The sequence below is a fragment of the Helianthus annuus genome, chromosome 17, assembly GCF_002127325.2.
Source record: "Helianthus annuus cultivar XRQ/B chromosome 17, HanXRQr2.0-SUNRISE, whole genome shotgun sequence".
NCBI classification, from domain to species: Eukaryota; Viridiplantae; Streptophyta; class Magnoliopsida; order Asterales; family Asteraceae; genus Helianthus; species Helianthus annuus.
Window position 1 is genome coordinate 142,353,271 of NC_035449.2, and position 72,089 is coordinate 142,425,359.

General features: G+C 36.9%; 3 protein-coding genes across 3 annotated transcripts; 2 read left to right on the forward strand and 1 right to left on the reverse strand.

Annotated features, from left to right (window-relative positions):
* The first annotated feature begins 14,870 nt into the window (after nt 1–14,870).
* Nucleotides 14,871–16,315, forward strand: LOC110870125. Its single transcript, XM_022119327.1, has 2 exons — nt 14,871–16,029; nt 16,107–16,315. Exons 1-2 carry the CDS (start codon nt 14,871–14,873, stop codon nt 16,313–16,315), a joined length of 1,368 nt encoding a protein of 455 aa, XP_021975019.1.
* Nucleotides 16,316–33,881: 17,566 nt separating this feature from the next.
* On the forward strand, nt 33,882–44,130 carry LOC110873030 (zinc transporter 5). Its single transcript, XM_022121945.2, has 3 exons — nt 33,882–34,519; nt 43,214–43,363; nt 43,707–44,130. The coding sequence occupies exons 1-3, from the start codon at nt 33,944–33,946 to the stop codon at nt 44,010–44,012; spliced, it is 1,032 nt and encodes a 343-aa protein (XP_021977637.1). The 5' UTR covers nt 33,882–33,943; the 3' UTR covers nt 44,013–44,130.
* Nucleotides 44,131–44,808: 678 nt separating this feature from the next.
* On the reverse strand, nt 44,809–56,305 carry LOC110873029 (DNA replication ATP-dependent helicase/nuclease JHS1). Its single transcript, XM_022121944.2, has 34 exons — nt 55,794–56,305; nt 53,867–54,034; nt 53,612–53,779; nt 53,449–53,511; nt 53,161–53,367; nt 53,029–53,079; nt 52,880–52,941; nt 52,654–52,783; nt 52,459–52,569; nt 51,988–52,084; nt 51,721–51,803; nt 51,521–51,583; nt 51,241–51,396; nt 51,098–51,153; nt 50,938–50,995; nt 50,751–50,861; nt 50,388–50,444; nt 50,160–50,294; nt 49,837–50,049; nt 49,664–49,738; nt 49,459–49,580; nt 49,288–49,360; nt 48,848–48,952; nt 48,585–48,752; nt 47,956–48,025; nt 47,710–47,861; nt 47,545–47,622; nt 47,355–47,447; nt 47,129–47,266; nt 46,469–46,508; nt 46,323–46,396; nt 46,083–46,217; nt 45,263–45,382; nt 44,809–45,061 (listed from the first exon to the last, which is right to left on the reverse strand). Exons 1-34 carry the CDS (start codon nt 56,226–56,228, stop codon nt 44,885–44,887), a joined length of 4,044 nt encoding a protein of 1,347 aa, XP_021977636.1. The 5' UTR covers nt 56,229–56,305; the 3' UTR covers nt 44,809–44,884.
* Between the last annotated feature and the right edge of the window lie 15,784 nt (nt 56,306–72,089).

Here is a 72,089-nt window from a genome sequence, read left to right on the forward strand (position 1 = left end):
GCACTACAAAGTCTATCCTTTAGATGCTGGAAAGCTAACTCTTGTGCATTTCCCCAATGATAAACAACGCCTTTCTGCGTTAGTGAGGTGAGAGGCTGTGCGATCTTAGAGAAATCCTTAATGAATCTTCTATAGTAACCTGCCAATCCCAAGAATTGGCGAATTTCCTTTGGTGTGCGAGGCGCAGGCCAGTTCTTAATGGAGTCCACTTTGGATGGATCAACGTGAATCCCATCCTTGTTCACCACATGTCCTAGGAAATGGACCTCTCGAAGCCAGAAGTCGCATTTCGAAAACTTTGCGTAAAGCTGTTCTGTTCGAAGGAGTTCCAGAATAAGTCGTAGATGCTGTTCGTGCTCCTCCTGACTCTTAGAATAGATCAGGATGTCGTCGATGAAGACTATAACGAACTTGTCCAGGTAAGGCTTGCACACTCGATTCATCAAATCCATGAAAACTGCGGGTGCGTTCGTCAGCCCAAACGGCATGACCAAAAACTCATAGTGCCCATAACGGGTTCTAAAGGCTGTCTTAGAGACATCCTCTTCTCGAACTCTTAGCTGGTGATATCCCGATCTCAGATCGATCTTCGAATAATAGCTCGACCCCTGCAACTGGTCGAACAAGTCGTCAATGCGCGGTAGAGGATAACGATTCTTCACAGTCACCTTGTTGAGTTCACGATAGTCGATACACATTCTGAAGGTACCATCCTTCTTCTTCACAAATAGTACTGGAGCTCCCCAAGGCGATGAGCTAGGACGAATAAAACCCTTATCCAAGAGTTCTTGTAGTTGCGTAGAGAGTTCCTCCAACTCTGATGGCGCTAAACGATAAGGTGCACGTGCTATAGGCGCAGCTCCAGGAGCTAGTTCAATCTGAAACTCGACTTGGCGATGGGGCGGAAGACCAGGTAATTCCTCAGGGAATACCTCAGGATAGTCACGTACAACTGGAAAATCTTCTAGCTTCTTCTCTTTCTCTGTGGTGTCAGTAACTAGAGCCAAGACTGCAGTGTGGCCCTTTCGTAAGCATTTCGGGGCTTTAAGAAGAGAGATGATGTTCTCAACAGCACTTCTCTTGTCGCCACGAATCATGAGAGGTTCACTACCTAAACCAGGAATACGAACGATCTTCTCGTTGCAAAGAATCTCTGCTCGGTGTTGGGATAACCAATCCATCCCAATGACAACGTCGAAACTACCCAAAACGATAGGAATAAGGTCAATAGAGAAGGTCTGGTTAGCGAGAATAAGTTGGCAACCTTTGACTACGTGCGAGGCCTCCAAACTCTTACCATTAGCTAGCTCTACAGTGTGCTTGGTGTTCAGGGGTGTTGGAATATGCTTAAGCATTTGACTAACTTCTAGTGACACATAGCTAGTATCGGCACCCGAATCAAATAAGACTGTAACATAAAAGTCGTCGAGAAGGAACTTACCCGTCACCACGTTGGGATCATTCCTTGCTTCACCTTGACCAATCACGAACACTCGCCCCCTGGCACCATTGTTGTTGTTCCCATTGTTACCATTCCCCTGATTGTTGTTGTTGTTGTTCTGGTTCAGTTGGGGACAATCCTTCTTGAAGTGGCCTTCAGCTCCACACTGAAAGCATCCTTTGTTGTTACCCTGTTGCTGCCGCTGGTTCTGTTGAGGTTGCTGACGATTCTGATTGGCGGGATATGCGCTCCTGCAATCCTTTGCAACATGACCAGGCTTGTTGCACCGATGACAGTTGCCCCTGGTGCATGGCCCACTGTGGTGTAGGTTGCAACGATTGCATTTGGGGTGACTCCCCTTGTACCCACCATGACTTTGACCACCAGACGATTGCTGACTGGGGCTCTTGTGGTCGTCAGTCTTTCTCTGCTGAGACTGAGATTGCACAGAAGTTGAACCCTTGCTTGAAGTTCCATCCCATTTCCGTTTGTCCCCACTAGAGGTACCAGAAGTAGTTGCAGCACCTATGCGCTTTGGTAACTTGTTCTGCTCCACCGCTTGGTCAGTAAGACGGTGAGCCAACTGAACAACCTGCTGGATAGTAGTCAAGTTTGCTGAAGTCACATGGCTTTGGATCTCTGGCACCAAGCCCTTGAGATAAAGTTCAATTCGCTTATAGGGAGGGTCCACCATAGTAGGACACAACAAGGCAAGCTCATGCGATCTCTTAGTGTACGCCTCAATCTCTGACCCCGTCATCTTGAGATTGTAGAACTCATCTTCCAGCTTATGGATGTCATCGCGACTGCAGTATTCCTCCTTAACCATTTCCTTGAAAGTTTCCCATGGGGTGGCGTTGGCAGCAACCAACCCCAGCATTTGCACTTGAGCATTCCACCACGTGAGGGCCAAACCCTCGAGAGTACCAGTAGCATACTTCACCCTGCGCGCTTCAGGGCATTCACACATTTCGAACACAGATTCTAGTTTCTCAAACCAGTGTAGGAGACCTACTGCTCCTTCAGTTCCGCTAAAAGTAGTGGGTCGGCAGTCCATAAAGGTCTTAAAAGTGCACACCGGTGCCTGAGCATATTGACCTAGGGTAGGTGAAAGAAAGACAGAGTTTAACACAAAGGTTGGTTCACGAGAGTAGGATCCAAATGATCCTAGAACAAATTCGGACTGTAGGATATACCTCCTGCGTTTGCAGCTGCAAGCGCTGCGGCAACTCGTTCGTTTATCAAAGCCGTCAACTGGGCTTGTGTCATGTTAACGCGTCCAGACATGATTCTTCATAACAAGAGTAATACGAGTGAGAGTGGTTCGCGAAAGTACGATAGTAGGATAAAGCGAGCACGCACGTGTTCAAGCAACAGTAGTTACACTAATCAAGCATACCATGAGCAATGTAATACGTAACTAACAAGTAGGCAATATACACATACCATATCACCTAGAATGTCGAGCCTTGCATGTGGAGTGGAGCGTCGTTGTGGACCGTTGAGCACTAAACCGGTTATAGTCTGGTTTTAACAAAAACGTTTCCCCTTTATTAAAACCAAGTTCACTATAACCAATGGCTCTGATACCAATCTGTCACACCCCCAAAATCCCACCTGCGGAGTACTACCGCTTGGAGGCGTGACTGACCAGGATCCAGCCACCAATCACACTGAACAAGCATATGAATAATCACAAAAGTTTAGCCAATACGATTGGTGTTCCAACAAAACCAAGTTTAAGTTGTAAGCGGAAGCATAAGTTTAAAGTTATAACATAAGTTCAAATGTTTTCGAATAAAACATGACACGCAACAATCCGTGTCCCACAACGACTCTCCTCCATGCAAGCTCCAGCTGATTACCTATGGTCCTGCAAATCATGTAGTAACGAGTCAACAACTAGTTGAGTGAGTTCACAGTTGGGTGTTCGTTTTAGTTGTTTCGAAAACAGTTTCCTTTAACTGGCATCCTGCCGTGGGGGTTACCCCATAGTTTAAAAACGCGACATGTTCATTCCCAGTTACTCCGGCACTCCAGCCGTGGGGGCTACCCCATGTTAGTTATCAGGCATTTCGGCCGTGGGGGCTACCCCATGCGTACACTAGACTCGTTACCATATCGACTGCTGACTGTAGTCATGTTTATGTGCCCTGAAAACATCAATGTCTATCATCATTGACGTGCCCCAGATCCATTAGTTCACGCCCGTCCTCTGCGGCACGGTGTGAGGTTTGTCAGACCTAAATAGCGCTATCTAACTAATGACCCGCTCGCCATTGGCCTGGCGATTAAGTCGATACAAAAAGGAGGGACTTCGTGATAGAGTTTTAGTCTAGTACGAGTTATCCATCCATCCGGACGAGGAATCACATTCCTGAACCACTGCCGTCCTACCCAAGGAGGACGAGGAACCCACGTTCCTTAACCCCGTTCCCAACCCAGGGAATCCCATGCTTTGTAGAGGGTGTGAACTCACCTCGGTTTGCTCGGTAGTAACACAGAAGGGTCAATCAATTTGCAAGTAGTCAATCACGTCCTAACATGGATACCGCTTATAATCAGATTCAAACCAAGCAGTGCACATACAAGTAGCAATCACGGTGTAAAAGTTTAACATATTCAGTTAACAGTAACACATATACAGTTCATAAGTTCAACCCAACTACTCAAGCCCAAATCATGCATCAACGGTTAACACAGAAAGCCCATAAGCCCGGCCCATTAATCGTAGGCCCGTAAATACGTAAGCCCATTAAGTGTGGTTGCGAGTCGCAACAAGACTCGCAACTGCGCGGTCTCGGGTTGTGCTGCTTTTGGTTGCGAGTCGTAACCGGATTCGCAACCGAGGTCTCGAGTTATGCTGTTTGTGTTGATCATAGGTGGTTGCGAGTCGCAACCTATGTCGCAACCACGGTTTCGGCTTGTCATGTTATGGTTGCGAGTCGTAACCTGATGTTCTCGACTCGCAACTGATGTCGCAACATGGAGATTTCGAGTCGCAACCAGGGGTCTCAACTCCCCAACAGTTGCTGATTCTGCACAGTTGTACTATCCAATAGAATTTGAATGTCATGCAACACAAATATTGTACTATCCACTAAAACATGTTTTGTTGTCTAACAATTCATGAAATCAGATTAAACAAGCAGAATTTCAAACATTCAAAGCACATTCAAGTTTGTTCTTCATGTTCTTCAACATTCAAACACATATTCATCATGTTCATAACATAATTAACCCTTATTCAACAAGATTATGTACAACCATCAAGATACAATTTACTAGCATGCATCCTAACATCCGGTTTCCATTTAATACCCAACCCCCCTCGTACAAACACCCCATTCTTCGGATCCTTTATTAACCCGATTACATAATAAATACAAACCGATTTCATGCCCCTTACAACTAGTGGTTCAATCTCCTTTAAACACAAGCATCATCCATCCGAAATCAAGCATGTTAACCGGTTCATTATTATCATACATGTAATATCATCCTTTTTGTCAACAATTACAATTTTCTATCAACCAACACTTATCATAACAATTAGCAAGCAACAAAGTGTCAAAATCATCAATTCAAGCACAACACTTAACATGATTCACTAACCGGTTAGGAGGTATGAAGGGTGAACTCCAAATGTTGATTTCCAAGCTTGAATCCAAGGGCCAAGTGTGAGCCGATTACTTGGAGTGTGTTTGTGTTGCTTAGGGTTTTGTAGGAGAGAAGATAGGAGAGTGTGTGTGTTGTTCAACAAAAATGGCAAGCATGGTAACAAGTATGGTATATATATATGCTCCACAAGTGCAACCTAAGGGCTTTGCTAACCGGTTAAGAGGTCACGGCCCAAAGGCCCACTCGGTCACTATTCACTCGAGACCTCATGGTCTCGAGTCGGGTTCTTTGTTTTCGGGTTGGGTTCTCGGCTCACTTTTAATACATACATATATACATACAAACACACAAACAAGGCATATATCGCATAAAAAGGGTCACGTTTATCATTACGTTTAATCAGTTAACTAGTCACACAACGTACAAGTATGTTACATCAAGACACAACGAAGGTTCTAGATTTCGAGTTGTCACATCAGCACACTTGCTTATTTTTAAAACAGCCACAGTCTATTCTATCCAGCGTAGAGTTGCAATGGGTCCTTCATTGCCCGAGAATTCTATTGGTTTACAGGACCATAATTCTTTGTAAGAACAACCATAAGTCATGGTTCTTCTTCTTTTGGGAATGGGCACTTGAAGTACGGGTCCATTGTTTACACTGTGTTCAGGTTCAGTTGGTCGCTTACTGCTATGTTTACTTTTATTTTCTGCTTCCTTAACAGTTTGAATAATAAATGGCATTGCATCTATGATTCCTTGTGCCACTATGTGTTGGATGGCACTATTATCCACTTGATTTCCATTGTTATTATTGTTCGGATTCTCATTATTCAGATTATTGTTATTCGGGTGGTTATCACTCTGGTTTTCATTGTTCAGGTTTTCCTGGTTCACTTCGTTGTCCATCTGAATTTTAAACATTTACCACGCATTAATATCACAAAATAATATTTGAATATAGCCAATCACATGTCACGCACTTTGGTCAAAAGCGTCGATCATTACAACTTTACTCTATTCATATAATATGCATCTATTACACACCAGTACTGAAATTAAAATTACAGTACCGACTGAAATTTAAAATTACACTACTAGTAATAGGCATCCGTAGTTTTTTTTCATACACATACACACATATTTTATTATTATATATTATTATTATTATTATTATTATTATTATTATTATTATTATTATTATAACCTTCTCCATTATCACTTCTACGGATATGATTCATCCAGAAATCCATATTGCGCTCGTCGTACTTCCAGACGAGTCGCTCTCCCACCTATCTCATCCTTTCACTATTCTCTAAAATTTCCTCACCAAATGTCCTAAGTTCTTGTACGTTTTCTGCATTCATTGGGGGTGCAGGTTCTAGGACTAGGTTCGGAATCAGGGGTGTGGGTTCCTGGTACGGAGGTGTAGGGGCCTGGTATGGGTAAGGATTTTCTAGAATCTCCCTAATGAATACATCATTATCGTAATAGGGATCTAGTGGGTCTAACCCTGGGTAGGCTCCTAGGTTTGGCATGGGCATGTCTTCGTGTATCGGGTAACGTTGCACATAGTCCCTATTGTCGTCCCACCATGGGTCGTAATTTGGGTCTAAGGGATTTGGTGCGGGTACCCTAGGTATTTCTTCCGGATTAAAATCATGCATTTCTACTTGATTTTCAGGGTTTTCTATCTCCATTGGTTGGTCAGGAATTGGTGGTTGTGGTTGGGGTGCTAACATTTGTTTCGGGTTAGGGTCAGCTACAGTGGTTGCTAAGATGTGGATGTTGGCTATTCCCCTATTAAGCATATCCTGGGCATAGGCATCGGTTTCTCTTTTAGCTGCGGCTAGTGCTCTCTGTTCTTGTAACTTTTTCATACGCTTTCTACGCTCATGTGCTCCCCTACTGAACCATCCCCTCTTTTTCTGAGGAAATGGCTCTTCAGATTGAGCCTTAAATACGAATATTCCTTCTTCCATATCAGCAGAGTACCCCGAGAGGGCAGGCTGAGAAGAGGCACCTTCAATTCTAGGCGAACCAGACAATTGACGGTACGCGTCAAATGGTCCTTGGTCGCTCATACTGTAAACTAACAAATAATCAAATAACACATAACAAGATAATACAATTATGCACGTATTTATTTCCTAACAGTTTGAATTTTGGTGTCAGCAGAACACTTCTGTGGCTGAATCAGTGGCTTAGCTCTGATACCACCTTCTGTCGCAACCCCCGTTCCCCTATACAAACGCGGGAACGGGCGGCCAAGGCCAGTTTTGGTGGTATCTTGTTTTTATCTAATTTGGCAGCGGAAATTACATCAGGATCGTAGTTAGGAAATATTTTATCAGAGTAAAATACCACACTTTTATAATATTAAACACATGGGTAAAACCCAAGTTTTAAGTACACACAATTTTCATAGGAATAAATCCTATTTTTATTTAATAAAAACATCTATTTCTTTTAGGTAACTTTATTGCCACTTTTCCAAGCCTTTAGTGCTGTCCAGCTGGCTTCTATTTGGCTTTCACATTTTGTTACCTGAAACGCGTTTAAAAATATTTTGTCAGTGGCAAATACTGGTGAGTGAATCCCAGTTCAATCAAGTTTTAATAAAAACCATTGTACAGTATTGAGGGCGGTCTCGCAATTACATTTGTTTCCAAGTCATACCAATTACCACCCACGGTACTGTCAGACCCGACTTATGGAAATGTTACCCCTCGCAAAGCAGTAACAAATTTTGTACACAAAACCCCAACATACCGACGATAATTGTATCCTTACAAATACTCAATAACTGTTTAATATATAATTAATTGTGTGAGGTTTTGTAAAAACAGTTAACAAAAAGGAGATTACTCACATTGCTGTCTTAGATTATCCTTTAGGGTTTCCTGATGACAATCTATAAATTTCACAAATGCACACGTGTTAGTATAATAACCCATTTTAACATTAGTAATACCCTCCCCGAGACGGCATTCCAACGACTACGTCGGGCAGAACCACGACAGCCGTTACGGAACCCTAGATCAATCGGGGAGAGTATCTAATACGTATCCAGGGGTTATGATACTTACAACAGAGCAGAACTTCGTTATTTAGGGGGATATTATACCCGAGTATAGCTTCTACTATTAAGAAATTGAGAGAGAAAATTGAAATTTGAGCGACGTAAACTGAAGGCCCGATGCCCTCTTATATAGGGCCTGATTTTGGGCTCTACACGGCCCGCGTAAGGTGTAGCCAAGGGGCTACGCGGGCCGTGTAGTAGGGGGTTTAGGCTGTAGGTGATCCGGGTCACGAACTAGGTTCAACACGTTGCTGACACGTGTCAACATCGGGGCTCGCCTCATTTCCGATTGCTCGCGGCCCGCGTAGGCCGTAGCCAAAGGCTACGCGCCCCGCGACAGCTTTTAAATTTTTGTTTTTATTTTATTTTTAACGCTAGATCATTATTTGGGCTAGGTTTTCACATACAGGGTGTTTTTAAGGACATATTAGGATATTTTAAAATATATTAGGGTGTCAAAAATATTTCGAGGGTGTCGGTTTAATTTAGGGTTGTTATAATATTTATTTATATGTTTTAGATTTGACACTGTTTATATTGATCTACATTTGGTTTTATTTTTAAATTCAGGCAAGCGTGGAGTTGCAAACGGGTTTGAGCTTAGCAGACTTTTTATCGACACTGACATTGAAGAGATATCCTCTTTTAGGAAGAGGTATAGTTAGTAATATGCATATAAACATTAAACAGTATTATTTTGTACCTACATTTACTTTTTACGTTTTAATTTGATCACATAAATTTATTTAGGTATGTAGAGAAAATTTCTGTTTCATCTTCATCAAATGAGCATGTTGGTTCAAACGTTATCTCAAGTGTTGAAGATGAGTTTCTTAATAACCCTAATTTCATGCTTATTGGTTTCCTTGGAACCATATCAACGGTGTGTATTTTCTTATAAGTACTTTACATGCTGAGTTTTTTTATAGTCTTTTCTAAGTATTATTATTTTTGTTTGATATTGATAGAGAAAGAAGGTTTTGGTTCTTGGCACAATCATAGCTATATGCACTGATAAACTTTCACATTACAATGGTTGTAACCACTGTAAGTCGGGTGTGGAGGAAAGATTTGTAACAAAAGAAAATGTGGATGGTTCATTTGATGTTGATCATGCAAAATCTTTGGTGTGTACAAATGATAAATGTGAAGGAGTCGACATCTATTCTATTCCGCGGTTTGAGATTACAGTTTTATTTATTTGAACCACACTTCTGTTATTAGTAATACTAATGTTTTCATTTATTTTTAACTTTGATAGCTTCAAAATACCTATTAGGGTGCAAGACTCTTCCGGTACTGTGTCTTTGACACTGTTTGATTTCGAAGCTTACAAGATTCTTAAGAAAACTGCCAAAGAGTTACTTGCAATCCAAGATCAGGTAACAAATACATGCATTCAGTTATTTGGCCATGTAGTAAATATAATTTAAAATTAATTTTTATAAAATTGTAGGTTCTCAATTATGGAATCATTCTGCTCATTGTAATTTATATCAATTTTTATAAAATCATAGGTTGTTAATTCTGGAGAGATACCAAACCCATATCCTGTGATTTTTGACACATTGATTGGAAAGAGGTATGCGTTCATCATCAGTGTTAAAGACTATAACATTGAGCATCAGGTTGAAAAGTATGGTATTTCAATGGCCACTAACGATGATGAGATCCTTGTTGCGCTCTGCGCCAAATTCAATCTTAACCAGGTTTAAATCTTCATTATGTCATTCTTTTCATTTTATAGTCATGTCGTTTTGAAATAGATTTATACCATTGTGTGTATTTTATGTTATTGTGTATTATGTACTTAAAGCATGAGCAGTCCGAATCGTTGGATGTTCCAGATTCCTGCAGTTTGTCTACTCCTATTGACCTTATGAAGGTAATATAAGAATTTGGTTATTTGTACTAAATTTTTTGAAACGTTAATACTTATTGTCTTTTTATATCAAGATGAGATGTCACGCTGTGGTGATAATGTTACACCTGCATCCAAAGCACTTGTAGGCAATAAGAATCCCTCTTCTGATGAAACAAAACGTAATATTTGTGAAGTGTGCGATGCAGATGATGCATTATTTGGCTCCTCGACAAAGCGTCGCATGAGTGATGAACTGTCTTAGGATGAAGATGTTGGTGTTTCGACGCTTTTGATTCCCAAGATTGAGAAATAGTTTTCTCTGTATTTTCAAATACATTTACAAGTTGATTTCATATGTTGTTGCCACGTTGAACTTATGGTTTTCGTTTTGTTGCTTTTGGGTGTTTGGTGTTGTTATGTTTTGAACTGATTGTGTGGTTTTGAATTCCTGAAAACTTATCTGCTTATTATACTGTTATGTTCTAATATTATAATGAGTATGACCTTTCTTTGCATATTATAATGTATATTGTTAAATAAATATTGAGATGTTCAATAGTCAATATTTATGTTTAAAACTTATGTGTATGAATATGAGCAACAATTTATAATATATATTGTATAAACCCAAATAACAACTTTTTTATCTACAAACATTTGTAATCTTTAAGCAATTTTAATCTTATTATCTTATCTCATAATTTATATAGGATTATCAGTGGATGTGGTTGTTCTCTATTGGTTTTTACCGTTATCCCTGCCCACTAAGGTTTAATAAGTATCCGTCATATATTACAGTTTATAAAAACTATTTAATTTGTGCCTGTTTCTCCCATTAATTTATTTAAGCAATTTCATTCAATAGCTTATTTATATACTTCAAATTTTGTGTAAGTCATTCAAAGTAGGGTGTTTAGAAAAACCATAACCAATTACGAAGCATAAACGCAAACCCATTTTATTCGGTTTTTTGTTCGGTTTATGGATCCACGTTTTATTTTATTTGTTTTGTTTGGTTATTTGGATAACTGAATAAAAAAAGTGTTTAACTTAAATATTTATTAAATAAAGATAATATTATTTTATTTTAAAAATCATATACAAATAAACCATAAACCTAACCGATGAACACCCGATTTACATTCCACAAAGATTACAAAATTTGTTGTTAAGTTTTTTATCAATGTAGTAGATTGCTTGAAATAATTAATTCAATAATTTGAAACAATTCTATTTTGCTTTTCATGAAATTATTTTTAATTACAAAATGATAAAATGGAATATTATAATTTATTGAGGATATGTTAATCCCTAGGTATGACATATTGTAATTCAAAATTTAAAAACCACTGTTTGCTTCTATTTTTTTAATGTTCCTGGTCTTTTACTCTTTCTTATTTTGAATCCTTCTCCTTCTCTCATGTATGCAATGTCAAAGAATTCACGTTCATCTTCTACAGCCGCTAATTCATCTCAACGAAATTTACACAGTAAGTGAAATTATAACTTCTTAACTCATCATTTCCCAAATCAAAATCAGCTTTCAGATTGAAATCATAATTCTACTTGGTTTTTTTGTAGATCCTCTTATGAGAACTCCTCTTTCAGATATCTCAAATAGATCTCCTCTTTCAGATATCACAAATGGTAATAGCTCTTGAATTTGATTATAAGTATACCTTTTTCCGTTTTATGTTTCCAAGTGGACTGATTCTTGTGATTCGTACATATTATACTTTCTCTGTTATTTAGTTACTTCACCGAAGGAAAGGCGTAAGCTTCGAAAATTAATACTTGGTAATAAGAAATCAAAGAATTCATCGTCATCATCAACGAATGTTCGTAACATCTTTTCTGACAATGCAAATTTGTTGGAATGTTCTGATACTACAGATCAACATATGTACTCCATTGCATGTCAAGCAGTTAGAATGCTACTGGTTCTTTAATTTCAACTACACCAGGTTTGTATTTTGTTTCTTTATTATTTCTTTTGATAAATACATTACTAAAAAACATACCGGTTCTAACATGTATGTTTTAATATTGAATGTTCATATAACGGCATAAACATAGGTATACCTCTAGATAGCAACCGTCGATATTCCATTACTTCTAGCATTATTAGCAGTAACAATCAGCCGATATTGGGTAGTACCTCTATGCTTACACGGCTGTCTTCTGGTAAACGTAACCTCGAGCGCAAGAAATGTGATAATACTCATGCACCTATGCTGACTTTGGATTCAGATGAAGACGATGTGTTTTTGTGCACTGATGAAGATCCTTATAAAGGGATATCTAAAGGTTTTAATCTATTTTACTGTTTTAGGCATTTGTTGTGTTCCACCTGTAATATAACTATCAATCCTTTTTTAACAGATTATTTAGACCATGGTGACCAAGTGCTTACATGTCAGCTTTGTAGTGCAAAGTTATGGACATCAGAAGGTGGAAAAGGTCATTTAACTATAAATAAGCTATGTTATAGTATGTGTTGTGGGTATGGTAAAGTTCAGCTACCACCTTTAAAGGATGCACATCCGTCTTATCAAAATTTGTTTTCTTCCTCAAATGCAAAAAAGCAAGTTCTTCCTGAAGAACATAAGACGATACAACTCTATGTTCTCTTTTACATCTATGGGTGGAAAGCTTGATTCTAATATCAACAAGGGCAATGCTCCATTTATATATCGTATCAGTGGCCAAAACTATCATTGCATGGGGAGTCTCAAACCTCCAGATGGAAATGAAGCTAAGTTTTGTCAGCTATACATACATGATACCGAAAACGAAATAACAAACAGACAGGCATTATTCAGGTACAAGTGATTTCTAAGTTCCATTTTTATTCTATTAAAGAACAACTAGAGTTTGAACCATTTGTAGTTGACTATCAGTTGTTAAGTACCATCACTTAATCCTTAATCACTGATTCTCTATCCACTGATTACTACAACAGCAGTTGTTAACCATTAGTAGTTCACTATCAGTTGTTAAGTACCATCAGTGTTTTAATCACTAGCAGTGCTTACAAGTTTTTCATCAGCTGTTTGACTTAACAGTAGTTTGCTTTATTCATTTTAAATTCATGACTAGTTGTAGGTAAACTGAAATTTACTTTTTTTCAACATATTCTATAAGTCTTGGGCTGGTATCAGCAGTTGTTAACCACTGCTCTTCCTTAACACTTAATCCTTAATCACTGATTCTGTATCCACTGTTTACTACAGCAGCAGTTGTTAACAATTTGTAGTTCACTATCAATTGTTAAGTACCATCAGTGTTTTAATCACTAGCAGTGCTTAAAAGGTTTCCATCAGTTGTTTAACTTAACAGTAGTTTGCTTTATTCATTCTAAATTCATCAGTGGTTGTAGGTAAACTGAAATTACATTTTCTCAACATACTCTAAAAGTTTTGGGCTGGTATCAGCAGTTGTTTACAACTGCTCTTCCTTAACACTTAATTATTAATCACTGATTCTCTATCCACTGCTTATTACAATAGCAGTTGTTAACCATATGTACTTCACTATCAGTTGTTAAGTACCATCAGTGTTTTAATCACTAGCAATGCTTACAAGGTTTCCATTAGCTGTTTGACTTAGTACTAAACTGTGGTTTGGTTTATTCAATCTAAACTCATCAGTGGTTGTAGGTAAACTGAAATCTTACTTTTTCTCAACATATTCTATAAGTTTTTATAAAACGAGATACTATTATAGTTATGTTATGTTAATGTTTTGTTGTTTTTTTTCTTTTAACAGCAAAAGAACCAAACCTTCATCGCCTACTGATAAAGTACTTGATGTTGAAATGATAGAGCATTTGAGGGCTTTATTAGATTCACAAAATATGTTGGTTAAGACATATAGGATGGTCAGAGACCATTTTCACCAATCTCCAGAGGCCAACCTTAGTCTGCGACTTATTTATAGAAGAGAAAAAGACGGCAGGACATCTAACTTACCCACCACATCTGAAGTTGTTGCTTTGGTTGTCAGGGACAGAGATAAAGCTATAGACCATCGTGATATTGTTGTCGAGACTCAGTCGGGAATGCTGCAGCGTATTAGCGAATTACACCCATTGTATCTTGCTCTGCAATATCCGTTACTTTTCCCATATGGTGATGATGGTTATAGAGTTGATATTCCTAATAGAGATTTTATGTCCACACAAAAGAAAATAAAACCGAAGTGCACAATGAGAGAATTTTTTTCATATAGGATCCAGGATAGAACTTATGGATTTTCCTTAATTTTAAATGGGCGAAGGTTGTTACAACAGTTTTTAGTTGATGTGTACACAATGATTGAGAGCGAAAGACTAAAGTACATTCGTAGGCAACAAGCTAACTTTTGCTCTGAAACATTTGAGAATCTTCAAAAGTATAAATCTAAAGGTAAGGAAGTTTTAACAGATACTAGAAAGCCTGTTATACTTCTTTCTTCATTTACTGGTGGTGCAAGATTCATGCAACAAAATTACCTCGTTGCAATGGGCTTATGTAAGTGGTATGGGTACCCTGATTTCTTTATAACTATAACGTGTAATCCTAAGTGGCCTGAAGTAAAAAGATTTCTAAATGATTCAACCATCAAAGCCGAAGACAGGCCTGACATATTGTGTAGATTGTTAAAATGAAGCTTCATTCCTTACTCAAAGATTTGAAGGATTCTAAGTATTTCGATGAGATTAACGCTGGTATATTATTTCGTTTTCACATCTTATCCTCTGATGTATATTTTGTAATCAAGGTTATCAACTACTATATCTGATTATTTTTCCTTTTTATTTAGTTGTTTATACAGTATAATTTCAAAAGCGTGGTCTTCCTCATGCACATATATGCTTATTCATGAAGGTCGATCACAAACTTCCAACCATAGATCACATAGATCCATTTATTTCTGCTGAGATTCCCGATAAAAAAGAAGATCCTGAACTTTATTCTCTTGTGACTGATTATATGATTCATGGTCCGTGTGGGAATGCTAATTTGAATTGTCCTTGCATGGTTGATAAAAGATGTTCAATAAACTTTCCGAAGAAATTCACACCACATACAACTATTGATTCAAGTGGTTTTCCTGTATACAGAAGAAGAGATTCATGTCATACAATTATAAAATCTGGTGTTAGATTAGACAACAGAAATGTTGTTCCTTATAATAAAAGGCTTTTGAAAAGATATCAAGCACACATTAATGTTGAATGGTGTAATCAAGCCGGTTCAGTGAAATATTTGTTCAAGTACATTAACAAAGGCCTTGATATGGCTACTGCGGTAGTTTCTGGTGATACAAATTCAACTATCAAGGAAAAGCCAAAAGACGAGATCAAGGAGTATTATGATTGTAGATATATTTTAGCGTGTGAGGCATCCTGGAGAATATTCTCTAATGAGGTTCATTACAGGTATCATGCTGTTATGAGGCTTCCCTTTCATTTGCCGGGCCAACAGAATGTTGTGTATGGTGCGAATGACGATATTGATAATGTTTTAAGCAAGCCTTTTGTTGCTTCTTCAATATTTGTTCAATGGATGAAGTTGAACGAGACAAATGAAGATGCTAGAAAGCTGACTTATGTTGAGTTTCCTTCCAAATTTGTTCGGATACTTAAAGATAGATGTTGGCAGGTACGTAAGTCGTACCAGTGTGTTGGTCAGATTCATTCTGTATCTCCTGCATTGGGCGAACCTTATTTTTTGAGGATACTACTCAATAAAGTTAAAGGGCCTAGATCATTCGAGGAGATACGTACAGTTAACGGTCAATTATTCCCGACTTTTAGAGAAGCTTGCTATGCGATGGGACTCTTAGATGATGACAATGAATACGTTGAGGCAATTAAAGAAGCAAGTTTTGAAGGACATGTTGGGTATCTCCGAGCGTTATTTGCTACCCTGCTTTTGTCAAATACTCTTTCACGGCCAGAATTTATTTGGGAGAACACGTGGAAATACTTAGCTGATGATATTGTTTATAGACGTCAAAAAGAAACAAATATTTCAGGTTCTGGTCTATCTTTTTTATTTCACATACTACATTTTGATTTTTTAATTAATAATGTTAATTTTTTGATTTATTAGGTTTAGTGCTTCCTGAATATCAGATTAAGAACCTTACTTTGTTGAAAATTGAAAACTATTTAATTTCCAATGGTTCATCATTACGAAGGTTTGTCACTATGTCGTACCCTGATGACGATTCCTTACGTGATGTTTCTAATCGTCTGATCAATGAAGAGCTGTCACATAACCTAGATGAAGTACAAGCTGAGTTTAACAGCTTGCTTTAATCTCCTACAGATGAACAACGAGCGGTGTTTGATGAAATAATGGAAGTAGTTGTAGGCCGTAAAGGAGGCCTTTTTTTGTCTATGGTTACGGTGGAACTGGAAAAACCTTTTTATGGAAGACTTTGGCTTCAGCTGTTCGATGTAGAAATGGAATAGTTTTAAATGTGGCTTCAAGTGGTATTGCTTCCTTATTACTTTCCCGTGGAAGGACAACTCATTCTCGGTTCCATATCCCCATTAATCTAACTGAGGATTCAATGTGCAATATTAAGCCAAATAGTGATATTGCCAGATTATTAAAGGAAACCCAATTAATCATATGGGACGAAGCACCGATGGTACACAAACATGTCTTTGAAACTTTAGATAGGACGATGACCGACGTATTTTCGGAAGGTAGGAGTATTCGTTCGGATATTCCTTTTGGAGGTAAAGTTATTGTATTTAGTGGTGACTTTAGACAAATCCTACCTGTTATTCCTAATAGTACGAGACAAGAAATTGTTAGTGCATCTTTAAGCTCTTCATACATATGGTCAAAATGCAGACTCTTACGGCTGACTAAAAACATGCGTCTAACTATTGGAGCTGAAAGTTCAAATATGGAGTCTATCAGAGAATTTGCAAAATGGCTTATTGATATTGGTGAAGGAAACGTTGGAGATGATAATGATGGTGACGCCATTATAGAGATACCAGATGATCTACTAATCACCGATATTTGTGACCGGATACAAAGTTTAATTGACTTTGTATATCTTTCATTTATTGAACAATTTAGGATTCCTGGATTTTTTTCGGAGCGAGCAATTCTAGCACCCAAAAATGAGGTAGTTCATGAAATTAATGATCGATTGCTTTCGTTATTTCCTGGTGATGCGAAAGAGTATCTGAGTTCTGATAGTATATGTCAAACTGAACAAATTCTTGATTCTTTTCAAGAAAGCTTATACTCAACAGAAATTTTGAATGCTCTTAAGATTTCGGGCTTGCCTAATCACAGATTAGTTCTTAAAGTTGGTGTTCCTGTGATGCTTCTTCGAAATATTGATCAACAGAAAGGGTTATGTAACGGTACAAGGCATCAAATTACTTTTCTTGGTAAACGAGTTATAGAAGCTAAAGTAATATCTGGTGGTAACATTGGCACGAGAGTTTTTATTCCAAGGATTAATATGATCCCGTCTGACAAAAAAATACCTTTTCAATTTCAACGAAGACAAATTCCTTTATCAGTTTGTTTTGCCATGACAATTAACAAGAGTCAAGGACAACCGTTATCAAAGGTTGGTCTTTATTTGAAAGATCCTGTATTCACTCATGGTCAGTTGTACGTTGCATTATCAAGGGTCAAGACCAGAGAAGGCGTTAAAATACTAATATTCGACGCTGATGGAAAACCAACAAATTAGACTTCTAATGTTGTTTACAAAGAAGTTTTTACTAGCTTGTAACCATTGTTTTTTCTGAGTTTTAACTTCCACCGTTCTAAGTATATTTGAATATATAATTTCTTAATTACTATTTTGTTTAAATTGTATTTGGTTTAAACTTTATAAACTCTATTGTGTTTTGCACCTCAGAACAATGTGTGATAAATTTATTCATAAGTAATTTACAACGCAGACAATTCCGAAGATCCCCGTGTTCACTATCAATATGGAAGAAAATTATACCGGATTTGGACTGCATAAGAGGCTACGAACTGATCAATTTCAAACCTACACCAGCCAAAAAACTGTTTCACGAAAGTCAAACCACTGTTTGACCAAAGTCAAACCACTGTTTGCAAAAATATGATTCTTAGTGGTTCAAAAGTCTGTTTTACCAAAGTTAAAACACTGTTTGAGCAATGTTAAAACGCTGTTTGACCAAAGTCAAACTACTTATGTTAAAAGCTACTTATAATAGATAAAACACTGTTTAAGCAATGTTAAAACGCTGTTTGACCAAAGTCTGTTTGACCAAAGTCAAACTACTTATGTTAAAAGCTAATTATAATAGATAAAAATAGATTTTCACCCGGCATTGCTTCCCGAGCTCATGAAACTTACTTATGTAAATGTAAATAACAAATTCAATAAGGGGTGTATGTGTAAATATTTTTCATCAGTTGAAAATATGGGAAGACAAAAACACAACCGTCATTATTTCTTCAGCATCATTACACATCAAACATCTATCATCTCTTCTTTCAAAAATCTCTTCTTCCCAGTCATTTTCTAGGGTTTCAACTTTCTTATTCTCCGTCTTCTACACTTCAATCAACTGAGGTTTTATTGTTTTTTCTTCAGCAACTGGTATGTACATTCATATTGTAATGAACTTTATATTGTTTAACCGATCTTAATTCAAATCCTATCTTGCTACAAATACGATTTTAAACGTTTATTGCTATACATTCAAGAAGGGTTTAGTTAGCTGTTTGAATCATTTGTTGAGAACATGTTAAAATAGTTATTATTTGCAGAAAAATTTTAACTCATACTCTGTTTCTATGATTAATTTCAGTAGATACTCTGTTAATACAAAAAGTTAATGTTCATCTTCGAAGCCACCTTTTTAATTTCAATCTTTTAACATCTTTACTGATTCAGGTTTTATGATGTATACTGCATGTGTCAAGTTTCTTGATAACCCAGAATCTTTGAAACTGGTATGACATGTTTTTACATACATAATTTATTTTTATTGAGATATATATTTAACAGTTCTTATGGTTTATATTTTCTTACACTATTTAAAAATTATACAGGATGTACCTATAGCTTTTGCTATTCAAAAGTGGGGAGATTGTTGGCAAAAAAATAGGTTGCGAATCTATCATGAGTCTGGTAAAAAATGGGTTGTGAGGGTGAGAACAGAAAATTCAACGCCAATAATAACTGACGGTTGGGACAATGTTGTTAAAGATCTCAATCTGCCGAGGGATACTTTGTTGGTTTTCAAACCGTTATGTGATTTTGGGCTTGAACTTTCATGTTGTGTTTATGGCATGTGTGATGAATCTTATTTCACGTTTAACCGTTATGCCAGATTTGGTTTTACGGTATGAGTATTGATCTTAACTTGAATTCTTTTGCATCTTTAACGTGTCAACACTTATTCTCATAGGTTACATACCTCATGTATAGTATTCATTATTTTTAATTTTGTGCAGGTAATCGAAGACTGCTTCATTAAACAATTTTATGTAAACAGCTCACCAATTGGCAAATAATCTGTTATAAGGGTTCCTACTGGAATGTTGAGGCGTCTAAAGTTGATACCAACTTTGTATTTGCTAGAGGATGGCCGAAAATGTGCAACGATGTTGGGATACTGGAGGATGATTTGCTTGGATGATGTTGTTTTAAGGTAGTAGTTTATAGAGATGAGATTGAGATTTGCTTCTTGAAGAAACCTGAATCTGACGATGATAGTGTACTTGAGATATCGAAGGCTGATTATGTTGAGAATGCATTCAAGGTACGTAAGTATTTAGCATTAGAAGTAAAAGTTTTAATTTTTTAGTATTATATTAATTATTTCATTAATGTTGACCAGGACATCTATGAGGATGAAGAAGTTGTGTCTGTAGGTGAAGGTATAACCGTTACTCAGGTACTTACTAAATTATTAAAATTATTTATTTTTAATTTAACACATATAAGAATTTAATGCTTTTACTACTATTAGTAATGTTGTTTACTGATGTTATATTTATTCAATAATGTATTATTTAGAAGAAGTTATCAACCAATGCCGAATGCACTTCGAAGAGACGCATGTCTTCACGATTGAACAAAACCCAAGATGTAAGTTTATGTTGGTGCACTACATCTATTGATTTCGTCTTAGATCGAGTCTTTCATTGTAATGTATAGATTAGGGCGCGTTTTACGAGAAAACTGGAGAGTTTACGTGGTTTAGAGTATAGGTCCGCTTATACGGACATAGTAGGTTCTCTTTTATGTCAGGTCCACTTATTCGGTCATAATAGGTCAGCTTATTCGTCAGGTCCGCTTATACGGACATGCCGTATAAGGGAACCTATCAGGTCCGCTTATATGGACATGCCGTATAAGGGGACCTCCTCACCTATAAATACCGTATAAGAGAACCTCATTTGTAACTTTCCGGATTCCATACCGAGGTGCTGCCGGTGTGAGAACTGAATGTAAAAGCTGTCAAATTAATCAGAAAAGAGAATTAAGAAGATATCTAGTTGTTTCTACGTCAGGTACTTGTTTTCCGCACCTGTATCTGATCAAACTCCTCTGATTGACTCATTCGGGTCAGAATCCGATCCTACAAGTGGTATCAGAGCTTCAGGAGGAGGAGTTCTACATATATTTGCTGGATTTCGTCATGTATTCTTTCTTCTACACCTTCTTTCTTCGTCAGACCGAGATTTCACGGTCCGTTTCAGCTGATTTTTGGATATGTTGTGCGTGTATACCTGATCTACAACCCTACCAAGTTTCAGATCGAAACTCCTAGCCGTTTAGGAGAAATCGAGGTTTTTCGGATCGTTTTTGCGTCAAACGTACAGGTCCGCTCGTATGTACATCACAGGTTCGCTCCAAACGGGTTAGATTCGCTCGAAACTCAGTAGATCCGCTCAAAAAATTGATCGGTCCGCTCCAAAATGTTGTAGGTCCGCTCAAAAATTCATAGGGTCCGCTCATATGAACTCATAATTCTTAGTGATAACAAGTGGTTCGCTCAAATGAAACATGGTTCGCTTTTGTGTCAAATTCAACATCACGGTCCGCTCATAAGGCAATATTTAGATTCGCTTTTATAGACTATATTAGGTTCGCTCAAAAGACTATATTAGGTTTGTTCAAAGTCAATAGGGTCGCTTATCTGGTCATTTCATATTTGACGGTCAAATGAAAGTGTGAAACATAAAACTGGTATCATATTAATGTTGTCAACTCACTAAGTTCACGGTCCAATTAAAAAATTTGTCAAACATTCATTAAAGTAGTTGCCGCCCATTACTTACAATTACCACCCACTTTTCATATTTGTGTTCAATGTGAATTATTTGGCCCAATTAGAGTTGTTTGAAAAATGGTTCAATCAGAATTAAGATAGAACATCTATTGCCGACCCCATTAAACATATTTGGCCCAATCATTGATTACACTTAATATTCCACCGCCCAATAACATAGTGCGGCCCAATCCCTTGTCAAATATTGGCAGCTCACTTTCTGTGATGTGATATGATTAAAAAAATGTTTATTGTGAGAAAGGTTTTAGGGTCATTTGATAGTGTTGATTCGGTTCACACGGGGTGAATTCGAGGAAGGAACACGAAGTGTATACAGGTCATGTGAGTTTTTGGTTCGTATTAAAGTCATCAATTCGTTTAAAAAGTTCGTATGGTTTGGAGTTCAAAGGTTTCAAAGCGTCAAGTCGATTGGAAGTCGGGAAAGTTCGTTTGAAAGACTATCAGTTCGTTAGTAGTGAATCTGGTAGTTTGAGTTTAATCCGGGTCACAGTAGTTCGCGTGTTTTGACAAGTTAAATCTCAGTTCGCATCAATTTCAGTCCGTACAGTTTGTCAACATTCGGTCCGCACAGAATATTCATCGGTTCGAGTATCAGTATTATACTGTTATTTGACAAATTTTTAAACTGATTGTGTTGTATTTGTTTGTGTTTCGTCAGATATTTCAAGACCATCAGGTAAATTCAAGATCATCAGGAATTTTTACGAAGTGATAAAGCTCATTTGAAAATTCGAAGAAAAATGGACGAAGATTTTTACAATGCATTCGCTACTCCGAGTACCCCAATCACTGCTGTTCAAACCACAATGCTCGAAAACGAAACAGGGACGATGCAAAAGCCTCCCAAACTAATGAACATCGAAGAATTTAAAGGTTGGGAAGGTCGGTTTGAGAATTGGGTGCAAGCAAACTATCTTGATGCTTGGGAATGTGTCGAGACAAAGTATGTTAGACCTTTGAATGATGATGAAGAACCTGTTCCGATAAAAGATCTAAGTGCGGATGCTAGAAAGAAGTACAAAGATGAGGAAATGATGTTGAATCTTCTTCAACAAGCAGTGAAAGAGGATATTATGGTGCTTTTGCAACACAATGGAACGTCATATTCGATTTGGAAAGCTTTACGTTCAAAGTTTAGAGGAAGTGAAGAAATGGTTAAAAGCAAAAAATCACTTCTAAAGAAAGAGTTTGATCTTTTCCGTGGTTTAAAGAATGAGAGTACACGAGAGATTATTGAACGTTATTGTAATCTGCTTGCCAACATAAAAAGGTTGAGTATTGAGAAGAGCACTGATGAGTTGATAGAGAAACTTGCTGATGCGTTGCCCTATGAGACTTGAGGCACATACCTTATGATGCTCAGAAACAAGAAGGGTTTTAGCAATCTGACGCTCAGTAAGTTCATTGAAAAAATAGAGGCTCAAGAAATGGAACAACGGAAAGTGATCAGAATGAAAGATTTTGATGGTGAACAGGACATCGGGTTGTATTATAAGGCAGGAGTTAATGAAAAGAAATCTTCAAATCTATCTCCTAAGGTTGAAACTGCCTACAGTGCCAAGAATTCATCTGGAAGTCCATCATCTGGATCAAACAGCAAAACCAGTTTCACACCATTTTCATCTTTTGATCCAAATATTTCAGCAACTAAAAACGGGAGAAAATTACAGTGTAACATTGTGTTAAATCTTGAAAATGATCAAGATTATTCTGAGGAAGTTGCCAAAAACCAAATGTCTTTGTTAGGAATGGTTTTGGAATCTTACACTTGTTTTGTTGCAGGTCATATAGGGAATCCAATGTTAACCAAAGAAGATTACGACCAGATATATGCTGAAGAAATGGAGCTGATGGACATAAAGTAGTGTCTGGCTAGTGTTTTAAGGAGAGCTGAGAAATTCAAACAAATCACGGGGAGAGATGATCTTCGTGATGCGAATGTTTCTACTTTAGGTTTTGACAAATCTAAAGTCACTTGTTTTCGGTGCAGGGAAAAAGGACACTTCAAGAGGGAGTGCACTAACCGAGAAGCAAGTGGGGCTCAAAATCCGTTCAACAATAATAATGATTACTATCGAAAAGCCATCTACCACCAAGTTGGTCAACAATCATCTCAACAACAAAAACATCAAGCTCAAACTGCACATGGAAGAGATGTAATTGAAGACACTAGAAAGAGGGCTTGTGTGAGTAGTTATGATTGTGGAAAAAGAAGGGATGGTAGTGCTTTGATAATTGATCAAGATGATGAGAGATTACCAGAGGGTTTTAGCTGGGCAAATTTCACTTGGGATGATTATATTCCTGATCAAACTACAGCTTACTCTGCTTTTACGGCAAAGGTTGTAGATGATAGTGATGATGATACGGAATATTGGGCAAGAAAATATAAAGAAGATATGAAGCTGCTTGCTGAAAGTGATAGTGAAGATGAAAAAGCCAAGAAGAAAAAGAAAAAGATCAAGACACCGGTGAGCAGTGATGATGAAGAGGTTCCGGTAGTAAGAAGACAAAAGGTGAAAGAAGTTCCAAAATTCAAAGTTGATGAAGAAGTTGATGCGAAAAAGATTCCGGTGAAGTGTGAAAACTGTGAAGTTGTAAAGAAGCAGAACAGCACTTTGATTTACAACTTGAATAGTTTGAAGGAGTCTTATGATGTGCTGAATAAGACGATGAATCAGTACAATCAAACGAGTGAAGAACAAGCCACAGCAATGAAGACACTTCAGGGAGCTTTTATGACAAAGCAAAAAGTTGTAAACAATTACATTGAGAAATGTGCTGCTTTGGAACAAAAGCTTGAGCTGCAAAGAATTGAAACGGAGAGAGTTAATCGTTTATTAAAAAGTTACTCATGTACTTCCTATGTTATTGACGGGATTTATCCGACGGTTGAGAGCATGAAGGTATGGGAAGACGATGAGGTAACTGAAGAGAAAGCAGCTGAAGTTAGTGTTGAGGAAAAGATTGCTGACAAGAAGAAGAGTGACAAGAAAAAGGATACTAAAAAGATGCCATCTGGTAAGAAGAAAAGTGTCAGTTATAACAAGTGTCCACCCCCACTGGAAAATGGATATTTGCCTAGATATCCTAACGATGAAAGAGTCAAAAAGGCCACAAATTTACAGTGGGAGTCAGAGTCGTCGGTAAATCTTCCAGAAAATATTGATGTTGTATTTACATCATCTGACACTGATCAACAGTCTCAATTGATGAAGAAAGTCGTGGATCATGTGTTAGAGAGTGATGATGTTGAAGAGTCAAAGTCTGGGTCAAGCACACAGTGTCAAACAGAAAAACAGGGCAAATTAGTTTATGATAGAAAGTTTTTGTTGTCAAAATCTAATTTGGATGATGGATTGTTTAAAGTGGCTTACACTTTGAATGATTCTGACAAATTATATTCTGATGATGAATTTCCAATAAGAGGTGTCAAAACTGAATTGATAAACAAGGTTTTCAAACTCACAGAAATAAATATTTCTGAAATAAAAGACTTATGTCTTAATGAAAAACCTAAAAAATACACCTCAAGAGTTCAACAGAGATTAACAAGAAAAAGAATTACGGTTCTGGTTCAGATTTCCAAAAGAGATCAAACCATAACGGTAATTTCAAAAAGAAAGGATTAGGTTTTACTCCTACAGAAAAACAGAAAAATGAAAAATATGTTCGTGATTTTAAATCCAAAATGTCATTTGTTTCAGGCACATCAACTGATGAAGAAGAAAAGACAAATTTCTGGAGGGAATCAAATAGTGAGTTTCTTGCGAAGAAGCAAGACGAACAGAAGCGAGATACAAGAACCTGTTACCGATGTAACACTGTTGGACACATTGCAAAAGATTGTTCGAATGCGATACAATCAAAACAGGGAGTATTTCGTAAAATCAAAGAGAAGGTGTTTGCGTTCGAATCACCATTGGATAGAACAAAACTGTTTAAAAATTCTATTTTTGAAATAGGTGAGAGTTCGAACAAGTTTTACAAGAAGAAAGCCAAATCTGACAACCAGAAATGGGTTGTTAAGAAGGTTGGTGAAAGCTCTAGCAATGATTCTGATGGATCAAAATCAGAGGAGCTATCTTCGGGCGATGAAACTGATTCCACAAAGTCAGTTGAGCCACAAGTTGTCTCAAAATGTGAAGCCGATATAAAAGTTGAAAAATCAGTTCCGATTGTTAATGATGAGGAGTTTCCATTACTTCGGGCTGAGAATTATAAAAAGAAAATTGGTAAAGTTGAAATTTCTAACCAATTTTATCATGATGAACAGGAATTTGATGCTGAGAAGGTCTTTAACGCCAAGGTAAAACACATCTTTGGCAAGATGATTGATCGAAAAGTCAAAGGGGTTAAGGAATTTTATGAGAAGAAAACAACGAAAGAAAAGGTTGAACCATCCCTGGTTTGTGACTGGGATGGTACATATTATGAACAGTAAGTCTCAGGACTTGCCGGAGCTCCCAGGTTGGTAAGCGTGGAGCATGAATCGGCATCTTTCTTGAATTTTATTCGGTAACGTCAATCATACAATCGGTAAAGAGGTTTGTTTATGTTTGTTGGTTATAATTACAAGTGGTTAGATGATTTGATTGCATATGGTAAATCAAGGACATTAATTTGTACTTGTATTTTCCTACTTCTGGTTGGAAGTCAAGATGATGAACCACATCCCCGAACATTTGTTTGATAAATCTACAAGTGGTAAAATCAATCAAACTTATTTTCCGGAAAAACCATTTTGATTAAAACAAACTTAAGTGTTTTGAAATCTAAATGGGAAAATAGTTTGTTGATAGGGGGAGTTCTGATTGTTTATGCCTAGTGAATGGCGATTTGAGGTGATTTGATATCGGTTGTCATGTTTCTATACAGTTTGTTTTCATATTTTTGTTAATGTGTTTGCATTTTAGGGGGAGTAAGAAAATTTCAGAAAATCCAAAAACATTAGAAAATTTGAAAAAGCCAAAAACATGATAAAATCAAAAATGAGTTTTGTTGCGAAAAAGAGGAAATGATAGTACATCAGTGGACTATCACGACACGCTAAAGAATTGGAAAGTCAAAATGTGATAAACGATCTTACTGCGGATGTGTCAGTAGATTTTCGCACATTTAGTAAATTGAAACGAGATATAAACCTAAATCAAACTTGCTTGATTTGTGGGTAACTATTCTTGGATATATGGGTAACCCCCGAAATCTTGTTTGAAAGGTCCTGTATTCTGAGATACTAGGTCTTTATACTCAGTGATATCTGGGGTATTATCCCGGGACTTCTGTTGTATGGAAGTACTGACCTAGTCCCCGGATAATACTTTTCGCAAAATGCTTGAAATATAGCATCGCCCTCAGCAAGCTGATGAAACAATAAAATTGATAGTCGCTGCTGTTGTAATCAAAAGATCCTCTAAAGGGGACCCACCAAAAGTCGAAGCCGTCATCTCTCTGCGTATACGGAAGTATCGACCTGAGCTCTCACGGCCCTTGCACATAACCCCTTTACAGATATCATCTGTGGTATACTTACCTGTAAGACTGAATATTTGGGATCTGGATACAGGAGTATATTCAAGTGGAGTGATACACAATTAAGTTTAAGTCTCTAAAACATTAATATCGTATCTCGAATCAATTGAAGTCTGTGTGAAGATTTAAGTGGACAAACATACTGACAATCTAGGTAAATTGTTTAGAACTGAGAATGTTTAAAGCTTAACGGTGTTAGTGATATGTCTCAAAACTGATATGATCCTCTTGCACGAGCTCACAAAAATATTGTCTGTAAATATTTTCTGTTATTGCATTTCAAGTTTCTTTATTTCAAAATCCAAAAAGATTTTCAGTGTGTTTTAGCATAAATTTTTGAAAACACAAAAAGATTTTTGACAACTGGTGTTGAATGGCTGATTTTCAAAATTCGAAGTGCTAAACATGATGAACAATTGGTTTGGGTGTTTGTGTTTGTTTTGATAAGAAAAATGTCATAATTCTAAGTGGTTCATCAGTAACTATTTGGCTGGTTAGTTTGTTTGTTTGATGATCTTATGCTTAAACGTTTATCATAAAACTTATGTTTGTGGTAGAGTTTTATGCAGGAAAAGTCAACATTTGAGGGGGAGCACATGTTGGACTTGATAATCTCAAAAGATGTCAACATCATAGTGAGGGGAAGTCTGTTGATGATAAAAGAGAAAAAGATGAAGATAGAGAGAGAGAAGCCCAGAGACTAATCAAGACTGAAGATATGAAGACACAGAATTGTTGTGACTCGATAGTCGACTCCATCAACATCTGAGGGGGAGTCTGTTGGTGCACTACATCTGTTGATTTCGTCTTAGATCGAGTCTTTCATTGTAACGTATAGATTAGGGCGCGTTTTACGAGAAAACTGGAGAGTTTACGTGGTTTAGAGTATAGGTCCGCTTATACGGACATAGTAGGTTCTCTTTTATGTCAGGTCCACTTATTCGGTCATAATAGGTCAGCTTATTCGTTAGGTCCGCTTATACGGACATGCCGTATAAGGGAACCTATCAGGTCCGCTTATATGGACATGCCGTATAAGGGGACCTCCTCACCTATAAATACTGTATAAGAGAACCTCATTTGTAACTTTCCGGATTCCATACCGAGGTGCTGCCGGTGTGAGAACTGAATGTAAAAGCTGTCAAATTAATCAGAAAAGAGAATTAAGAATATATCTAGTTGTTTCTATGTCAGGTACTTGTTTTCCGCACCTGTATCTGATCAAACTCCTCTGATTGACTCATTCGGGTCATAATCCGATCCTACAGTTTACCATCTTAAAGATTGTTATATTACTATTGTTATTAAAGTTACTCTATGTCAACAGGTTAAGAAGAAAGGTAAATTTACTTCTGAGAGAAAGGAGATGGTCAAGAATAGGACTAAGGGAAATGTTGTCTTACCTGTCGACACAAGTGATCATAATGGATGTTCTTCATCTGCTCCTAAAGTTAAGGTATCTATACTTGCCAGTTAATTAGTATATGTTATATAAACTGTTTTTTTTTACGCATATATTCAACATTCCTTTAATTCACATGTATATGTTTACTTTTTCATCAAGGGGAAGAGAGCCGCCAATGTTCAGAAAAAGCTTAACCGTAGAAATAAGATTGCAAAGACTGCAAAAAAACATTCTGAACATCTTCTCGACCGTGAGTTCTTTCATTTTGATCGCAAAGGAGACTATAGGCTGGTATACCATTTTTTATAACAAACTAATGATTTATGTTTATTTGTCTGACTATTATTTTTTTCCACACAATACATGTAGCGTCTTCCTGCTGAAGTTGCCAGACGAGCAGGTCTTTCTCTTGATCTTCATCCTTTGAAAGTTCAAAACATGGTTGGAGTTGTGGAGGTTTATGATGTTAACTCGGAGTTAAATGAATTGAGCCCACGTTATGCGTTGGACGGTTGGCGAAAGTTTATGACTGACAATTAGGGATGGGATTGGTACAGTACCTGTACCCATACCCGTACCGGTACCGAAAATACCGGTACCGAATTTGAACAAAACTGGGTACCAAATACCGTACCAAATATATAGGTACGGTACGGGTACGAGTACGGGTACTGGTACGGGTATTTTCGGTACAGTACCCGCTTTGGTACCATTTTGTTTTCATTTAGTTTTTGAGCACTTGTACGAGTACTAAATAGGTAAAATTGACATGATTACCAATATAGTACGAATACCAAATAGATAAAATTGGTATGAGTACCAATACGATACGGGTACCATATAGGTAAAATCAATACGAGTACACTATAAATACTATAATACGAAATAAAACATAATTAAAAAAAACTTTTAAAGGTATACATAAAATTCGGTACCAGTACTCGTTTTACCCGTACCCGTACCAATACCGAAAGTACTGGATACCAAAATCAATAAAATTAGGTACCGATACATGTACCAAATACCCAAAATCGGTACAGGTACGGGTACGGGTACGAGTACGGGTATTTGGGAAAAAAAGCCCATCCCTACTGACAATAACTTGAGGTTTGGTGATATGTTGCACTTCACATACGTGTCTTCGCAACAGAAGATCGTATTAAATCAAGTTACGTCAGTTTAACAAAGACTTTTAAGTATGTTTTGATATCAGATACTATAACTATGAATTTTGTGATGGTGATGTTGTATGTTTTTTTTAATTATTAACTTGATGGTTTGTTGCTATATATGGCTAACATGATAAAACACTGTTATTAGCACTTTATGTTTTATATATAGATGATATGATGTTTCTTTTTGCTAATAGTAACTACAATTAGTTGAAACTTGGTTTATTAATTGCAAATGTGACATTCTTCTGCATTTATGGGTTTATGAATTCAGAATAATGGATGGATATATATGACTGTATTTGGCATGATGATGTTGTGTTTCATGTTGTAAAAACCAGGGAATTGTCAGATAATAGATTGCTTTGCCCGATTAGATTATGTGTTAAATTATAGTTCTTTAAGTCATTGTTTTATTTTCTTGAATTCTATGTAATTTTGTAAAGAAGTACAATAACAAACAGTGATTTGAACATCTGTTTGCCTTTTGGTCAATAGTTAATGGAAACCCACTGTTTGGTTGAACAGTGTTTTGAAGAGGAAAACAGTGTGAGAAGACAGTAGATCTTATTAAGTTAAACATATGTTCAGGCTTAAACAGATGTTTGGCCTTTAACAGATGTTTGGCCTTTTATATCCGAGGTTTGGCCTTAAACAGTTGTTTGACCTTAAACAGATGTTTGGCCATAAACAGATGTTTGACCTTAAACAGATGTTTTGCCTTAAACAGATGTTTCGCCTTCTATATCCGATGTTTGGACTTAAACAGATGTTTGACCTTAAACAGATGTTTGGGCATAAACAGATGTTTGGCCTTAAACCAAACATCTGTTTAAGATCTGTTTGACTATTGGTCAACATCTGATTGACTTTTGGTAACATCTGTTTGAATTTTGGTCAACAGCTTATTTTGTAAAGAAGTACAAATACAAACATTTTTACAAAATCCCAAATCACCCTATCATGTAAGTGCATTGAAGTAAATGTGGAAATGATATTATTAATGTGGTCCTGTTGTGCTTTTGTTTGACCTCTAATATGGGTTCATGATCTAATCCGGTGATTTGAAGACATTGTCGTTGAATCGAATGAGATGGTTGATGTAATGTGATCGTATTAATAACAAATAGTAAGTAATATAACTAAGTTTCCTGAGCCCGGGAAGCATTCCCGGATAAAAACCTAGTTCAGTTATATAAGAAACACTTAAATCTCAACCATGAATTCTAAAATCAATGGCTTATATTATCTTTTACACTTTTTTTACGATTACAGTACGTTATAAAAAATTCTCTCACATAGTTCATACTATCTAGAATTTACAAACTACCCCACATATGATTGTTTACATATTATTTTAAGAGAACAAGTATACATTTATAGAATGGAAAATTATCAAAATGTCACTTGACCAACTAAAATTACCAAAATGTCACTCTCATACGTCCTTGGACGGACTCCTGTAATATAGGATGCGTACGTTTGTACACTTGAAGAGTCCATGATTAAGGGGCTTACACGTGTCCGACAAAGCTGAGGCGTTGACGGCCGACTCCTCCCATATACTTGGCAGACTCCTCCCACATACTTGGCGGACTCCTCCCATTAGCTCGGCTGACTCTTCCCAACGGCTTGGCGGACTCCTCATATTTTGGTTGACTCCTCCCATTGCTCGGCTGACTCCTCACATTTCTTTTTAATTCTTTTAAATATTTATATCTATTTAGTATAGTGGAGAGTTTAAATGAGAAGAAACTTTTTGTAAGAAGAAAAAAGAACAAATTTCAACCAATAAGAATGTTTTATTTTACTTCATTTAATATAAGTATTTAATGTTACTAAAAGGGTAAATTGGTAAATCTATATAGGTCATTAATTTGTAGTCGTCCTCTTTAATAGCTAATACATTAAATTTTTTGTAACTTATCTTCAAAATATATATTTTTTTTCAAAAAGAATAAAATAAAATAATTTAAAGTGTAGGATAAATTACGAGTTGTGTAGGACAAATTACGAGTTGTGTAGGACAAATTACAAGTTGTGTAGGATAAATTTCAACGTGTAGGATGAATTTCAAAATATGTAGGATAACTTTTGATGTGTGTAGGCAAAAAAAAAAGTTAGTGTGGAGGATAATAGTCTTTATGATTAATTAATTAGTCAAAAATGATAATAAATGAGATAAGTGAAAAAAGTATTTAATGTTTTACAAAATTACCCTTTGTTCTTTTTCTTCTCAATTAATTTTTCTTCTCAAATGAACCTTCCTCATTTAGTATAACATTATAACATAAAACATTACAACATAACTTAAAAGTTAGAAATATAACTTAAATATTACAGCCTAAAAACGTGGCATAGCATGTTATTAAAAAAAAAGAAGACAAATATAATTTTTCAAAATTTCAAATACCGAAAGGTGTTCAAGAGGCCCTACTCGACTACGCTATGCTTTACGGGGAGGACTTTGAACACCTTTTGGTGTTTGAAATTTTGAAAAAATATATTTAAGAGTCTTATTTTTTTTAATAACATGCTATGTCACGTTTTTAGGTTGTAATATTTAAGTTATGTTGTAATATTTTATGTTATATTTCTAATTTTTAAGTTATGTTGTAATGTTTTATGTTACAATGTTATATTAAATAGATATAAATATTTGATAGAATTAAAAAGAAATGTGAGAAGTCAGCCGGGCAATGGGAGGAATCAGCCAAATTATGAGGAGTCTGCCAAGCTGTTGGGAAGAGTCAGCCGAGCCAATGGGAGGAGTCTGCCAGGTATATGGGAGGAGTCGGTCGTCGACGCATCAGCATTGTCGGACACGTGTAAGCTCCTCCATCATGGACTCTTCAAGTGTACAAACTGACGCATCCCATATTGCAGGAGTCCATCTAAAGACGTATGAAAGTGACATTTTGATAATTTTAATTGGTTAAGTGAAATTTAATAGGGGAATTGAAGGTGGCTAAAGAGTCCCCTCAACTAAAAGTGTAATAGTATTGAATCAAGCACAAATAAATATTAGAGTAAAATGCACGGATAGTCCATGTGGTTTGTCAAAGTAACGTCTATAGCCCCTAACTTATCAAAATTACACTCGTGTTCCCTGTGGTTTAACAAGTTGTTACTCGGATAGTCCCTAGAGTGAATGGTCGTAAGTTATCCCAGTTAAGTGGGTTTGAAATGACATAATTACCTTTGCTAAAAGAAAAACAATTAAAATAAAATCTACCCTTCCCAATATCAACTCCATTTTCCACCTTCATTCCAAAATCTCCACATCTTCACTCTCACCTCCAATGGCAGATCATCTTCACCCTCAACCGCCTACTGACGCCGTCAAGCTACCACCCATCTCCGACCACAAGCCACTTCTTCCGCAAGGCACTTACGTCATCCAGATGCCTGACCAGATCTACCGCATTCCGCCACCGGAAAACTCTCGCAAAGCCCAAAAACTCGCTAATCGGAAACCTAAACGGAGTTGCTGCTGCCGCTGCTTCTGCTGGACACTCGCCGTTGTTTTAATCCTTCTAATCCTCCTCGTCGTCGCCGCCGGAGTTCTGTACGTAGTTTTCCGGTATTTAGGAGGTTGTTAGGTGATGAGTTTAGAAAAAGGGTTTATGTGAAAATCCAAGAAGATTTCAAATAAAATGATGAAAACGACATGCGAAACTATGAAGGTTTCTTATAAAATCAGCACATGAGGCTAAGAACAAATCGGATGCCATTGAATACTTGATATGGCCGGTCAAACGGTGAATTTTGATGATTTTCCATCAAATATGGCACTGAAATTAATTCATTCAGTTAGAATCTGTGCTAATTAAGAATTTATACAGTTTATTTATGAGTGAAATAATACTAAAAAAAATGAGTTTCAGGTCGGAGGGAGTTGGGGGTTAGATTGTAGGTGGTGGTGGACGATAGGGGTTTTTGGGTTGTCGGGTCGAGTTGGGGGAAGATGATGGCGGCTGAGGTTAGTTGTATCTGTTGGTTGTTAGAGTATATGGTGGATCTGAGGTGAGCGAGTGAAAAATAGTGGGTTGTGAAGGTTGCAGGTAGAGGTTGTGGAGGTTGCAGGTGGATGGGGAATAAGGGTAGGGGTAGGGTGGAGGTTGCAGGTTGTTGAGGTTTTATCTTATTATTTTTTTTCTTTTTAGCAAGGGTAATTTTGTCATTTCAGACCCACTTAACTGAGATAACTGACGGCCATCCACTCTAGGGACTATCCGAGTAACAACTTGTTAAATCACAGGGAGTACGAGTGTAATTTTGAAAAGTTAGGGACTATAGATGTTACTTTGACAAACCATAGGGACTATCCGTGCATTTTACTCTAAATATTAAATTGTAATTCTTTTACTACAATTCTCATATGATAATAAGAGGTCCCATCTCAATAAATTATTAAATGTCATTCAATATGATGACAAATTTACTTGAGAAACACATAATAACAACACTCATAAATTAATTATCAAACTCATTGCAAATTTATGCCAAAATCAAATGGAACTTCTAAGGCCAATATCTTTAACATTCTTGTTATCAACCCTAGTAATCACCAATGTTGTTGCTGATTGCACATGTGAACCGGAACAAATATCCGGCGACAAGGGCAAAGCTCTCCACTACAAACTGATCGCTATCGCTTCCATCCTCACGGCGGGGGGCGTCGGCGTTACTCTACCCTTCTTGGGCAAGATCTTTCCGGCTTTAGGACCCGAAAAAGACGGGTTCTTTGTGGTGAAAACATTCGCAGCCGGCGTGATCTTGGCCACAGGGTTTATTCATATACTTCCACAGGCGTTTAATAGATTGAATTCTCCGTGTTTGGAGGGACATGGGTGGACGGAGTTTCCGATGGCCGGGTTGGTGGCGATGGTGGCCACCATGGCTACACTTTTGTTTGAGAGTTCTGCGGCAGCGTATCAGGTTAGAGCGGCAGCGACCAAGGTGATGGGAGGTGGTGAGGATACAGAAATGGAGGTGGGGATTATGCATGATCATGGTCATGGTCATGGTCATGGATCATTGTTGATGGATGATGATGCTGAAGTTCGTCGTTATCGAATTGTTTCACAGGTAAATCTTCTTATGTTTTGGTATATATGATACTTGATAGAATGTTTATATATTTGTTAAAAGTGATAAAATATGGTTGCTAAGAATATAGGGCAAGTTGCAGAGTCCGGCTATAGTTCTTTTCTTTTTTTTTTTTTTTTTTTTTTTTGAACGGCCAACAAACTCAATCCCGAGCACTCTCGAGGCACCCACTGGACAAACGGAGTACTCCGAGAGTAACCCGAGTCCACCACCAATTCCGGAGAAAACCCGATAACCCACCCGCCCGTAGCCCAGGGAAAACCGCTATAGTTCTTTTCTAAGGGAAATTATTTTGAAATTACTTTTTGAGTCTCTTTGTTATAATGGTTTTAATTACTTGAGTTCAAAATTAAAATGTTTAACACTTTGAGTTTTTAAACACTTATTTTGTAACACTTTGAGTCCATTTTTTTTAACCATCCACTAAGTTTGTTAACCAGGAGGGCAATTTAGTCATTTATACACAAAGTACAAGTCTTATATGCACAAAAGTATAAGGAACAAGTGTTTAATGAATAAAGATTTTAATATTATATATAAAATAAATTGCATATACTATTATACACACCTGCACACACAAACATTTCACACACACACATGCCCATCCCTCCTCTCTCCCTCTCTCATCTAGAACCTACCACCACCGTTAACACCACTGCACCATCACCATCCCCACCGCACCTCCACCACTATCACCACCTTCCGTTGACCGCCAACCACCTGCAAACAACACCTTCACCATTATCACCACCTTCCACACCGTCAACCGCCACTGTCGAGATCACCATAAAACAGTCAAGACCACCACCAGACTCACCTAACATGATAGATACAGAAACAAAACATAAACAATCAAGACCACCACCATATCTAATCGGAGAGGTGACGACGATGATGTCGTTTTAGGGTTTTAGTGGTGGCGGTTTTAGGGTTTCAGTGGTGGCGACGGTGATGTCGGTTTAGGGTTTCAGTGGTGGCAGCTTTGATGGTGATGACGGTGTTGTCGGAGGTAGGGCAATGGTGGTGGTTTATTGTGTTGATGGTGTTGTTGGAGGTGGGGTCATAGGTGGTATATGGTGATGGTTTATTGTGGTGATGGTGGTGTCGGAGGTGGGGCCAGAGGTGGTGTATGGCGGTGGTTTATTGTGGTGATGGTGCTGTCGGAGGTTGGCCGGAGGTGGTTTATTGTGGTGATGGTGGTGTTTGGTTGCAGCCTGCATGTGAGGTGGTTGTGGTTGCTAGGAGGAGGTGTTGTACGATGGTGTATGATGGTTCTTGGTGGTGTTTAGAGAGAGAGAGAGAGAGACTGACTAGTGAGTGGGTTTGAGTGTTTGTAAAAGTGATATAAGGTTTGTTATTTATTTATATTTCTATTTCTATTTTTTAATATAGGGGCATTTTAGTCTTTTTATTAGAAACTAACATAATATTCAAACAGAGTTAAAAAATTGGACTCAAAATGTTAGAAAAAAAAAACGCTTAGGGACTCGGAACGTTAAACATTTTGATTTTAGACTCAGGTGGTTAAAATCACTATAACACAGGGACTCAAAAAGTAATTTTCCCTTTGAAATTATTAGGGAATAATTTTGAAAGTGATGTTTTCGAAAAGTTTTAATGTAAGTAATCTTGTGAATTAGAAGATTACTTGTAGCAAATGGCCTATAGTTTAACGGTATCAAGGTATATACGTTAAAAAGTGGCTAAGTGTTTAGTCTCAAAGTGATATAGATTTAAAAGTAGGAGTCGAAAGTGTGCGAGCTTGCCGTTCTTAAGAAAAATAAAGGTTATTTCATATGTTTTAATACTACAGTCACGTTAACGTTACTACCCAAATGAGTATCACTAACATAATGTAGTAAAAATCAAAGAAAAAGGAACTGATAAGATTAAAATACCGTCGTCTCGTCGTTAGTTCGTCGTTGATTAACGACATTATCTACAGACATCCTAACCCGAAGAAAACCTACAATGATTGGTAGATTAACAAGAGATGTCCGTCAATGGAAAACATTCGTTTCTTAGTGTTATTTCATCATTTTAACATTATAAAAGACACGGATATTTTTTATGGCAATACTTCATACAAAATATTCCCTTGTGTAGTTGTGTAGCTAAATCTCCTTTGGTTAGATTAACGGTTGTGATTCACTGCATTATGAACTTCACTTCCAGTAGCTATGTAGATAACGAACATTTGTATTTATGCAACGAAGAGTGGTGGTGAGCTTGATATTTTTGACCGGGGGCGGAAGTCACCGGACCTAAAAATTTCTATAAAACCAGGGGTTCGAAAACCTATATACCCAAAAATTTCTATACGAAAACTACATACTCTCCACTACTGAGCGAAAAGTTCGAAGGGTCGACCGCCCCCTCCCGCCCCTTAAAAGCTTCGCACATGACGAAGTACATACTTGTTTGGGCATGGTAGCTATGTAAATAACGAACATTTGTATTTATGCAACGAAGTACATACTTGTTTGAGCATATTGATAAAGACATGAGGGGCTTTATCTTTTCCTCCGAGTAGTCATCTCATATTTGGGCATATGAAGAAAACATGTATACCATAAAAGATTAAATAAAAAAAATACTTTTGCATGTATACCAATTTTGTTACTCTCATAAAGTTACTGTTCCTTTTTTTTTCTTGCTTTTCATTGGTAACACTTTACATTTTTTTACTTTTAATTGGTTTATCACTTCACCTCTTTCTCTACTATAGTGGTGTAATATATTTTATTTTATAAAAATACTTATATTATACTAGGTTATAACCCCGTGTATTACACGGGTTGAAAAAAAATGTAATTTTATATACTAAATAATAAAACAATATATCTTTAAAAACCTCATTTATTACACGGGTTGAAAATAAATGTAATTTTATATATTAAATAATAAAAAATATTATATTTTTAAGAACCTCGTGTATTGTAATTTATATACCAAATAAGAAAAAAGTTAAATCTTTAAAAACTCTATGTATTACACGAGTTGAATAAATGTAATTATAAATTAATAGTATATTAAATAAACATAATTTTGTATTAATAGTGTATTAATTAAATAAATATAATTTTGAATATAGTCTTATATATAAATTACTCACAAAATCGGTTATCTTGCTGAAGCCTATGATCGTATTGGCTCATAGGCCTATGAGGGCCTATTTGGATCCATTATGTTTGTCCCGATAGGATTTTAGTCTTATCTATTTTTTTTATTTGTTTTATATTTACCTATTTGCTTACACGAAATATATAAATACTTTTAACTTTATAAGATATTAAATTAATAATATTTTAATTAATTAAAAAAGCTTAAATTAAAATAATAATTATCTATAAGAGATAGCTTAATATAATGACAAGTGTCCCTAAAGTGGTTTTTAAAAAAGCTTAAATTAAAATAATAATTATCTATAAGAGATAGCTTAATATAATGACAAGTGTCCCTAAAGTGGTTTCTTTTATTATATAGTATAGATTCGTGATATCCTCTTCAATATATATGGATAAACATAAATATTTTTGTTATACAATAAAACTAATGAAAATACATAGCAAGTCATTATTAGGGGAGAAGGGGTGGTCACTAGTGATGGATTTCTATCACTCCCACTATCAAATCAAATCATGTCATGTCATCACCCAATATTGTATCACTAGTGATAGAAATGTAGGGGGTGGTATCACTAGTAATGAGATTCCAATGTACAAGTATTAATACCCAATGTACAAGTAATACACATTCATTTGATCAAGTTCAACGCGTTATACATTCAACGAGTTATTCCTATAACTCGTGATAAACATGGAGGCGGCGGTGTTCCACGAGTGATACTATTGTATCACGGTAAATAACGTATCCACCCGTGTGCCCTTAAAACAATATTAAATCACTTTTACTAATAAAGGCATATTTTACGTCTATTTTTTTCGGTTCCTTTTCGATTTCTAAAAATTTGTTTTTGAGTCGGTCTACTTTTACGACTTAACACGCCACAACGTATATAAGTGATTCAACGCTTTTAAGTCTATTTTTTTACCGGTTTAATAGTCTCACTACAATGCGCGAGTCCTAAATACCCGTTAACCTTAATCAGAGAAAAAATGATATCAAAGGAAATATCTATAAATTATGCGAAGAAAATGATGTAAAAATCAGCATATTTTAAGAGATTCACCAACCCATTTACAACAAATTCTTAAGCCATTGTATTTATCGAAGTTCTTTTAACATAATTTAAGAGTTAGGGTGTTAGGAGTGGACGCGGCGAAGGGTGCGGCAAAGCGGTTTGCCGCGCGGTAAACACCGCCGCTAACCCTTTGCCGTTGCCGAGAAAGGTGTGGATCGGGGTATGCATGCCGACGCGGGGAAGATGATTGAGAGAGAGAGGGGGTATTGTGGGGTGGGGTCTATTCCAATCTCAATCAGTCACATTTTTTCCTTTTTTTTCCAAAAATAGTTTACCACTTCACCAAGTGTTTAAACCATTGCCAACACTTTTGAGCATAGTTTACCACTTTGACATGGCACACTCTCATCGGTTGATTTATGGTGGGTATGGAAATATTGATAACATATTGGTTCGGTTCAGTTATGGTGGCCGGTATGGAAATATTGATAACTATAACTGACCCGCTACTTTCGGTTTTCTAAAAATCATTAACCGACTCACCGGTTTTTGATTTGGTTCAGTTTTATTGGTTAATTTGATTATGGGTCGGTTATTTTGATTTTTTTGCACACTCCTATTTTCATATGAAGGATTTAGAAACCGATATACAAAAACACAATATAGAGGAAGCTAGGCTCGTAATTTTCTCTAATTAAAAACATAAAAGTGATTGTAATATATATTTACCAAACGTAGCAATCATTTACCTATATATTAATTTTAGAACCAAATGAACAGTAATTTATCTATTATAATTTACCTATATATTAATTTTAGAACCAAATGAACAGTAATTTATCTATTATATTTACCTATATATTAATTTTAGAACCAAATGAACAATAATTTATCTATTATAATTTACCTATATATTAATTTTAGAACCAAATGAACAGTAATTTATCTATTATAAGGGCAATGAAAAATAACATTTTCAAGGGATTAGCAAATGGTATCGGGTATTGGGTACCAATATCGGTATTAAATTTATCAAACCGGGTGTATTTTTGGTTCCGAATCGGTATCGACTTTTGACATTTTCCGTATCGGCTCGGCACCGGTATTCACCGGTTTTTACCCTCAAATACCGGTACCGTACCAGTACCGAACCGTACCATACCAGGTATATTCGGTACCGGTACCCACTTTTGGGGATTTTCGGTAATGGTATTTTCGGTACCGGTTGGTACCGTGCTCATCAAATCCTGTAGCCACGTAGCAATGCAAGTAACTGCACCGTTTAGATTACTTTTTATACACACTGTAAGTAAACTATATTTCGTTTGAATGAGGTTTTATATACAAAACAACTTATTTTGTTTTCTTTTTTTGTCTTTTTTCTATAATGAATGAATTGTAGCATGTAAAATTAACTTGGATATTTAGATTATTGATGAGCAAATCATATCAAATCTTGTAATCAAACCGGTATCGTGTCGGTACCAAATTTACTATACCAATCATTTTCGGTACCAATTTGGTACCCACCTTTTGGCGTTTTCAGAATCGTTACTTTTGGTTCGACACTGGTCTAGCACCATACCTGTATTTGCTGATTTTTACCTTCAAATACCATATTGTATGGTACCTAGCATTTTCGGTGCCGGTACCTAATTTCGATGATTTTCCGGATCGGTACTTTCGGTGCCGTTACCGGTACCGAGCTCATCCATATTTTAACGTGTTAGCACCGTAATAACTAAACTGAAAACAACCGAATTTCCAACGTGTAGGACGTGTGGGTCCTATTATTATATATTAGATTATTTAAAATTGTTTTTTTAGTAAGAAATGAGTATCGTTACCACGTCATTTTTATTTATGTTTTGATATTTGGTATCTACTTGCCGTTGCCAAAACGCGTTTTACAGACATTAGGTCCCCGCCGCAACGTGAGGGCAGAAAATCTACTAGTTGAGTTAAATAACATTTGTTTTAATAGAAAAATAGTACCATGTCTTCACTTCTCATAAATTTGCAAGCACGTCACTATCATTAGCAAGTAAAACTAAAAACTATCGTACTATCTTAAGCCACCGCCACAATCTTTTTAACTGTTGTAATTATTATGATTTTTAATTTAGTGGTAGGATTTTTGCCATCAAAAAAGTGAAGGGCAATAATATAGACTATTTGTTTAATTATTATGTTATTTAGCCACCAACAGAATCTTGTAATAGTTGTGATGAGAATCTTTCAAAATGGGTCCGATTTATAGGCTATGAGAGTAAATATAGACTTGATAAGTTGTCCTTTATGCAAGGACAACTTGGAATTCGTCAATCACCCATGCTCAAATGTAGCTCTTTGGCCATAGCTCTGTAGAACAATTATGTACATGAGAGTTTCTCCATGACAAGCCAATCTACTAGAGATATTTATATGGATAATATGGGATGCATCAGCAACTTTTTTCAGTGGGTTCGTTTTGGTAGATTTTCACTATTTTTTTGCAAATCATACAAAGTTCTTGCTAATTTTTTCCAAACCGAGTGGGTTCATGTAAACCCACAAAACAGAACTGGTCCGCCACTGAATTATAGGGTTTTTATAGCATCTATAGTCTGGGTTTGTGGGTGTTGACTAAGGACTAGGTTGAAGAGAGTGAGGTGGGAAAAAAGAGGTAGTTGACGCGGGTAAGAGAAGGAAGTGTAGCGTCATCCATCCACACAGACGATCTGTGGAGGAGAAAGGGGGCGTACCATGAGAGGCGGAGAGATAGGGTTGCAGACGAACCAAATGTTCGACGAACAGTCCGTGAATTGTTTGGCGGGAAGTTCGTTTATGTTCATTCATTTATTACACAAACACGAACAAGAAATTCCGTTCCTTTAGTTAAATGAACGAACATGAACAGAGGTCGCGTTCGTTCATTTATGTTCGTGAACGTTTGGTATCGTGTTCGATAGTTCATTAGTGTTTTTAGTTTTTTTATTTTATTTAAATACTTCATAATTCGGACAAAAAACATTTAACAAGTCTCAGTGTATTATATATTCTGTTCATGAACGCTTGTTTGTGTTCGTTTATTCTATTTGTGCTCATTTATGTTCATTAACGTTCGTTTTTGTTCGTTGCCTAAAATTAGCAAACGAACATGAACATAAAATCTCATTCGGTAACTGTTCATGAAGATGTATATTTCTTAACAAACGAACACAAAAAAAAGGTCATGTTCGTGTTCGTTCAGTTCATTTGCAATCCTAGGAAAAGAGAGAAGAGAGGTTCGAAGGGAGGGTTGCGGTCCATGGGGATTGGTCAGAAAAGTCAATTGTGGAAGTCCTTCACCTCCTGTAGATTGAAATGCCGTTAGAATATTTTGTTTGATATTGTTTTTGTTCTTAATTTGGAGCATTTTGTTTGATATTGTTTTGGTTCTTAATTGGAGCATCTCTCATGACAAGTCATTGTCGTCTACTTGTGAGTCATGTGTTAGTGTTTTTGTAAAATAATGGATACTGTTTCTAAAGAAATATTCCTTTCAATAATGTCGTCATTGTTTTTCAAGAAAAACCATCCATTTATTATTATTTTTTTTAAATCGTTTTGTTTCTGTCGTCGATGGTTACCAATGGATATGTTTGTATGTGATTTCTCTATTAGATAGATCAATACATTCGTTAGGATTTATTGTAATATTTTATCACAACTAATAGGTATGATTCGATTGTTTTTCTTTTTGTAATATTTTCTCTATACTAAAAGAGTCTGTGCGCGTGACGTAGCGGGAAACATATACCACTGGTAATCACGTAATATGTTATTTTTAAGTTAAAGAAAATTATGACAATACCATAGTCAATTTAAAGATAATAAAATGTTCTTTTGTGTGGTGTATTTTTAAAAATATATATTAATGTATGAAAAAGTTGTAGCTGATTAAAAGTCGTGGTGGAATTGGTTTAAAACTCAACAATATGTTTTAAATAATTATATCATATGTTTTAAAAGTTATAATTACTTAAAATTCTTTAAATTTTGTAGAATTACATTTTGTCCTCCTTATGTATATGTATGTGTGTGTATAGGATTCGGTTCAGTTAAGAACTAACACGAGTTATGAGAACTATGAGAACTCCTACTTTTCGTATGAGTTGGGCAGCCATTTTTTCACAAACGTAGATGAAAATGTTTTGAACACATCTGTAGACTTTTTTTAAGATTTTTGAGAAAAAAAAAAATTAAAACCTTTTGAAAGACCTAATCCGGTCCTCATTACTCAAGGTGGTTCTCATTTTACCATTTCCATATTATAATATAGATAGTTAATTAGTAATAGATAATGCATTAAAGTATCTTCATCGTTTCTTTTATTCATAGGTAATATTCTATTTTCTAGTAGGGTAATCTCTATATGGTCATATAATGCAACCTTCCTACAAAAACTGGTACTTATTCATTATTTATGTATCCAACTTGTAGCCATTGTGACGGTTATATGTAGTGTTATATAACTGAAACATTTTATAATCTTATTATGTTTTTAGGTGCTGGAACTGGGAATTGTCATTCATTCAGTGATCATAGGATTATCTTTGGGTGCTTCTAAAAGCCCGAAAACAATAAAACCACTCATTGCTGCATTGTCCTTCCACCAGTTGTTCGAAGGATTAGGACTTGGTGGAAACATCTTTCAGGTAATGAAACCTAAATGACATGATGCAAATACATGTGTGTGCAAGTGCACGTGTGGGGAGGGGTCTATCATCTATGCAGAACACTAAATATTACGAGAATACATGAAACAAATTGAATCATTCATTTTTTCAAGCTTTAAGGATCTTTAAAATAGAAATTTGATAATAATGCAACGTTTATTCGTCTCTCTAGAAATTAAAAAAATGAGCAAATTATGTTTATGTATATGTTATACTACATACACATATACAGGTAAACGGTTAAAAGTTTAAAAAATATGAATATATTAGTTTGATGGTTTTTTTATATACATAAACACACACATTTGTATATATACTGTAGGCGAAAATCAAGTCGTGTGCTACCGTCGTGATGGGAGTATGTTTTGCCCTCACGACACCGAGTGGGATTGTTGTTGGCATACTGGTGAGCAACACATATGATGCAAACAGTTCGAAAGCTCTTATCGTGCAAGGTGTGTTAGATGCTGCAGCCGCCGGGATATTAATTTATATGGCACTTGTCGACCTTCTTTCACCCGATTTTAAAAATCCTAGGATGCAAAATAATAAGTTTCTTCTACTTGCTTCTAATATTTCTCTTATTCTTGGTGCTGGCCTTATGTCTCTCCTAGCCAAATGGGTTTGAATCTTGATGTGTGTAAAATCTACTTTGGGACAGTACCCTGGCAAAGTTGTATTAATAAAATAATTTAGCAAATTGTATACATTTCAAATAGATTATAGATTGTGTGACTTTCAACTCATTTGACGAGTTCTTAACTCTTTTTGAGACTGGAAAAAAATATAAAACACAACCTAAGTCGGCTCAGTCGTAAGCTACCATTAAGAGGTGAAGTTTTTATGAACCAAACAGCTTAGCCTCTGACCGATTCAGAGATTTGCATCTTAATGGAGTCATTCAGATGTAAACAAACAGCCCCTAAGTTGATTTGTGCCTTTGTTATTTATGTTTTAAACTGAATAAAATAATTCAAAAAAATCTTTTGCATTTAACTGCCTATTTTTTATTGAAATATCCTAAAGAGTAAATTACGTTTTTGGCCCCTGTGGTTATATCATTTTTACTATATTAGCCTAAAATAAGAATTTTTAACATATCTGCCCCCATGGTCTCTATAACTAACCATTTTGGCCCCTAAGTCTAGATATCATGGGGGGCTAAAATGGTTAGTTATAAAGACCATAGGGGCCAAAATGGTTAGACTTATGGGCCAAAATGGTTAGTTACAGAGACCATGGAGGCAGATATGTTAAAAATTCTTATTTTGGGCTAATATAGTAAAAGTGATATAACCACAGGGGCCAAAAACGTAATTTACTCTATCCTAAAATGATCACCTCTAATTTCATTTGAACATTTATTTTAGAAAATTTACAAATGATCAGAAACTATATATTATTGAAGACTTGATTGCCACAACTGAACCAAAAAATGTGACATGAATTAACTTATTTCATATCAACCAATTTGAGTTGTGGAATACAGGATACAAAAATCTAGAGTGACCTCAACTGAGAGCATCTCTTGAGCTCTCCTTTGTGTTGACTGTTAATATCAATGTCTTCTTTATTTACATTCAATATGGAACATCCTTCTTCTACTTTCTCAATTAAAAGTTTCAATATTGGAACAAATGACAATGTTCTCTGTGACCCAACCATTATCAGCTTTTTCTGCAACCAAAAAACAAACAAAACATACAAAAAAATCTTAGTATTTTTATTAAAAAACACACAATCAGAATGGAAGTCCAAGTGACACCCTGCCCCGGGGGAGGCGGGGTTCATTCGACTCTTTCAGTGTTATAACTATTATTTTTATATTTCCTATTATTATTAGTTTATTACTATCATTATAATAATATAAACACGAACCTTGGCACGGGTGAGGGCCACATTGATCCTGTGCCAGTCCCCAAGCAGTGAAGATTTGCAGTTCTTTGGATTATCGCTTGACCTTACAAAGGATACCAATATGCAATCTTTGTCTCTTCCCTACATAGTTGTAAAACACATCATGAGAATTCGCTAACATTGTTCATCATCTGTTCTTATTTCTTTTCTTTTATCTTTTGTAAAAACGCATCTGTTTAACCCATTTAATCAAACATGTCAACCCATCCATAGTCGTTAATAGCGAATAGCGACAAGGGACCTATATGCTACATAGTGAATAGCGACAAATAGCGATACACTAGAAAAAGAATTTTGAAATTTTTTATATGTAAATTATATCAAAATACCTTGGTATATATGCTATTTTACATGTATATTTAACAAAAACCTATAATTCCAGCTATTTTATAGCTATATCTAATTGCTATTTACATCAAAAAAAACCTAACTGTCGCTATTCACGCTATTGGTCGCTATGACCCAGATAGCGCCACTTGATCGCCTCGCTACATAGTGCGCTATAGTGGTCGCTATAGCCGCTGTTGACAACTGTGGACCCATCACAATGTTAAACAACCATTTAACCCATATATTACAACCCTTCAACCCGTTTAGCTTGATTACAACATATCATATCAACCTGTTTAAGTTGTTTAGATACATGGGTTAAACGGGTCATGTTAGAGTTGATGAACGGGTCGTGTATTGAACCCACCAACCCGACACATTTACTATCATCACATGTACCCCATGCAACTGGAAATGTACATAGCTTTGTGTACAAAGGTTTCAGCATTACCTGGTATTTGTCAATGGTGTGTATCTCCACTGAGCTTGAAACATATTGTTTAATGAGATTGGCTTGAGAATTGTAAGGCGTTATGACACCGATATCTTCTCCCCGAATGCCTTGACAAGTCAATTTATCGGTTATCTGCAAACATCATTAAAAAAAATCAGATCAAGCTGCAGGCAAAAGAAGAGCACATTAAGTAGCAATCTCATGTGGTGAATGGAGTATTTAAAAGGCACTGCATACCTCTGTGACTATGTACGCTTCAAGTGGGTTATTTACCGTCTTGCAATCTTTAACCTCTAAACCAGGCAAAAGATCTGTGAACATAGTAATATTTGTAAGCACATGTAAGACGTAACACCTATAGAATAATAGGAGAATAAACAAACCTGTATTAATGAATATTACTTGTCTAAGTGGATCCAAAACCTGACGATTGATGGTGAAAACGACATTAAATAAAATTACAAAATAGCTGAAGATAAAGATTTAACAAATAAACATAACTAGTTTCTTTTGACGTCGCGTGTTGCGGCGAAACCGAGCAAATGATAATGTAAAACAAGCGTGTTTTAAAAATAAAGCATGTTGTTTAGAAAGCCAAACCATTAGAGCGGTTTAGTTTATCATCGTATCGCTATGACACCAAATAAATACTTTATTTTGAGTACAGCTTCATTTTTAACAAAACTTATAACGGAATGTCAGGTAAAAAATCAAGCACAACTACGTAGTTAAGTTTTTAGAAAAAAGTTATAAGCGTAAATTATTAAAGAAGTATCAAAATAATTGATAAATTAATACATATCTATAAATAGAAAAAAGAATTATAAAAAATGGTAAATGAAATATATGATTTTAAAAAAGGAAAAAAAATAAAAATACGCTATTAAAAGTAAATGTAATAATAAACTATTATATTAAATAAAGAATAATAAAAACGTATATATTATTAACAAAATAAAGTTACTATTCATCGTTCTTCATCAACAATATATATATAATAGTGACACACACACACACATATATTGAAATAGTGCTAGAATTACCTTCTTTAGCCATAATGACATAGAGGTCGAACTTGTATACACAAGTTTTGCATTTGCTACATCAGGAGAACCGCAACGTAATCTATTACCGTATATCAATGCATTGGATAGCTCCATAATGGGCGCGCACATACGGTACTGCAATTCACAACATGAAATTTCTAACATATTTATCAAATAACCAAAGAATAAAATATATTGGGTATAGAATGTAATTAATATACACCTGGCTTTGCAAAGCTGAAATCGCCTGCGGATGTGCTTCTGAAAGTCTGCAAAAGAGGCTCACACCCATTCCGCTTTCCCTAGCTTCCGTACTCTACGATACCAGAGTATATAATACGTTAGTTTTGATGCATGGTCAAAAAATTACAAAAAAAATAAAATAAAAATTTAAAAACACAAATATAAAGTACCTGTACAAGTGGAGGCAGTTGATAATGATCACCCACGAGTACAAACATTGATGCGAACATCAAAGGTCCCAACGAGACCTACAAAGAAAATCCCAACTTCAGATACTTCTAGAACAAATCTTTAGAAAAGCGGCGGTTAGATCTATAAATGTCAGAATTACATACGGGAAGTGTGATCTGTCCAGCCTCATCCATAATGCATACATCAAATTTCTTGTCAGAAAGCAAAGGGCTGGACACCCCTAAGCATGTCACTGCAACAACTTTCGTTTGGTCTAGTCTCGTCTTAATATCTTTGGTGCTTTGCATATCAGCCCCTGTGAAGAGTTTAAATATTATTAAATATGTAAAAATAAACTGATAATAGGAGGCAGGCTGTTTTGTAAAAATCATAAAGTAAAAAAATCCAACCATTAATACAATGGCTGCGAATTTCCTCATGCACGGCTTCATCTCTACCAATACGTATAAAATCAATGCCCTGAAGTAGTTAACACGTCAGTTCAGTGCATACAAAACACATAGTAGCCTCACTTTAATATTGTAGGGAAAATTGGATTTAAATAATCTGAACCCTTTCCTACTGGCCGGCAACAGTACCAATTACAGAAATGTTTTGTGACGGTCCCAACTTTTATCCTATTTTCTCCCAACGAGCTTTTTCTAGCTGAGGTCTAACCCCGTTAGTTTTTTGCGGCGTGGACTGCTTATGTGGCAAAAAAGCCAAAGTTTTGATGACGTGGACTGGTAATGTGGCGAAAAGTCAAACTTTTGATTACATGGACTGCTTATATGGCAAAGTTTTGATGGCGTGGACTGCTTATGTGGCTGTTCATGTCAGCAAAAACTAACTGGGTTAGACGATTACTTAGACCTCAGTTAAAAAAAAAGCTCGTTGAGAGAAAATTGGTTATAAGTTGGGACTGTCGCAAAATATATTTCGTTAGTTGAGAGTTGAGACTGTTGTTGGCCAATAGGTAATAGTTGGGATTATTTAAATCCAATTTTCTATATTCTAGTGTATTAAAGTGGGAAAGTACCTGAGATTTTAATTTGATGAGCAAATTATCAACGGCGGAGTTTGTGTAGGATGTTAGCAAGATGGAAGCGCCTCTCATTAAGAATGCCTTGACCGCATGGACCATGGTCGAAGTCTTTCCGGTACCAGGCATTCCGAGAATAAGTGTATAATCCTTAGCCGTAAGTATCTGAAAATTAGCTCCGTAAGTAAAGTAAAAAAGTTATATATGACAACCAGAATTAGCTCTTGTAGTGAATTGGGAAAGGATATTACTAAGCTAACCTTAAGTATTGTTTTGCGTTGATCGTCGTTTAACGTTTTCTCTGACCAAATGTAGGATACGGCAGGATCTTGACTGAATATACAGCTACCGTCATATCTAGGAGCCTACAGGAAAATGTACATGAGAATGGCCTGATTCGGGTTATGTTTTTATCTCCAAGTCTCTAACGGGTCATATAGGTAAAAATATAGCTTACTAGAAAAAGGGTTAAAAGTCGTGCAAAATGTAATTTAATGCGTAAAACCCCGTAAATCATTTTGTTCTAAATTTCAGATTATTATTGAAATATAATAGTTCTCTAATCCTCTTTGACACTGCTTGAATATAAAAAAAAATGGACAAAATAATAATAATAAAAAAAAACCCGTTGTAACCCATTACACAACCCGCCCATTTAGCCACCCAAGTGAAAAAATTTGCATGGTAAGTGGACACTCACATTAAGATCAACGATCATGCTTCGAAGGTGGGAACTCCTATCATCTTGTAGAAACATTTGAATGAGATTGAACCTTAACACAGACAAAAGAAGATAAGTTACGGAATGCATGATCCACAATATAACATGGACACTCCGTAAATCAAAACAATAATGAGATCCTCTAAATACCTCATCATTGCAAATGATGCTGTAAATTCGTCTTTATCGATCCTCCAAACCTCTTGACAAAGATCATGAATGATTTTAGAAGGACTGCTCCCTGGAAGCCTTAAACGCTTTGAAAACGAAATCTGTACAAAACACGTTAAATTAAAGTTTTCATGACAATGAATAGAAAATACTTTGTAAAGGTAGAATAAGTAAATGGTCATACCGTGACATTGATGCGGGTCATGTCCATTATTACACCTCTTCCGACCACTAGACGGCCAGGATCGGTGCTCAAGATCTAAGAAAGTAAGAATAAGTAAACATGAGACTAATAAGTTGGGAACTTGATGTAAAAAAGTAACAACAAATATCAAATTCTATAAATATCAAAAGTACCACGTAGTCTCCGGTTTTAAGTGAGCATTCCAAGTCTTTTCCTGAAGATGAAGGATTTAAATCTTGACGCATAAAGCGATAAACAAACCGATTGCCTTGAATGAAGTTCTTATCTGGAACTTGATCTGAAGTGTCAAGAACAATGGAGGATAGACAAGTACTTGAATGTGAACCGTTCATACTACGCCGGCCCCACATTTCTTTCCTCACAACCTGGAATTAAATAAAAACATAAAAGGACGGAAAAAAAAAGTTTAAGTGAAAAAGATAAATATGAAGTTAGTTATGACTTATGAGTGTAGTTCGTATATAACTATTTATACCTCCAATTCATTTGCTTCTAAATCAATCAACCTTTCCCATTTCTTAAGAAAGTTACAATGACCAGTTGTTAAATGGTTCACAAGTGAGCTGTAAACGTCACCTAATCCGCTGCCCTCAATACTTCCGCTATGTGCCTTCAGAATATAACAAAACCGTCATTATTAAAAAGCAATAAAGTTTGCAAGGTTTTATGTTGGCAATTTGCTTCCATAAAACAAAAATGTTACCTTATGGTAGACTGTACAAGCGTTAAGATGCCTACAATTTTTGCATGTGTTTGGGACCTGAAACAATTAAACCATCTATTAACTCAAAAAGTAATGCATCATAAAATATTAAATAATTTCAGATGCTATTTTCCAAAATATTATAATTATTTTGTACCAATACAAATAATATATTATTTCAATCATAATCTCATTTTATAAATAAACTGATGTAAAGGTTTTGTGCACTGTAAATACACTTTGGGCGACTTTCGACCCGTTTCCTTTTATGGTAATTTTATTTTAGCGTTCATAAGTAAATAAGTCGAAATTGCCGCCTAAATAAGTATCTACGGATCGATAGGATAATGTATAACTAAAAACCTGCAACATTGGTGGAAGTTGCTGAGTCATCGATGCCTTCAGAAGATCACTAGCAAGTTCATTACGTCGCATAATTAGCCCGACCAAATCAGATCTCCGAACAGCAATTCCCTTTAAAGAAGTAAACAAAAATTAAGAAATAGTCTTGGGTACACTGAGAAGCGAAGCTTTTTGCGTAAAGTTTTACCTGGGTCTGATCTGTATGAAGATAATATAGTAGACCATAATCTATATTCTTTTTGTACCTAAAAAAAAAAAAAAAAAGAAAAAAAAGAGGAAAAGAAGTAAACAAGAAGAACAAATACAAAGCTCATGGATATAATATATATGGTGAATATATATAACACCTTTCGGACATAAGGAGAGTATACAACATCACTTGGGCACTGTGTTCAATGGCTGCCTGCATTTTCACAGATTAGAAGTGATCTAACCGAATTAGTGTGAAAAATTTAATAAATAAGGTGAAGAACATGAGCATACGGCATACCTGCCCATTAGTTGCTTTTCCGGTTTTGAACTCTAGGGGCATTATAAAATCGGTGGTTTGATTAGATTTAGAAGCAACTTTTACATGCATAGATGCATCTATAACTCCTTTTAACCCGTATTTTGGAGCCCACGCCATTTCCTCAATATCAATCACCTAAATTAAAGAGAAAATCGGAGCATATTTCTTAAACGTGAACAAGCAAATAAAAAAAGTAAAATTTTGTCATCAATGTGTTTTCACAAAACAAATGAGACCACATGAGAAGCCGGAAGCGTACCTCGGATACCTTCACCTTCTTAACTCCATCATTAGATCCAAAATCAACACTAGAAGAAGGGCTCTGCACAAATTGATAATTGTTAAAGACGTGTGCATAGCCTGTACAAACTGTATACGAAAAAAGGTTCCTAATGTGAATGCAAAGATAACAACTGGACTTTGAAGCGTTCAAAGTTTAGATACAACTGGGCTCTGCACCTTTGAATCTCGGAAGAACAAGATCCACTTTAATAACCGTGGGATTGCTTCGAGCATGGTCTTGTGAATGTCACCTTCGTATACTGCAGTGACAAACAAAAAAATATTCATTTCATATATGTGACAATTTATTCCTCCATTTTCTGCACCATGCAGTGATGTATTTACACATCCAAATAATATAAGAAACACTTAGCAAATTATAACATAAATATTATTTTCATGTTCTGTACGTTTCTCATGCATAAAAAGGTAAGTTTTATTCACCTTTACAAGCAAATAGGCTCTCATAATTCTTCTGAAGCAAGACTCTTGCATACTCTTCAAGAAACTCCTTGGTTGGACTTTCCCTAAGAAGTCCAGCCTATAATAAAAATAGAACTCATTCAGCTTACAATATAATGGCAATGATTACGACCCATTTATTTATATATGGGTCGCTTTGAGTTAACTTTTATCTCTAATGAATAAAAAATAGCTTAAAAAGAAACAGGTCAAAAGTATCTCCAAGTGTAGTTTTAACGCAAAAAACCTCCTAATCATTAATTATTATTGATACAAAGCAATATGTAACCATACTTGACAATTAATTATTGAAAAACACAACTTTCGAGAAAAAGTGTTTTCGGACAACCTGGCCCAACCCTGTTTCAACGTGAATTAAAAAGTTACATGTTTGATTAAGATATTTTTAACCCTAAACCAAAGAATAATTAATGATATTTTTTAGCCAGTGACCTGGAATAGTTGATGCAATAAAGTGCCAACTAGTGCTGCAGCTGACTGTTCATTGTTTTTTAACCTCTCATCCAGAACGGTGCGTCGTGGACAGCTGAAACTAGCAGCCACCTGTCAGCATTTCAAATTATAGTTCAGAACTCAAAAAAAATTACGATTGACCAGTTGTGCTAAAGTAGAAATAAAAAAAATTACCCGGGTTCCAGATACCAATATATCCGGGTGAACGATTAGAAAATTTTTGTCACGGTTCACCTCACATATTCCCTCATTGAATTCACCAATAACATGTACGGTATCTCCAGGTGCTATGACACTATAAAACCTGGAAAATAAATATATATAAACTTCAATACGAATATACGATCATCATAAAGGGTGGTACAGAGAATAAAAACAGAAGACGATTTTATGTACATACCAATCATCTGACAAATACACAGACCGCTCTTCTCCACATTCCTCATCCAGTAACCTTAAAACCTGCACACGGTATCGTATATTCGTATTATAACAAAACTCATAACACGCTGGAGTAAAACCGGTACGCATAATATTTCAGAAGCAAACCTTTGAAGTACGCTGTAAACCATTTGAACCTACAAACTGCTTCTCCGATACCTAAAGTAGAGAATGGTGAATCACGAATAGTTTCTATTATTATCAACCCAAAACAGTAACTTCATGAATTCTGAAGCATACCTCAAACACAAGAAAATAGACATTGGCCGGTTCTGTCGTGACATTTTTGGTTGAACCCACTGATGATCCTTCTACAACGTCGGACTTTAATCGTATTTCATTGCTTTGTTTACTTCCATATGAAGTTGATGCGGTTCTGGTATCTGTAGATACTTGATCTTCAACACATATTACGTCTTCTACTTGATCTAGCAGTTCAAGCAATGCCTGTACGAATCCGATAGGCGGTGTTAATAGCCAATCTGTATACAACGGTTTTAAGTAAAACATCGGCTTATAAGTAGAGACCTTTTTGTGTTGCCTTGAACCAAGATGACTTGATTCTCCATTAGTATCTATGCTATCAGAAGTCTGTATTTAATTCATACAAATTAATCATACTACAAAATTATTTAAAAATAAATAAACAAATAAAACAGGGTGTGGTCATGACAAAGAAGAGATTAAAAACCTTATTATGGCATGACGGTGGGGTCGTGAAAGGACTCCTAAAACTTGCATTACTCTTATCAGTTGCTTTCTCGTTACTACCGCATGAAAGCATATCTTGCTCAAGGTTACGGCTTTCCAAATTAATCCCCTTTATAAGCTTGACTGTTGAAGAAGAAGAAGAAGAAACCTGCATCACGAGCATCGACATTATGACAAGAATTGTGTTTAGAAATTAGAAAAATCAAATGGTAGCACCAAAAAATAGGTTACATGCCTTGTCATCAGAACTTTGTTTAAACTTCATAATGTTGAACCGTGAACATTCTTTTAAAACTTTTCGCCCGTCCGCTATATTCTTTGTCAGTGCATAAAGTCGCTCGTTAACTGGTGAAATTCTCCATGTGACTTCATCACCTCCATCATCCTGGCTTTGGTTTATCAACTACCAGAATATGATTGATACGAAAAAAACATGTCATGTCTCAAACTATACTGCAATTATTTTAAAACAAAGCAAGTATTACAGTTGCACATAGTCAACTGTTTACATAGGAACGGGCAAGCTATACGAACAGCACTGACACACTATCCACACACCACTTACATGTCACACAGCCCGTATAACATTATCTTCATATCATACGACCAATATAAGAATAAAAGAAAGTTTTATACACATCGTTTTACAAGTTGTGGCTATATGGCCTTGTCTATGTTGTCAAAAGCGCAGCGAGGTGCGCGCCTAGGCGCCCGGGCGCAGCGAGGCGCCCGGGCGCAGCGAGGCGCGCCTAGAGCGCCTGGTGGTAGCCTAGGCGCAAAAACGGGCTTTTTTTGAAAAAACAGTTCTGAGGCGCAAAAAACGTGGTTGAGGCACAGGGAAAAAAGGTAAAACAGAACAAATGACCAATTGACCATACTAAAAACGAAACCAAGTGCGTGCAAAAACTGGCTCACGCGGGCCCGGGTTTCCGGAGCTGCATTCGTGTCCGCAGGTTGCGCGGGAACGTACGAGTTCAACCAACTTCAAGCTCAGAAACTCATTTTCAAAGCATAACATATTTTTTATATTTTTTTCTCTATGTGCGCTTTTCTTAAAAAAGCCCACGCTTTTTTTGCACCTTGCGCCTAGGCTCCGGGCGAGGCCGATGCGCCTCGCCTGCGCCTTGCGTCTTTGACAACATTGGGCCTTGTAACTTTTTTGAAAGTGACAAATGTGACAGCACACACTACTGCAAAAGTTATACGGCCCGTATGACATATGGGGGTGGTGTGTGTATAGCAGCACTCACTTACGTAACCCATTGTTCATCAACGCCATCATCTTGGCTTTGGTCTACCAACTACCATAGTGTGATTGATACAAAGAAAACATGCCATGTCTCAAACCATACTACAGTTTTAGGAAACAAAGCAAATATTACAGCTTCACATAGTCAACTATTTACATAGTAACAGGCTATACAAACACCACTAACACACTATCCACACACCACTTACATACCATACGGCACGTATAACATTTTCCCTGTATCAATAGCCAGTATAAAATTTTCTCCATGTCATATGGCCCATGTAACAAAAGAAAAAACAATATACGGGCCGTTTTACAAGTCACTTGAGGTGATCTGAAACAGTTATACACCACATATAACCACCATATGCCATGGGTTTAAAAAGCGCGTCTGAAGCACGCGCGTCTGAGGCACGCTGAGGCGCAACCCCCATCGCCTCAGCCCTACACCAGACGCACTGTTTACAAGAAGCACAGCAAAGACACGATTTTTGGCTAATAACTGACCCTGAGGCGCGCCCCTCATGTATTTTCCATCTTTTTGTACAGCGCCTCAGGTACGAAAAGCGGTGCGCTTTTGCGCTTGACGCTTCGGTTTTAAACCTTCTCGCTTTTGTGCACTTCTCGATTATTTAAACCAAGAATACGCCCCGTATGACATGTGGAAAGTGGTGTAACTATAGCAACACCCATTTACATAAGCTCATTCTTAATCACCTTATCTCTCCTTCACATCAACAAACCCAACCCCAAAATCAAATACAAATAAAATCTAGACCAGGCACTATTAAAGGCATTGAACATACACACACATACATATAATCTCAAGCTAAAAAACATTTATGTAAATCTTGAATTTCAAACCTACACATAAATTAATAAAAATAAAAGTGGGTTACTAATATCATACCATCCCAGGTGAAAACTTTATCCGTTTCCGAGAAACAGATTTGCAAAACTCCGGCGAAACCTCCAACAACTGATTCCCACTTCCATTTTCCCTAACAACAACCGGTAACAAATCCTCAGTAGGAGTACTCTGAGACCCGTTTTTTCCACCAACATTATTATTTCTAGGGTTTATCCCCAAATCGGAACTGCATTTAGCTTCATTGCGGACCGCAACCCCGTCACTGCTACTTGGTTTTTCTGGGTCCGAGGATTGCTTGGTCGCAGGTTCTTTAGGGGGTTGGTGTTTCTGTGAGTTTTGTGTGTGGCGATCGAAGAAGTGTTGGATGCCGAATTTGGAGGGTTTTTGGGATGATTGTTGTTGGGTTTGGTTTGATTTTTTTGATCCACTGGCGCCGGCGGTGGTGGGTTTGGTCGGCTTCTTCCTCGGAGGCATATCTTCAAGAACGATGGTGTCTCTTGTGTGTGTGTTGTGTGTGTGAGTGAGAGAGAGAGAGAGAGAGAAAGAGAGGGGGGAGGAAAAATGGAGTTTCCCGCCAGAAAAAGGGACTTTTTAAGTGTGTGATATGACGTAATTGCCCCTTCATGTTACAATTTACATCTAGGAGCTAGGGTACCGTACCATACCGTTCCTCAAAATCGTTAAAAATGGGTATCGGTACGATACGGTATTTAAAGGTAAAAAGTGATTAAATACCGTATCATACCGAACCAAAAGTACGGGTCCTAGAAAACGCCAAAAATGGGTATTGAAGTGGTATTGAAATTTAATCGGTACGGTTTGATACCGGTGTTTTCGGTACCCATCTTGAGCAGGGATGGCAATATGTCAAATGAAGCGTGTTTTTAACGTTTTTTGTATTAATTTTAAAAATACGTCGTTTATTTATTTACTTTTATCTTTCAGAGTAAAAAATGCATAAAGTGACAAAAGGAGCGAGTTCACAACGAAATACAAGACTTTAACAGGAAATCAGAATAGTCACACACCCTAGTGGTTCGTTTTCTCATAAAAGACAAAAGATGAGCTCTGACAAGGGGTCGTGTCTGGTCAAGCACGCCCTCGTGTCACCCCTATAGCAGAACAAGATAAAATAGCCCACCACGCACGTGTCGTGCCTCCTTAGGACGACCACGTGGCATATCCTCGAAAGATTTGCAAATCTAAGGACAATGGAACCACAAACTTGACTTGGGTCGTGTTTATGTACAACTCTAATCAGAAAAGACAAAATGGACTCGGAAGACTCTTCACACGAGTCGTGCCTCATCAGGCACGAGGTTGTGCCTCCCCCATGTTCCAGCCTATAAATAGGAAGCATGTGTTGACATTCTCTTCATCCTTTGACACCCATACTCTCTTTCATGCATCACCACATTTCCATCTTGTATAGTGTTTGGTTTGTCTTGGGATCTAGGATTGTAATAATATAGATTTATAACAATTTAGTCTTGTTGATTAACATGTTTATTCATACATGCTTGATGATGTTCGTCATTATGGCCATTTTTTCGCTGAAGTTCTTGCATAACTTGGTGAGGATGAACCTTTAATGTCCTTTTTAATTTCATAGTTTTGGACTTTTCATTTTGTCACACCCTGACTTTTGCGGACGAATGGTTATTGGTGTGACTTCCTTAATACCATAGCATTCAATCATAACAACGCTATATGATAAAACCATAAGATGTTCATCCATATATTAAGTTTAGAAAATACCACAACATACTTGTTTGAAACATCGACACCAAATTCAAGTTACAAACCACAACATGTTTAAATGAGTTCATGAAGACTCAACAAAAGACTTTAAATAAAACCGGGTTTAGAAACATGTATCCAGTCCAGGAATAAGATACATCTCCTAAACCCTACGACCACGGATGACATCTTTTATTTATGACGCAGCTTGAACACATGCAACACCTGCCAGATCCACTTAGTTCCCTGAAATACATGTAATTTGAAAACATCAACAAAAGTTGAGTGAGTTCCTGTGTTTGTATAAGTATGTATAAACCTTGTAAACATTGTATGTAAATCCCGGTATGAAAGCAAACAAGGAAAAGATCACCAATGGTTTGCAAGGCCACTTATATGTGTGACGATGTAGGAAGACTCAAACCTAGCAAATTTGTACCGGGCTTCCAGCTGGAAGACATAGTCACCCTATGGGCCACCCTGGTCCTCATGGGTGTGGGCTCGCTACACCCAAATAGATCTATCACTCATGCCCCTCGGTCCTTATACGAGGATTAATGGTCCCAAGTATCCGCCTACCCATTCACATGATCTATGGTTCTTTCCTAGGCTAATCATACCAATAGTATTCGTATGTAATCCATTTGTAACATGTATTTCACCCCCGAAGTTAATAAACAAAACAGTTTAAAGAAAAGGGGGACATGAACTCACAGTATTGCGTCTTCAGAATCGTAACCCAAATCTCCTCAGCGAACACGACTCCCTACAATGTACTAATGGATATTAGACGAACGGGTCGTGCCTTGGCTTAGAGTTTAACGTTTTTGAGTTACGTTTCTTATGTTCCCAATATTATTCCAGGTTATAATTACTTGTTAAACTAATAATTATTTTAACTTTAAATTATATTTAATTTTGGAATAATTGTTTAAACAATATTTTGTAATAATACTTCTCAAGTATTTACTTTCGTATTTCCTTCCCAAGGATGGGGGTATCTTATACATGTATATTTGCATTCTTGTATTTGTAGTTCCAAAATAATATATTTTTAAGTCTAACTTAGAAAATATATTTAAGCTTATTTTGCCCAAAAATAATGTATTTCAAGAGAATATATATTTTTCTCAAAAATCATATATCTTCTAAATATACAAAGAAAATATAGTTTTACTCCCAAAATATATATATATATATATATATATATATATATATATATATATATTTCTCCTTGTCAAAATATGATATAACTTTGTAATATTTACAACAATCATATTTTCATTTCTTGTATCCAAAATAATATTTACCAAAAACATATTTATAACGGTATTTTTCGGAATATTGTGTAAGTTACGTTCTTATGTTTGGTTCCACAATATTAGGTATGTAACTTATATATTTATTCCTTGTGATTTTTTGTATTATTTTGGATTGTAAATTCTTGGTATTCTGTTAAGTTATATTACATTAATCCTAAAATAATATAACTATTACACCAAGTATACAAATAATCACACAATGTGTCTTTAATGTAAATATATATTCTAAATACATATTTATCCATTTTTATTTATAAAAACCAACCTCCAATACTTGTATTTTGTAACAAAATCTATGGCAAAGTTTATTTCGAAAACCATAGTTAAAACACACTTGTTAATATTTGTTTATAAAGTATTTTTCTAAGTGTTTGTATTTTTAGAAAATTTTGTCATAGTTTCCCCTAAAAATGAAGGTGTCCATGCTATTAAAGTATATCATTTTATTTTCAAAATCATCACAAACAATCAATAATAAACCCTTAACAACTTACACTTACCAAGTGCCAAAACTATGCTATTTACATAATAATCATGAACTTAAATTTCTCATAAAAACTTGTAGTAACTTGGTATGGTGTTTAGTATACTTAGTTACCCTTTAAAGTATGTTTATTTCTTTAAAAATCTCATTCTTGAAAGATTTGAGTGTTTACAACTTGTAAACATATTTTGCAAAAACGTTTCTTTATGAAATCCTCTTGTTTCTCAAGTGTTTCTACACTTGTTTTATCACTAAAAATAGTGTGTGTTTAAGTAAGAACCAAGATTTTCTAAAAATCATATTTTGAACTTGGTTCTTTTGGAAAACCATCCATAAATCTTAGATCCATATGATTACTAACTCATTTTGATTATTATTTTTCAAGAAATCACTTTATTCTTCAAGTTCATGCTTGCACATGAGGATGATCATCTTGTTTCATCACATATTCATCCTCTCACTTGCTAGATCATGCGTTTAATCACAATCTAGCAAGCTCCTTATGATAATCAACATCATAATCTCAAGAAAATGACAATCAAGTATCATACATACACTAAACAACATAGTTTCATCAAGATTTCATCATATGTTAAGCTTATGTTCATGATTCAAGATTATGTTCTTTTAGTGTTCTTCATGATCATCAATGTATAACATCTTTTAACCAACAAAATATGAAGTATCAAGAGTTCATAAGGGCGTTACTACTAGCACAAGGGCTATGGAAGAACACTTGATGTTGTAGATGACAAAAGTGGTGGATAAAAGCAAGTGAGAAAGGTCCTTCCACTTCTGATGCCACCAAGCTTCCTTATGCACCCTTGAACACCTTTGTGTGGCCTTAGAATGGATGAGTTTGAATGAATGATGATGGTGGTAGATGGTGGTGGGTTCGGCCAAGAAGAAGGAGGGAGGGAAGAGGAAGATGAGTGATGAGTGTTGTTGATGAATGATGGTTAATGGTCTAGTGGTTAAGTTATATAACTTTCCAACATGTGTTTAACCATTGGATTTTATGTCTTTATAGTACATGACAATATCTCATACACAAATCAACAAAATCCTCTAATTAGACCATGTAGCCGATTACTAGCTTGGGGGGGTCTAAGTGTAAATTCCAACCATTAAGTTAGATTATAGTTCAAATCTAAATATATAGTTGGTTAAGTTAGTTACTAGATATTTTAGTGGGTGTTAAGGTGTTCGGGGATCATAACTAGCTTAGAAATAATAAAACAATGCTTCTAGTGTAATTTTGGTGTTTCGGGTAGTGTCCGGTTGTTTGGTTAGATAGTGGTTCGTTAAAGTGTCAAACTATTCCGTTTAGTGATCTTTAAGTACCTTTTTGTGACACTTTTAATTCCCGACACATAGGAAAGCATTCAGGACCATTCTGCCATATTTTTGCATGTTACTAGTTTGTTAAATTGCTGATTTTTGCTGAAATATGTTGAATTCAGCACTTTGAGTGGGTTTTAGGCACTTTCCGGCACTTAAACTATCACCTAGTGAAGCAGTTTTATGGTCCTTACTTCCCTACACACCTTACTAGTGTGAAACTTAGTCTCTGGCCCATACAGGGTCTTAGAACACTGTTTGTCTTTGTACTAACATCGTCAGCATTTTTCTGAGTTATCCGCTAACCGTGCTAGCTGTGCTTTGTGCATCGTTTATGTAACATTTGTGCTTGTAATCATTGTGAACAGTTCTATTATCAATAAAACAATGTTATTTAATCCCAATGTTTGTTTGGTTGTGTTTTACATTTTGCATGTTTTGACTTTTGCTCAATTTCAAACTCTACATCGCTTTCTGGAGAGTTATACGCAAACTGGTGCGTAAACGTACTCAGTTTAATGCGACAAATACTCCGGAACATCAACATATACTCAACATACCTTAAATAACCTTTACATAACTTAGAAATAAGTTTTGAAGGCTTTGGTATGGCAAAAACAAGTTAATTCGCCTACAGGGACTAAAATTGACAAACTGCGAAAGTATGCCAATTCGAACTATAACGAACATTCCGGAACATGTCCATAAGTTAAACATACTATAAATACCCTTTACATAGCTTAGAAATAGGCTTTGAGGGGTTTGGTATGCTAAAACAAACTTTTGGATCATTCAGGGGCTAAAAGTGTCAAAAAGGGCACAAGTTTGCACTTTTGCGCATAACTTACGTTCTGAATACATCCGGACATCCAAAAATTTATGTAAGCATCCTTATATTATGCCTTAGTGTATGGAATGAGAAAAATCCATTCGTCGCACAATTTGGATCGTCTTTCGCGCTTATGCGCATTCCGTCGTAATTAACCGAACATCGCGACCGTACAGCCAAACGAACCGACATCCGGGATATTTTTGAGCACATTTTAAGTTCCCTATACTTTAACTTCATTTTAGAGCTTTGAAATGGGGTTAACGGGGCTTAAACGTGTCAAAAATGCATCAAATACCAAGTTTTGGAGCTGCAGGGACCAAAACTGTAAATCTGCCAAACTAAGGGCTTACGGACCGTAAGCCAAAACCCATATGGTCTGTAAGGAGTCCCCAGTACAGCAGATTCATTGAATCCACTTGCAGTTGGCCTTTCGTTCGTTCAAGGGCAATGCCCTTTCACCCAATCAAGAGCCAAGGGCCATTTTCAGTAACCACAACATTTTGACAAGTGGACGCTTAGGATCGTGGCACGAAAACCAAGAAACGATCCTAACGGCTTTGCCTTTCCTATAAATACCCCCCCCCCTATTTTGCTAAAAACTCACACAATCTGATCTAAAGGCTCTAAGTTGGAACCATTGTTTCATACCTGAGCCATTTTGATCTAGATTAGCATTCGGGGACCCTCCGTAAGTATTCTTTCGTTCTTTTATTCGCTTTTCGAGTCCGAAAGTCAACGTTTTGTTGACTTTCTGCATTGACCAGCCTATGGTCAACCCGAAGTTCATTAGAACTTCATAACGTGAGCGTGATCACGATGGTTATAGTGCGTAGTGACTATACCTACTGATTACCACGTTATCTAGGCTCAGTGACGAGTCGTAGTTTCGGCCAAAATGCGCATTCTTGCGTATTTTGTAACCAAACTACTCGTGGGCATCAAAGCCGTTTGTTTTGATGCCAAACCTGTTTTCTAAACTTAGTTAAGCATGTTCTAAGATGCTTAGCTCGTCACTTTTAGTATAGTGCTTATATAGGGTCGTAAGGTAAGCGATCTAAACCATCGCTTATACTTTCGAACCCGACCCATTTGGTCGATCATTAGGATCCGACCAAACACATTAGGTGACCATAGCTATAACCTTCCGAGGTTATGCCTTGTGGTCACGATGTTAGGCGTTCCAGACGCGTTCTACGCGAACGACGCGTAAGGTAGCATAAGCTACCTAAACGGGTCGTAATGGGTCGCAAGCACTTAGGTTAGGTTTCATTTTAGTATGTAGGCTTTGTTAAACCATATTACACGAGTCTCCATACTCGTTTGGTTTACGAACCCGCATACTATTCGATCCTTCCGATTTAGGTCCGGTATATTAACATAGCTACCTATTAGGTGCCGTTTGATATTCCGTGATCTAGCATTGTTTGATTATTATACAGGAACTCAAATCAATCTCAGGTGAGTACATTGAACCCCTCTTTTACTGTTTTCCAAACTGTTTTGGGGTGAAACACATGTGCCTATCTGTTACATTCATGCTTTCCATGTTTTCACATCATATGCCTGCTATGTTGTTAGTACATTATAGTACACGATTTCATTACATTTCGTGCTATGTATGCCCATTGTGTGCGTACTTAGTACATTGATTTACATTACATTCCTGTTGCATATGTTTACTCAGCATATGGACACCTTGATTTACATGAACATTTCTGTTGCATATGTTTACTCAGCATATGGACACATTGATTTACATGAACATTTCTGTTGCATATGTTTACTCAACATATGGACACATTGATTTACATGAACATTTCTGTTGCATATGTTTACTCAGCATATGGACGCATTGATTTACATGAACATTTCTGCTTCGTATGTTTACTTAGCATACTTAGTACAATTGTTTACATCACATGCCTTCATTTTGTTATGACATTTGGTTTGTTTAACATGGGACAATACATTCATTAACATTAGCTACGCCGTTCGTTAGTAGGTAGTGGTACCATAGGAATTGACAACTCCCGTTCCTGAAGTCCTGGGTTTGATAGGATTGTAAGGAATGACCGAATTCGATATACATAACTTAGATAAACCTTTAATTTGTTTAAGGGTTTATCGCCACAGTCTCAAGGCTTGGATGTATGCATATTTCACAATACCGCATAAATGTTAATATCAATAGAGCATGCATTTTTCCACAGAACATAACGTTGATTTAAACCACGTTTTACTTCAACGACTTGTTTTGTGCATTTTACATATGGTTTAAGTTGATACATTTCGCTTACCGTACATGATACATTTTGGGATACACATTACATGATTTACATTGAACATAAACACGTTGGCATTGACATACACATTTGGTGGTTTACATTGAACATAGACATTTGACATGGTTTACACAATAACACTTGACAATTGAGTTATACAAGAACAATCTTACATGGTGGATGGTTTGGGTAAATGGTTTGAGTAACGTGGAGTATGTAATATGATGCAAACATGGTGGACACGCCGTTGGTACTTCCTATATATAAATGTTTGTATAATATTACATATCTTAGCGTTATCTAAATCATTTCAGTTTAGACATATAACATTTTATACAAATAACATACCTTTCATAAAACATTGTCTTACAAAACAACTTATCTTATTCAACTCATTTTACTAGGTTATTCATTTAACCTTACGTTCATCTATACATATCATCTGATATTATCGTTTTTCAAATGGTTTACAAAGCGAGACAAATTACAAGGTTCATGACTGACTGTTATTAAACATTTCTTTAAAACTCAAGTCATGAATCCCACTTTCACAAAACCTATGTATCTCACAGGCATTTTTATGCTGACGTACCTACTTTCACATGTGTTTTCAGGAGCTGTTCCATAAGATGTTGATCACGATACTAGGGCGGACCTGTGCCTTAGAGACTAAAAATGAAGATAGAACTAGTATAACTATGTTTTAAATTCTGTACTTCCTTTTAAGACAATGTAACACCCGTGTTTGATAAATAAAATGTGACTTTAATTTCCATGGTTGTATAACAATTAATTCTGTCCACAACACTCCCCGACGTTTTCCGCCGCGGTTGCATGTTATACGCGGTCGGGGTGTGACAGAAGAGTTGGTATCAGAGCCATTGGTTATAGGGAATTAGGTTATTAGTAATGCTTTGACCTAGACTATAACTTTCCAGGACCCTAACACAAGTTATCTTGTGTTTAGATTTTAAAACATGCACTTCACCTATCCTTAGGTGATAACCACAACGAGAACTTCGGTTCCGAATCCGCTTTGAAAATTAATCGTCTGTTCGAGGATGATTGATTACTAGGTTTTGAACCCTCTGTTATATGGTTTTGAACCTCTTTGGATTTCAAAAATCCCGTCAAAGTTTTGGGTTAATAGTGTGAACACGTGCGAACTGGAAGAGTGAATGCCTGTACCCTGAGTTTTCTGTCTAAGGCTAGAGTGTTCTTACAAATCTACATAATCGGACCAGTCACTCTTACCTGGGAACTCTTGGGGTGAGTGTTCACTTATAGGCGAGCATGTCTTCGCGATACACTAATTCTGACCCATTTACTTTGACTAGACATTTCATGTCGCTTGTTTGCTTTGCGATGCATAACCGCCATCTTTGCTTTTGTTGATTTTGCTTCATCTCATTCTCTTCATCCAATCATCTCACTCGTTTCATTTCATGTTTTTCTCTTCTAGAATGCCTCCTCAACGCGACAACCAGATAGCTACTGCCGAGCTGGCAGAAATTATTGCGCAGCAGATGGCTGCTCAATTCCCAAATCTCTTTGCTCAATGGAACCAGGCCAACAACAACAACAATGGTACATGCAAATACAAGGATTTTAACTCGGCTAAGCCACTCAAGTTTAGTGGTTCTGAGGGAGCAACTGGGCTTCTTCAATGGTTCGAGAGCATCGAGAATACTTTTCGCCACGTGCAGTGTCCGGATAATCGCAAGGTCGAGTTTTCTTCGAGTGTATTTCAGAAGAGGGCTCTTACGTGGTGGAACAGGGTTATGAGAGATCAAGGTGCAGAAGTTGCTCTAGCTCAGACATGGGCTGAACTGAGAGCTCTTATGATGAGGGAGTTTTGTCCTCGTCATGAACAACGAGCGTTGGAGAAAGAATTTGATGTTTTGAAGCAAGATAGTGGCGAGCACAGGGCTTATACTGATAGGTTTGAGGAGTTGAGCCTGCTTTGCCCGACTATGGTTACCCCACTCGATAAGGCTATCGAAAGGTACATCGACGGCCTGCCTGACTCGGTACAAGATATCCTTACTGGTAGCAACCCTACCACACTCCGTCAGGCGATTGAGTTATCAGCGACGTTGACTGAGTCGCAGATTCGAAAGAATAAATTACACAGGAAGGGTGACAAGGGCAAGAAGCAGTCGGCTGACAAGGAAGATAGCAAGAAAGGTCAAAACAAGAATGGAAAGGAGTCTGGTTCATCAAAAAGGGCAAAGAAGCGTAAGGCTTCCCAAAACTATGCTGTCACTGCCCAAGCTAACCAGGCAGCTCCCAACCAGCCTCCAGCAAAGAAGCCCTACTCAGGAAGTGCACCTTTGTGCAATCAATGCAACAGTCACCATCAGCCACAATATCAGTGCCGTTTCTGTACTAACTGTGGGAAGTTGGGTCATCTTGCCGATGTTTGTCGGTTTGCTCAGAATCGCGCAGTTCAGAACCCTGCTCAACAAGTTGCTCAGCAACAGGGTCAGGCTGCACGACCAAACTACCCACCAGGTGCTTGTTATAACTGTGGGGATCTGACCCACTACAGAAATCGGTGTCCAAGACTAGCCAACCAGAACCAGAATACAAACCAGAATCAGGCTCAGGCTCGAGGTCGAGTCTTCAACATGAATGCACAAGAAGCACAAGCAGACAACGAGGTGGTGAACGGTACGTTCTTTATTAATAATCAGCCAGCATCTGTTCTTTTTTATTCGGGTGCCGACAAGAGTTTTGTGTCATTGTCTTTTGAGACAATGCTTCGCGTGTCTAGAACGAAACTAGGTAAACCTTTGATAGTAGAGGTTGCCAGTGGTGAACCCATTGTTCTTGATTCTGTTCTCGCAACTGCCAGTTGAACCTTAACGACCATATTTTTCCTATTGACCTCACGCCAATGCAACTTGGAAGCTTCGACGTTATTGTGGGTATGGATTGGTTATCTAAGCATCGGCAAAGATAGTTTGTTCTGAGAAGATTGTTCGTGTGCCGCTGTCGACAAGAGAGATCCTACAGGTTCGTGGTGAGAAGCCTGCCAGTGGTCTCCAACTCATGTCTTGTTTTAAAGCACGGAAGTATCTACGGAAGAAATATGTGGCTTTCTTAGCGCATGTTACAGCAGATAAAGGCAAAGGTAAGTCTATTTCAGATATTCCTGTCGTTCGGGATTATTCTGAAGTTTTCCCTGAAGAATTACCTAGTCTACCTCCAGCACGCCAAGTCGAGTTCCGTATTGATCTCGTACCTGGTGCAAATCCCATTGCCAGAGCTCCATACCGTCTTGCACCGTCTGAGATGCAAGAATTATCTAAACAGCTTCAGGAGCTCTCCGACAAAGGTTTTATCCGACCTATTTTTTCACCTTGGGGTGCTCCCGTTCTTTTTGTAAAGAAGAAGGATGGATCTTTTAGGATGTGTATCGATTATCGTGAGCTTAACAAGCTCACCATCAAGAATCGATATCCCCTACCTCGCATTGATGATCTCTTTGATCAATTGCAAGGCGCTTCTTATTTTTCAAAGATTGATCTGCGATCTAGATATCATCAACTCCGTGTGCATGAAGAAGATATTCCCAAGACAGCGTTCCATACTCGCTATGGACATTATGAGTTCACAGTCATGCCATTCGGTTTGACTAATGCTCCTGCTATTTTCATGGACTTAATGAATAGGGTCTGCAAGCCTTATTTAGATAAGTTCATCATCGTTTTCATTGATGACATCTTAATATATTCTAAGACGCGAGCTGATCATGAACAACATCTTCGTCTTACATTGGAACTCCTAAGGAAAGAGCAACTTTTCGCCAAATTCTCCAAGTGTGAATTTTGGCTTAAAGAAGTTCAATTCTTGGGACACATTGTCAACGAGCAAGGTATTCATGTAGATCCCTCTAAGATCAGTGCGATCAAGGATTGGGATACGCCTACTACCCCCGCTGAAGTTCGTTCTTTTCTTGGTCTTGCGGGTTATTACCGCCGCTTCATAGAGAACTTCTCAAAGATTGCAGTTCCTCTAACTGCTCTAACTCAGAAGAACAAGCCATTTGATTGGGGAATCAAACAAGAGGAAGCGTTTCTGACTTTGAAACAAAAGCTTTGCGACGCGCCTGTCCTAACATTGCCCGAGGGCAATGATGATTTCGTCGTTTATTGCGATGCATCTAAATTAGGTCTTGGCTGCGTCCTGATGCAAAGAAACAAAGTCATAGCATACGCATCAAGGCAGTTAAAGATTCATGAGAAGAACTACACCACTCATGATCTTGAGTTGGGTGCAGTTGTCTTCGCTCTCAAAATCTGGAGACACTATTTGTACGGTACAAAATGTGTGGTTTTCACAGACCACAAAAGTCTTCAACATATCTTCAATCAGAAAGAGCTCAACATGAGGCAACGACGTTGGGTTGAACTTCTAAACGACTATGACTGCGAGATTCGCTACCATCCTGGTAAGGCGAATGTCGTAGCCGATGCTTTGAGTCGTAAGGAACGTACTAAGCTTCATTGTGTATGTGTTCAATCTGTTATTCAAGCTCAAACCGATATACAAGCCCGTATATCTCAGGCTCAACAAGCTTGTGTTTCACAAGGATTGATGGATAAGGAATTTCCTTATCATATAACTCCTGCTCTAGAACTGAAGGACAATGGATCATATTATTTCATGGACCGCTTGTGGGTCCCAAGCCAAGATAATCTTCGTACCTTGCTTATGGATGAAGCACATAAGTCTCGTTATTCTATTCATCCTGGCTCAGATAAGATGTATAAGGATCTTCGTATTCAGTATTGGTGGCCTGGTATGAAGAAAGACATTGCCTTATACGTATCAAAATGCCTTACTTGTCTTAAGGTTAAGGCTGAACATCAGCGTCCTTCTGGTTTATTGGAGCAACCAGAGATCCCAGTTTGGAAGTGGGAAAACATTACTATGGATCTCATTACCAAACTCCCGCGCACAAAGAAAGGTCACGATGCCATCTGGGTAGTCGTTGATCGCCTTACCAAGTCAGCGCATTTCTTGCCAATCCGTGAGGATTTTTCGGCTGACAAACTTGCTCAAATCTACGTGGATGAAATTGTAGCTCGACATGGTGTTCCTTTGAACATCATTTCTGACAGAGATGCTCGTTTCACTTCTCATTTTTGGAGAACCATGCAATCTGCCATGGGGTCCCAACTTAATCTGAGCACAGCCTATCATCCGCAAACGGATGGTCAATCTGAAAGAACAATCCAGACACTGGAGGATATGCTTAGAGCTTGTGTGATCGATTTTGGTGGTAGTTGGGATTCACATCTTCCGTTGATTGAATTCTCCTACAACAACAGTTATCACTCCAGCATCAACATGGCTCCTTTCGAGGCTCTCTATGGTCGAAAATGTCGTTCATCAGTCTGCTGGAATGAGATCGGCGAGGCTCAGCTTACTGGACCTGCCCTCATTTTAGAGACAACAGATAAGGTTAAGAAAGTTCGTGATAACCTTCAGATAGCTAGAAGCCGTCAAAAGAGTTACGCGGACCTAAAAACGCAAACCCTTGGATTTTCAAGTCGGTGATCGTGTGTTACTTAAGGTCTCACCTTGGAAAGGTGTGATCAGATTTGGAAAGAAAGGAAAACTTGCACCTAGATACGTTGGACCATTCAGGATCGTCGAAAGAATCGGTAAGGTAGCCTACTGTCACGGCCCCCGACCCGGTTTGACCCGTTTCCGGAGCCGCGGACAGAAACCCCGTGATATTTGTTTAATTGAGTTTAGCAGCGGAAATTTTTAATATCAGGATCGTTGTAAAGCTAAAACTTTTCCCGATTATTGGTATTTCACAATTCGGGATAAAACCCCGATAATTTACAATACATAAGTTTAGTGATAAATTCTTATTTCAAAACATCAGTCTTTATTTTATACCGAGCCACTATTTTAAGCTTGAAATGCTCCTCAGCACTTTTTCCTGATTTACAGCAGATTACCTGAAACATGTTTGAAAAAGAATTTGTCAGCGGGAAATACTGAGTGAATTATTCTAGTTACTGAAAATGACACATTTTATGATTATTCACAGTGTTAAGATCTTTTACGCATGTTTCTGATATCAACCAACTACCCACAGTATTTGTCACTCGACCGGATCTGTGACAGTAGTCATATCACCATTGGCTGCCCCAATGAATGACGTAAATCAATTAAATTAGGTTCGCCCACCTAAAATGATTTAAATTGTAGTAATGTGCACAATACCCCACATACTGGCTGTAATTTGGTGATTACATCAACTTAATCACTGGTATTATAATCTCGGAAAATGAATTTGGAGTATTGTAAAATAGTTAACACTCACAAACGGTGAGAAAAGAGTTTATAAAAGAAGAATAACTCACATTGCAGATTTACTACGGATATAATATGATTTTAGCCCTGTTAACCTAATTTCACAATAATGCACACAAAACAGGGTTAGTGATCAATACAGCAGTTACGATAACTCACGAGATCAAATTCTCACAATGAATGACCAAGTGCAATACTTCAACTCATTTATCGTATTAACGACAAACGACAAAGTATAATACTTCAACTCATTTATCGAATTATCGACAAACGACAAAGTATAATGCTTCAACTCATTTATCGAATTATCGACAAACGACAAAGCATAACCCAATGTGGGCGGCACTTAGACATTCTTTGGATATATTGATCCCGGAAACTGAATCGTAATAGCGATCGAGTAATTACCCTGTTCCGCGGCAGCACCTCGATAACAGTGTGTGTGTATTTGTAGTATAATTGTGATAATTCGTCGTACAGAAAGCGTTTGGACGACGTTTTAACTTCCAATTTCAAGTCCCAAGGCCCTCTATTTATACTGAAAATTGGCTTCTCCTGCGTGTCGCGGCAGAATTCGGGGAACCTCCCGCGTATCGCCTGGGATGCCAATTTAGGGTAGGGTAGGTTTCGTGTCCAGTAGCTTGGGTGAGTTGACAGTTTTATAAAATTCAATTCAGACAACGTATAATAAGGATAATATCGATTAGGGTTTAACCCCCCGTGAGTTTTAGGGGCCCTGATCCTGATTCCGATTGTTTCGAAAATTTTAGGGTTAGTGCAGAATTACTTGGGTGTCTCAATTAGGGTTTCCTTATTGACTAATTATCATTCTAATTATTAATTTTAATGAGAGTTGTTATATCCTCCCCACCTTAGGAAAAATCTCGTCCTCAAGATTTACTGAAACAGATGAGGATACTTGCGCTTCATTTCTGATTCTAATTCCCAAGTGTATTCCGGTCATCTCTTGGAATTCCATTTGACTTTTACCAATACAAGTCGCTTGTGTTTGAGGAATTTGACTTTCCGGTCTTCTATTTGTAAAGGTTTTTCTATGAATTTCAGTTTCTCATTCACCTTTATGTCTTGAAGAGGTACTACCAGAGATTCATCTGATAAACATTTCTTAAGGTTGGATACATGAAATACATCATGTACTCCAGCTAGTTCTTCTGGTAGTTGTAATCGATAAGCAACTGGTCCGATTCGTTGAATAACTGAAAATGGTCCAACATATCGGGGACTCAGTTTTCCTTCTTACCGAATCTTACAACTCCTTTCCAAGGAGATACTTTCAGTAGTACTTTGTCTCCTATTTGGAATTCAAGTGGTTTGCGACGATTGTCTGCATAGCTCTTTTGGCGATCTCTGGCTGTTTTCAATCTTTCCTTGATTTGAGTGATCTTGTCTGTAGTTTCTTGCACAATTTCTGGACCTGATAATTGGCTTTCTCCTATTTCTGCCCAACATACGGGTGTTCTGCATTTGCGTCCATACAGTGCCTCGAATGGAGCGGCTACAATACTTGAGTGATAACTATTGTTATAGGAGAATTCAATTAATGGTAGATGGTTATCCCAATTACCTCCAAAGTCAATTACACATGCCCGGAGCATGTCTTCCAGAGTTTGGATCGTCCTTTCACTTTGTCCGTCGGTCTGTGGATGATATGCGGTACTTAGATTAAGTCGGGTTCCCATTGATTCCTGGAAACTTGTCCAAAATCGGGAAGTGAAACGACTATCTCTATCCGATACAATGGAGAGCGGGACTCCATGTAAGGATACTATTTCATCCACATACAGCTTGGCTAATCTTTCCATGCTAAAGGTTTCTTTTTTGGTAGAAAATGAGCTGCTTTGGTTAATCGGTCCACGATTACCCAAATGGCATCATTACCTTTTCTGGTTTTGGGTAACTTAGTAACAAAGTCCATTGTTATGAGTTCCCATTTCCATACAGGCATTTCTAACTGTTGTAGTAAACCTGAGGGTT

Bases quoted from the DNA above. Each gene is read 5' to 3' on its own strand.
- LOC110870125 (XM_022119327.1), top strand. From the start codon at position 14,871: ATGAAGGTCGATCACAAACTTCCAACCATAGATCACATAGATCCATTT. The intron at 16,030-16,106 runs GTTCTGGTCTAT...TTGATTTATTAG, and splicing joins AAAAGAAACAAATATTTCAG to GTTTAGTGCTTCCTGAATAT.
- LOC110873030 (XM_022121945.2), top strand. From the start codon at position 33,944: ATGGAACTTCTAAGGCCAATATCTTTAACATTCTTGTTATCAACCCTA. The intron at 34,520-43,213 runs GTAAATCTTCTT...TTATGTTTTTAG, and splicing joins GTTATCGAATTGTTTCACAG to GTGCTGGAACTGGGAATTGT. The intron at 43,364-43,706 runs GTAATGAAACCT...TATATACTGTAG, and splicing joins TTGGTGGAAACATCTTTCAG to GCGAAAATCAAGTCGTGTGC.
- LOC110873029 (XM_022121944.2), bottom strand. From the start codon at position 56,228: ATGCCTCCGAGGAAGAAGCCGACCAAACCCACCACCGCCGGCGCCAGT. The intron at 52,085-52,458 runs GTCACTGGCTAA...TTTTTATTATAG, and splicing joins TATTGCATCAACTATTCCAG to GCTGGACTTCTTAGGGAAAG. The intron at 47,862-47,955 runs GTTGGATTTTTT...AACTCTTCACAG, and splicing joins TCGCAGCCATTGTATTAATG to GGGCTGATATGCAAAGCACC.